General features: G+C 38.7%; 1 protein-coding gene across 2 annotated transcripts; it reads left to right on the top strand.

Annotated features, from left to right (window-relative positions):
* Window positions 1-22421: 22421 nt before the first annotated feature.
* LOC140331027 (N-acetyllactosaminide beta-1,6-N-acetylglucosaminyl-transferase-like) lies at window positions 22422-57886 on the top strand. Of its 2 annotated transcripts, XM_072411717.1 has the most exons (3): window positions 22477-23806; window positions 48583-48672; window positions 53599-57886. In XM_072411717.1, exons 1-3 carry the CDS (start codon window positions 22891-22893, stop codon window positions 53787-53789), a joined length of 1197 nt encoding a protein of 398 aa, XP_072267818.1. In that variant the 5' UTR covers window positions 22477-22890; the 3' UTR covers window positions 53790-57886. The 2 variants fall into 2 exon arrangements, with proteins under 2 accessions (XP_072267819.1, XP_072267818.1); XM_072411718.1 differs by lacking the exon at window positions 48583-48672 and having other exon boundaries at window positions 22422-23806.
* Window positions 57887-72089: the final 14203 nt, after the last annotated feature.

Genomic DNA, 72089 nt, shown 5'->3' with positions numbered 1-72089 from the left:
CTTTTTTTCTCACTTGTACAGTTCTCCCTATGAAAAGGATATGACCTAACCATACATATTGTACTTTTATAAAATTGGGAGAGAGGTTTTATTGTATGTAACGCTGGACTGTAATTCTGCTTTAATAGGCAGATGAAGTAGCTGTTAGGTTTATTTAAAGTATAGCTATGGCTTAATGCGTATCTTTGCGTTATGAATATTTTATGAAATGATTCATATACTTGTGTATAATGGAGACTCAGAAGCTAGTTCGATTTCTTGCTCAGAAATGTGAAAAATATCACTAGCTAGACTACAAGACTTTTGTAAGCTAGATAAATGAAAATTTTACAAACACTTGACATGTTGCTTTAGTGAACAGGGCTGTGATCTGTGACAGCTGTGTTCCTCCCCTTACATTTACATAATGGGCCTAATTTATTAAAGCTTTCCAAGGCAGGAGAAGACAGACTATCATTGGTGAACCTGGGTGATCCAGCAAAACTGGAATGGATTTCCTAAAAATCATTAGCTATTAGTTGACAAATGTTTTCCTGGACCAGACAGCTGCAGCTCATCCCAGGTCTGAAATGACACTTAACCCCTAACTTTAACCCTAAAGTTAATACCCAAAACCTTTAACCCAATAAACCTAACCAAACAATTAACTTTTCTCCCCAGCCCCATTTAGGTGGGTGCACCACTTTTCAGTAATCACCCAGTTGTTTTTGGGTGGTTACTGAAGAGTTGGGTCACAACTCAGGGGCTTGCATCCGTCTGCAATATCTACCCACCCAGCTTAAAAAAAAATTCTGTGTTGAGCACTGCCTCGACCTAACTCTAACCCCTAACACTAAGGCAGATAGAGTAACATAACCATCACACACAGCATGAGACCTATACCTAATTCAGCATTTAAAAATTATGATTAGCATGGAGTAGGATAGCATTGTGTACTAATGTAGGTTCTGCCCTAAATACATTTTCCTTGCTGTATTGGGCAAAATGTTATTAATGGAATAGCAGATCTTCTCCCCAGTTCAAACAAACGCAAATAACCCTTTGTTTAATTATTATTATTATTTCAATACTTTTTCTTTTTATGTTTTTCTTTTTTTAACTTTTTTTTTTTTTTTTTATAAATTTGTATTGGTTAGCATGGGAAAGATTATCTGCTGTATCACTGGCACATAAAGTCACAAACAGCAATAAAAGCCTAATATATGTTTTAAGCCTTTCTCACTCTAATAAAAATATATTTTTGTTGCTGTATTTTCCCATTATTGAGATTTCACATTTCTGGCATTTTGCCATGGTAATGCTTGACTAGATAATGTCTTTAGGAAAATCTCACAGACCAGTTACTTCAGATATGCCATCACAACTTTGGCAGCATTTATCAGTGTGGTATTTTTCAGTATAAGTGGACCTGGAATTATGCCATAATATTTTACCATTGTTATAGAGGCTTGGTCACAGAAAGAGCTGATGGTTACAAAAGGTTTGCTTACTGCATTCTAAACCCTTTCCCATATGGCTGACCCTTTACCCCCTTTGTGGGTCCTATTTTTTTTTGTGTGGTTCTTGCACAGTATTTCAGGCTTTAAAGTCAGCATGTCCTGCTTTACCAAACGGACTACTTTGTTTGTAAACAGATAAGGACTACATATGTTACCCAATTTTAAAACCCAAACACACAGATTGAGAAAACACACAATATGCAGTTACAACAGGTGCTATGCCATTTTAAATCTTTACTGCTGTGTTTACATATAAAACACAAGATCAATGAGTGCGTTGTTTTTTTTGTACATTTGTTACATACTAATCATTTTTTCCAATCAATCTTATATCAGCTTCAATCAATCCTTTAGTGGTCAGATTTACAAATGTATTTACATAAAACTTTTTAGCAGGTGCCACATCCCACAATATTCTTCAATACACCATAAATTAGAACAAGGGACTTTAGGCATTCATATTGAAAATAAAAAACATAACTTTTATTTCTTAAATTTAAAAATGTATATAAAACTGTCACACTTACAGAACAGCTCATGTATTATTATTATTATTATTATTATTATTAATAATAATATCATTATTATTATTATTATTATTATTAATAATATTACTAATTATAATTATCAGGATTTATATAGCACCAAAATATTACACAGTGCTGTACATTAAATAGGGGTTGCAAATGACAGAGGAATACAGACAGTGACACAGGAGGGAGGACCCTGCCCCGAAGAGCCTACATGTATAACAAAACATATTGGTAAAATTGTCACAGCTGCAGAGTCTCACATCAATATATATTTCGACACGTTTTGCGAAAATGTCTGCTTCTTCAGGAAACAATGTTGAGACCTATCAATGCAATATTCAATATATATTCAAATTTCATTTAACTTATTTGTTTGTCCTACTATAAAAAAATAAAGATATTTAAGTGTTTGATACCTCCTGTTAATTACTAAAGAAGACCGTTTGGTACAGAAAAATGACTGTCCTACTATCAAAAAAAAATAGATATTTCAGTGTTTGATACCTCTTGCTTTTTACCAAATAAGCCCATTTGGTACAGAAAAATTTCTGTCCTACTTTAAAAAAAATACAGGTATTTCAGTGTTTGATACCTCCTGCTATTTACCAAAAAAGAACGGTTGGTACAGAAAAATTTCTGTCCTACTATAAAAAAAATACAGATATGTCAGTGTTTGATACTTCTTGCTATTTACCAAAGAAGACCGTTGGTACAGAAAAATGAGGATGATGACCATGATGTCACCTGGGAACCACTGATGCGTGTAAAGGCTAGCAGCAGTTCCGAAACAGACATAGAGGAAAGGCAGCAGCAACAGACTGGGGATGGAAGGGGCCGCCAATCTGCTTCATGTGAGTCCCAAAGAACAGACAGTGAACACAAGCAAGGGAACAGTAAGAGACTATGTGATCGTGGGGGAGGTGGAGCAGAAAAAAAAGCAGCAGAGTGGTTGCACGCACCTCTCCTGTGTGGTCCTTTTTCAAGCTGAAAGACGATGACGGGTGCGTAGCAATCTGCATCCTGTGCCACGGGCAGATCCACAGAGGACAGGCCAGATCACATTTGGGTACAACATCCCTGCTTTCCCACAAGCACAAGAACCACAAATCAAAGTAGGAGCAGTACATGCGTTCTCTTGAAGGAGGTGTAACCACGTTATCGTCTCTTCTTACACCTCCATTGACTCCTTCTCCACCTCCAACTGTCATTGCTAGTACGTCTCAGGAGGTTGGTGCCAGCCAGACTTCAAGCTGTGATGAAGTATCAGCTTCTGCCCGCAGGTTTCGTGGCATCAGACAACGGTTGTCACGGCAAGATGGGTACTCCAGTGACCCCTTCAGTTCCTCTAGCTCCCAGTCCCTTCAGCCCACCTCACTGAAGTTCAGCGCAAAGCATCAACCAACAAACCAACCAACCAACCAACAAAAGAGCCATTGAACTCAAATCACGGCCGGCCAAACTATTGGCCTTGCAGCTACTGCAGTACAGCATTGTGGACTCGGCTCCCTTCCGTGACCTGATGGCCTGTGCCGAGCAGCGGTGGAATATACAAAGCAGGCGTTAATGGAAAACCTCTCCCGGGCATTGGCATTCTCAGTATCTAGCTAAATCCACGTCACCATGGACGGCTGGACAACCAGGCACAGAGTGGGGCGCTACCTGTCCTTTACCGTTCACTAGGAGGCCTTGCATAGCTCAGTGGTCGGTAGTCTGCAAGAGGCATTACAGCACTTGGTACCCCTGCCGAGGGGTGTGGTGGGAAAGCATGGGCCACCCCAGTCCTCTCCCTCCTCCTCCTGCATTCCTTCTACCGTCAACCCCTTTCTTTTCGACACTCCTGCTGAAAGGCCACCAGCGGAGGACACTGTGGTTAAGCAGGCAGGCCACTACGGCTCCCTCAAGCACCCGTTGCCAGCAGTGGTGAAACTGGTGTCCTTAGGGGAGAAAAGTCACACCGTCAGAAATCTCTTGTGCGCTTTGTACAGAGAGGTTAAGACTTGGTTTCCGCCCTCCCGGCTCACAATAGGCAACGTAGGGACAACTGGGCCAACCTTGTGGCCGCGCTGCACATGGGCTGCATAACACATGTGCCCTGCTTTGCACATGTACTGAACCTGGTAGTGCAGAAGTTCCTCAGCACGTACCCAGGACTGCAGGACTTACTGAGACAGGCTCGCTCCATCTGCAGCCATGTCTGCCCATTCTCTACTGCCACAGGGGCTGCCACCGCATAGACTCATTTGGGACACTGTGACTAAATAGAACTCCACCCTGCACATGCTCCAGCGTCTGTGTGAGCAAAAGTTAGCCGTCCGCCATTATTTGGTCAGTGTGGTGCATAGAGGCAGCGGGGTCCTTGGTACAGCCACACAACTGAGATATTTTACCAGTGACCAGTGGCTGCAGATGGAGATGCTGTGTAAGGTACTGGCCCCCTTTGAGCAGGCCACAAACGTTGTGAGTCGGGGGCGGTCAGGCTAGAATGACGTCATACCCATCATCTTTCTGCTTGATAATTCCCTGTGTGGCCTGATGGAAAGTGGCGATGGGAGAGGAGGAGAAGAAATGGGGGAGGAGGATGAGGGTGACATTACACTCCATAGCACACAGCCAGCATCAGGAGGAGCAAGAAGGGTCACTGGCCCGCATCAGAAGTTTCAAGAGGAGGAGGACAATGAATATGATGATGATGATAAGGGAGACCATGTTGGGGTTGCTGTACAGGACCTGTCCAATCCGCATTTGTGCTGTCATGCCCCAGGCATTGTGCGGGAACTGCTACAGCTTCAAGAGGAGGAGGTGGTTGATGAGGAGGAAGATGTTTTGGCGCCTACTGAGGGACAGGAGGAGGATGAGCCCAGGGAACCTCTCTTTCATATGTGTGACCACATGTTGCGATGCCTACGGAGGGACCCCCGCATTTGCAGCATCAAAAACCAGGATAATTACTGGCTGGCCACCCTTCTGGTTCAACGCTACAAAGACAAAATGTCACATTTATTACCCAACCCGGCCCAAGAGAAAGAAAAGGTGGCCTGCCTGAGCAGAATACTATGCGACCGGCTGCATGAGGAGTTCAGCGCACCACATTCCTTACAGGGAGCTCAGGCGGACACTGCCTCCACCGCATCCTCCTATAGCTGCAGCAGTAGTGGCAGCAGGCCGCACACATGCAAAAGTCTAGGCCAGGGCAGGGGGGATTTTCTGGATGCCTGGCAAAACCTGATGCGGCCACCTCAAACAAGTGCGGGGCATAACCATCGAGAAGGGATGAAGCGCATGGTGCTTGATTATGTTGGCTCTTTTCTGGCTGGTGGTGGTGTTGACGACAGCAGTTATGAGGAGGATGCCTGTCCTGACAGCAGTGACGCCATTCATTTTTGGGTCAACAGGCTTGAAATCTGCCCGCAGTTGGCACAGTATGCCATCAAGCTTCTTTTGTGCCCGGCATCCAGTGTTCTGTCTGAAAGAACCTTCAGTGCCGCTGGCGGAGTGGTGACGGACAACCAATCTCGACTGTCGTCGGGAAAAAATCGTCTCAACTTTTTGAAAACTAATGAAAGGTGGGTTACCAACAACTATCATATCCCAACTGTAAATATCACTAATTGACTGACCCAAGGACTCACTGGCCAACCAAGATGCCTCTGTGAACCCACACTGCTCCTGTACTGAGTCTGTGGCTGGCTATCACCAACACCCTGTCAGCTGAGCCTACCTCGGTTGAACTTTTCCGCTAGTTATCGCAACGTCCAGGGGTGGCATTCATCCCCAATGTCATGCTTGCCATTGTGCTAGCTATCAATATACATTACATTTCGGCTGCTTCCTGGAAGGCCTACAAACTGCAGATGAAAACTCCCTGTACTGCCACACTTATGCACATAGGTACCAATGCCTTTGCCTATTTTTTTCAGCAAAGTATTGTAAGATTGAGGGTTGGCATTCTTGTCATCCACTTCATGATGTAAACTAGCAATATCGTCTACCTTCCTACCGCTTTCGCAACCACAGGCCACACCAACAGTGCTGGCGCACAAAACATCTTGGTCTGGCCCTTTTACGTTTAATCACAAATTGCAGATATTTGTAATAAACACTTCTGGGTGGCATTGACGATGGACTACACCCAGCTCTGGATGCCAGTTACCAATGCAGTCCCCGCTCTGTCTCAGGACCCACCTCCTCCTCCTGCTGCTGCTGCCACCTGTCAGAGCTCTATTCCGTAAAACTGTACACTTCTGGGTGGCATTGATGATGCACTACACCCAACTCTAGATGCCAGTTACCAATGCGGTCCCCGCTCCGTCCCAGGGCCCACCACCTCGTCCTCCTGCTGTTGCTGCTGCCGCCTGTCAGTACTCCATTCAATAAAATTGTACACTTCTAGGTGGCATTGATGATGCACTACACCCAGCTCTAGATGACAGTTACCAATGCGGTCAACACTCCATCTCAGGCCCACCTCCTCCTCCTGCTGCTGCTGCCGCCTGTCAGTACTCCATTCACTAAAATTGTACATTTCTGGGTGGGATTGGCGATGCACTACACCCGGCTCTAGATGCCAGTTACCAATGTGGTCCCCGCTCCGTCTCAGGGCCCACTGCCTCCTCCTGCTGCTGCCGCTTGTCAGTATTCCATTCATTAAAATTGTACACTTCTGGGTGGCATTGACAATGCACTATACCCAGCTCTAGTTGCCAGTTACCAATGCAGTCCCAGATCCATCTCAGGGCCCACCCCCTCCTCCTGCTGCTGTTGCTGCTGCCACCTGTCAGTACTCCATTTACTAATATTGTACACTTCTGGGTGGCATTGATGATGCACTACACCCAGCTCTAGATGCCAATTACCAATGCAGTCCCCACTTCGTCTCAGGGCCCACCATTCCTCTTGCTGCTGCTGCCGTCTGTCAGTACTCCATTCGCTAAAATTGTACAATTCTGGGTGGCATTGAGGATGCACTACACCCAGCTCTAGATGCCAGTTACCAATGCGATCCCTGCTCTGTCTCAGGGACCACTGTCTCCTCCTGCTGCTGCCTGTCAGTACTCCTTTCACTAAAATTGTACATTTCTGGGTGGCATTGATGATGCACTACACCCAGCATTGGGGGCGAGTTACCATTGCGGTCCCATTCCTTCTCAGGGCCCACCACCTCCTCCTCCTGCTGTTGCTACACATTGCTACTGTCTCTGGTCCTCCATCCTTTTGCCTAATGTCACCGCACTACTTGTCTACAACTTTATGAGTGGCATTCCTAACACATGTCATCCAGGCCATGATGCCAGCGAGCAATGTGTTCTCTTGCTTTTTTGACGGCAGAGACTGCTGCTAGTGGGTTGAGTTCACACGTAGTGCCACCCTTTCTCAATATCCCAAGGTTTATGCTTCCTTCTGTACGCTGTCCATCATGCCAGAATCCTATTTGCCTGCTGTCACTTTGCCTGCCATTTTCTGGAAAAGCACAAGGTCTTTTGGAACTTTTGTATTTTTCCCCTGTTGCCCCTGTTAACCTACAAGTACCTGGCAAATGTAATGGTTCTAACATGTATAGGGGCTTTGCTATTAGTGTTTAAAATGGGCCCATTGACTTTAATAGAATTCGCAAAATCGGTTCGCTGAAATTTCGCTGACCCATCAGAAGTTCGAGGAAATTTCCACAAGACTGTAAGAGGCCTTCTCGCTCATCCCTACCTATAACCTCTTAAACCATAAGTCTGAAAAGGTTCCTATGCATTTAATAAATAAAGTATTTGTTTTGCAATTTTGTCTTGATTTCTTTAAAATAAAACTTCTAAAAATGTGCTATGTCTCACAGTTGATAGGCACATGATTGTTCCAGTGACTCACCAGTTAGTAAGAGAAGGTTAAGGAGCTCTATGAGTGTAAAGTCATTAAATAGCAATACTGTACTAAATAGATCTAAACATGTGGCAATGTAATAGCATCTTTGAGAAAAGAATATGCTGAGATAGAATTGAAAGAATAGCCAAGGCCCTTAATCCAGGCTAACTTCTGTATTCAGAATATATGTAATTTATGCTGACTAGTCTTCAAGGTTTAATTTAGGATGAATTTAGCACCACCCACTTCTACTCCAAGCCCTCTTTTGTTTTTTTAGGGTAATCAGAAGTGGGGGCAAGCTCATTGTTTACAGGATCAAAGTGGCATTTTTAAAGCTAATCTCTACCTATGTATCCTTTATTGGTTTACTAATATTAAACTTAAAGTTTAAAAAAAAAGACATCCATAACTGATTGGCAACGTCATTATGTAGATTAATATTTCTCAACATGATACTCCATACTGGGAAAACATTAACCTTTTTCTGACCAGAAGACATTATTGTCTGTATTCCCTGATAAAATGTTTTAGTGTCAATATGCATTGGTTAACATGACAATATTGTTTAGGGACTTAGAAGACTTTTATTTAGACACCGTTTTAACAAAACCCAAATAACAAAACAAATGTACACAACCTTTTTATTTTCAATTTTTAATACATTTTCCAATGTAATTATGTCCCACAATTACTCCAATAAATTGATGATAATGCACTTAAGTCTGTCCAGACTTGTTCATCCTATTTTGGTAATAAAGCCTTAGCTGACATACTGATTTTACATTCACAAATAAGGACTACTTTAACTGGTTGCTGTTTTTCACTGGGGAACACAGCTGTCAGAGACAGATGGCATTGAGTGTAACCAGCCAACACTTTGCCTGGCTGGTTAGATAAATAATGGTATTGAAAAGATTGAGTGTGAAAAGAGGCTACGCTAAAATATTCCCTATTTATGATATTGTACTGTCACTGACTGCTCTTGGTAATTGAAGAATACTGATGCTGCTAAATTTGGTCTGTGCATCCATGCTTTGATGACTTTGGGCCAATAAAAGATAAGAGGTTGTAGCAACCAGTTTTGATTTATTAGCAGACATTGAGACATTATGAATCAAAATTGATCAATCAAGATTTTGGAAAACATATAACCAAGTATACAAATGAGAATTAAATTATAATATTTTTATTGTTTTTTTAATGGATAATGAGATTATTATTAATAAACTCCATTTATACAGAGCCAACATATTACGCAGGGCTGTACATTAAATAGGGATTGCAAATGACAGACAGATACAGACAGTGACACAAAAGGAGAGGACCCTGCCCAGAAAAGCTTACAATCTAAGATGAGGGCGAAATAGAACAAAATAGGAGGAGGGAATTATTGGCTCATAATTAAAATATACTTCACAACAGTGTATTGGTGTATCTCCAGGAGTGTAGTCGAGTTATGTCATCTTGTACAATCCAAGACCAGTAGTCCCATGAATGACCAAACCACTTTAGGATCTAACTGGCCAAACCAAACTCAGAGGGTTTCAGTGTCAGTATCTTATGAACTTAAACCCATAATATTTATTGTAAGCACAAATACACACAAAACAAAAGGGTAAATACATTCCACTGACCATTATCATTATGTACAATCAAATAAAAGAAGTAATTGTTGTCAAGTATAATTGAAACAACTATCATACATAAAATGAGTGTAAATAATAAACACATGATCTCCATTTAACCTAAATAAATAATAAAATGTCTAAAAATAATAGGATTTACATGATAACATGTTATTCAGATGTTAAATTCTCAAGACTGAGTAAAAAATTACATTTCCCCAACCCCTCTTTAAAAGGGGTGAAAGGTTTTTGTTTGTGTATCTCAGTGGTTTTATACTATTGTCTGTGTCTGCCTATTTTGCAATATTAGGCATTGTTCATGTGTGTGGTTAGTTTAGTGTTAATCCTTGTGAAACTGGAAACAAACTGTAACTGTTTTAATAATGCAAGTTGTGCTTGGTTGCTGAGATAATAAAGGACAATCAAATGACATGTCCTTACTGACTCCAGACATTAGCTGTATCTCTGTGTCCTAAAAAAGACCCTCAATTTAAAGATATACTGTGCCCGTTTTATCATTAACAGCTGCAAGGTTATCGGTACATGCTGGAGCAGGGAGTGTGTACCTTCATCTTACTATCACTTATGATATTTACTTTTCAATTCCAAGAAAGCAGTGGATATTTATATATACACTATAGCAGGTGTTTCTATAGCTCTGGTAATGGGGATTTATCATGTTACATTTCACTACATTAATGTTTCGGTTTACAGTAATAGTAGTTATATTTCCTGAATACAAATGTGGTTTTCTTGCATCAAAAACGAATTCCTGAGTACTCTTTCATGTATGAACCACAATCTTCCGTTGATGCTTTTGAAAAGGGTGGAGTCAGTATAAAGAAACAAAAAAGCTTTCTCATATATCATATATTAAGAGAATGCTCTCTGGCTCTCTTTTAACCATTTCTTTTTACTGTCTGAAAACGTCCGTTTTATGATTGTTTTCCCTAAACTAATATATACACACATACAGCAACATAAAACGGGGTGAAGTCTTGTAGAGAACCTTATCTGATATTTAATATTCCTAGCCTTTTTTATTAGTTTAGAAATAAAAGCCTCTGTTCAATGTGCACAATGAAATACATCTGTATCCACAATATATCCTAATAAAAGTTGGAAGACAAAAGAAAAGGTGATTTCCCTGGCTCTTGCATCAGTCTATCACTTTGCTGGTACTCTACAGTGGTAACAAATGCTATAACTACTAATATAGGTGGCAAGGTCACCTTCAGTCAAGTTCAACAGGCCAAGTCAGTTGAAGGCGAGATCTGGTTATGGCTCATATAAATTTTAGTAAACAAACAAGTACATACATAAACAGGCTGAACTGCATACCTAAAAAGTAACAAATCAAGTCTGTTCAAACTTACAGATGCATGGGGCCTGATTATTAAAAACTCTCCAAGGCTGGAGATGATACACTTTTATCAGTGAAGCTGGGTGATCCAGCAAACCTGGAATGGATCTGGTCAGGGATTGAAAACATTCACTAATAAATAGCAAATGACTTCCAAGAAATCCATGTCAGGTTTGCTGGATCACCCAGCTTCACTGCTGAAAGTGTATCTTCTCCAGTCTTGAAAAACTTTAATAAATAAGGCCCATAGTTACTGCAGTTCTTAGTGCACAACTTTATTTTTTTCTATTTTCATTGATTCCTAATTCTTCTTGTTGCAGCAAATCACCTAGTCTTTATATGTGTTTTTCTCCCGCTCTTGTCACATAATCAAAAAGCCCATCACAATACTAATAAACGCCAAGATTTTGAACAGAACACTTGAGTACTAGCTCTCCAACACAAAGAATATCAACAAGGGTATGTCAGGTAGGTAATACTCCACTGCTTATAGGATTTAGGCCAGAGATCCTGAATCAATATCTTTCTTATCCACTGTAATATTCCTAAATTAATATTATTAAAAAGGATTTATATAGCGCCAACAGATTATGCAGCGCTGTACAGTAAATAGGGGTTGCAAATGACAGACAGATGCAGACAGTGACACAGGAGGAGGAGAGGACCCTGCCCGAAGAGCTTACGGTACTGACCTTTATATTGGTTTAGACTACAGGTATGTTCAGCCCTTATTAGTTTAAAGAGTAACTAAAGGTAAAACTTTTTTTGTAGTAAAGGGTAAGAACCTGTCAGGTTTTTTTTGCTGTCGGCGTCCTTTTTATGGAGATTCCCAAGGATTGTATTGTTGCCACCTGAAAAGGAATGGAAGAAAACTCTCCCATGACAGCTGTCTAAGAGTGGAATTCCTCAACATTAAAGAGCCATCCTCTCACTTCTAGTTGAGTCTATAGAAGAGGAAGTAACGGGACATATTTTAAACAAAACACAGATGTCAAAAAACTGTAGGGTTTTCCACTCATTCCTACTCTACTTAATTTACAATGAACTATAAAATGATGTTGATATTGGATATACTATGTTCTAGACCAAGTAATAGTATATTCCAACCGCTTCTGTCTCCAGTATGTGTTTAAGTATATGAGACAGATCTCAAAATACACCACCATACACCGCATGAGCAGATGTTTTTTTTCCTCAAAAACAAAAAAGTTAATCTGTCAATTAGGGTACTCGCTGTTTAGATTTGGGTTAATATCTGATGTTTCTTGAAATTAAGATCTAATATGTGTTGTACTTATTACAAAACAAAAACAGAAAAATATACCAAATGAGACACATACGCAAATTTGTTCCTCTGACTTAATTTTTTTTTACAGCAGACATATTTTCGATAACTGTTATTACATGAGTGTTGCATTTTTTTTTGTTTGTTTTATTTTCGACTATGTCTACATAATTTTGCTTTGTTCTCATCATGATGGTCTCTGTTCTCATGTTTTGTTACTCTTTCTACTTTGTTTAAAATCCCAATAAAAATTATTTAATTTAAAAAACAGAAAAATAAACATCCACATTATTGTTCATACAATGCACACATGCATCTATCACAAATGTCCATTGTGCAAGGTCGTTATATGCTTTGTATATTACATCTTGGTCAATGAGAAACAGACTATCAATGGTTAACTATGTTAATATTTTCCTGGAAGCACTGGCTAAAACCATTGCACTTTGATTTTTCATTTTAGTTAAAGCTGATTTAAAATACTGCCACCTTCAATACAAAGGTTGAATTTAGTGCTAAGCTTTGAAGTTTTAAAACATGAGAACCCATCTTCTCCTGTCTTTTAAAACCCTCACTACTTCCCAACACTCCATATCTCCCCTCCTATTGTGTGTTACTTCCCCCACCTTCTAGATTGTAAGCTCTTCGGGGCAGGGTCCTCCTGTGTCACTGTCTGTATCTGTCTGTCATTTGCAACCCCTATTTAATTGTACAGCGGTGCATAATATGTTGGTGCTATATAAATCCTGTTTATTAATAATAATATTAATAATAATAATAATATTAATGAATAGCAGTCAGTTATCTTGTCTGCTTAACATCTTTTAATTTGTTTGCGCTAGCATTGACATCTACCTTTCAGCAAACTTTAAAAGAAGTTTAGCATGTTATCCTATGTCAGGAAAAGCCAATTAAATATACTGCAATGTGGGCCACATAGGTTGACACTGCCAGGTCCCAGACTCCAGTTGCGTACCCCTTCTTTCTTCCACTGCTCATTGCAAGTTTCTGTCTTACTCGGTTTTACCCACAACTTGGCTCAGTTGACAAGGCTATGAAAGATCACAATGTCAATGCCTCTGTATGACTATGTACATGCAGTACTTTCTACAGAGCAATGGTGGGGATGCTCAATCAAGGGGCTTTTAGAACATACTGTATGTATGCATACATTATGTGTCATAACTTGTGATTATGTTACAGACTTCAAAGTGTTAATTTCACTTCCTATTTTTTTAGACATTGAGACAGGGATGTAGGTGGTGGAGCTTGTGACATAAAGCTCTTTTTTCTGTTGTAAGGTTTGTGATGTTTTTGAAACCAAATCAGACGTGTAATTTTCAGAAGCTGTAAAACAACATATCTCATCAGCAGCCCTCCTTACTTTTTTCTTTTTTCTGTTTATAGTGAAAAAACACTGCTATTCTGTGGAACAAAAAAATAACATGCAGATGTGGTTAGCTATCTAATACTTGCAAAACCAGGAAAACGTAATAACATTAACACAAAGGTTGTTGACAGTTTCTCTTTGATAAATAAAAAAATGCCATTAAAAAAAGCTAAATTTTTGCTGTCCTAAAGAGGGAAAACTGCCTTGGACTTGCCCACACACAAAGAAATTGAGTTGTGTTCCTATCTGCACTAACACAAATAAATCTGCCTGATCACAATTTTTTAATTAGACTCACCTGTCCTGCATTCTGATACAGACACTGCCATATTCTTCCTCTTCTCTTGCAGGATAGCTAATTTTCAGCCATCTTGATTGGTCGGGCCAGGATGACCTAACTCAGTCCTGGCATCCCCTGATACCTGGCATGTCCCAGCATCATGTGCTGAGCTGTGCATGTGCATTCTGCAATAAAAACGTGCTTGCTTGTAACATGCGGAACTATAGTTCAGCTTTAAAGCAGACCTTTCATCAAAATAACTATAAAAGCTTAATAAAAAGATATTTTCCTCCAGAATGTTATTACTTATCATTTGCAGTTAGTTTTCCTGTTATGCCCACCACTTACTTTACCCTCACCATGGTGTTTTATATTGACAGGCAGACCTATATCGCAGGCTACCGGAATACCCACATCACATATCCCAGGAGGCTGATATGGTGCCCTTAAAGGGGTCATTTTATTCCAAAGAAATTATTACTGTTTTCAGAATTAGGTACTTTTTAAAAAAAATCAGTTTGAGAGCTCATTGTGACCTAGTTAAAAATCTTATCCTGGAAGGCATGGCTGTTCTTTTTGGCTTTTGTGAATAGCATCAATTGAGATTCAGAAATTACTAGCAGGCTTTACACTTTAACAGATACATGTATATTTAGTTCCCTATATGATCTCACAAGTGATACAAATTTACCAGATGTAGTTTGACAATCTAACTAAACAATATATTCTTTAAGGATCAGGGCTCTGTTGAAAATAGGTTCAATGTGCTTCACCTTTTGGTTTGAAAATTTTTGGACACTTTGCCTGATTTAAAGCTCTCCAAGACTGGAGAATAGGCTATCATGGAAGAAACTTAGTGATCCAGCAAACCTTTTATGAATATGGTCCAGGATTGAAAACATTTTCCAGTTAATAGCATATGGTTTTTACGTAATCCATTCCATGTTTGCTTTATAACCCAGATTTTTCCATGACAGTCTATCCAGCCTATATAGTCTTCTATATAGCCAGCCTATATAGGCCATCATCAGGGAATCAGAACCAAAAACTTGTCTAGTTAGGGCGGTTGTTGTCATAGACGATAATATAGTAGAGAGTCAAAGTCAAAATGTTTTCCAGTGATAAAGTCAATAGCCAAGTTAAGATCAGAGTAGAAGGTGTTATAGTAAGGTTGGATCATGTGGAGGGTAAAAACCTAGCGTCCACCAATTCAGGGATAACAGGCAACCCAAATAAGTGAGACTAGAACTAAAAGGGAATTGGGAGTATAAACAAACTGGTAAACAAAGGGACAAGGACTAGGACTTGAAGAACTTTAGAGACAACAGCAAGGGCAGAGACTGAGACAATGGGCCTGATTTATTAAAGCTCTCCATGGCTGGAGAGGTTACACTTTCATCAGTGAAGCTTTGTGATCCAGCAAACCTGGTATGGATTTCCTAAAAGTAATTTGTAATGATACAGAACACGAGATATTAAGATCACACACTGGATAAATGCTATACCAGTCCATAGGAGCCTGGGTGGCTGTTTAATTTAAGAAGATAAAATGTTTAGTTTTTTAGAAGACTAATTTTCAAGTGCACAGCCCATCTCAGCAGATAAAGTAGGCATGTGCAGGAGAAATGGGGCAGGTGATCGGGGAACAAACACATACTCCAAGCTTCAAACCTTCAGTTAACTTTTGCTGGCTCCATACTGGGCTATAAGCATCACATGATACGAAAGTATAGCTTTACCATGCCATGTTTCTCCTAAGCATATCATAATATAGTCAGCATAGTATAGTTAAGCATTTCCAGGATAGTGCTGTTAGTTTATGATATAAATAGGAAAATCTGTAATTCCTTTTCAGTTCTTAATTTTTCATAACAAAATATTACTGCAAACATGAATTGACAGGTGAAATTTAAAAATAAGACTAAAAGTGTACAGCTGATACCATGATGCCACTAGCATCCTACACTAAGGTACCAGCTAAGGCACTAATTATGAAGTGAACATGCCAATCACATTGCTTATCAAAATACAGTCACCAGAACCATAAAACGAATGTACAAAAAACAAAGGCACTGAAAAATTGTGTCTGTGATGTCATAATTCCCAACACCTTTCTATGAATTGTCCTGGGGCAGAGAAAATTACTACAGATAGTCCCCGAGTTAAGGACATCCGACATATGGACGACTCCTAGATACGAACTGGGCTTTCCTGCTTGCTCTTATGCAGGACAGAACCTTGATAGGAGGGGGCAGTTCGCATGACAACTTAAATAAACAATAAAAACAATAAATAACCATTAATTTTAACAATATTTTAAAAACATATATATATTAATCTTTATTAACATAACTTAACATATAAAAACATATAACATTACCCCCGGAGCGTTCTAATTCTGGCAGTTTTTTGATGCAAAAAGTGATGCTATTTTTTTTTGCATGGAAAGTTTGTTTATATTGTGGGCCTGTAATTCTTAGGATTAACTCCCGGGTATAATAATTATATTTATTTATTATACTATAATCATAAAATACATAATTATAAATCATATTTACAAAAAATATTGAAATAATAGGCCACAACAGTTTAATTTATCAAAAAAAATATTTTATCAAAAATTTCTCACTAAAATTTTCCAAACAAGGGTGCAATATTATTGATAAATAATACTATAAATTAAATGCACATTTTACAAAAAAAAAATTTACATTTTTAGTAGACATCCCGGGTGTGGTAGATTTTGAAGCAGGGTGCTGCACAACATCACAGTCAGGACGGTAGAACCTGGTTTCCTTTCTGATCTTCCTTCCTCTGTTATCGGTCTTTGAGCAGCAAACCACGCACATCCTTGTAGGTGCTGCCTTTTTCCGGGTTGGTGAGATGTATTCAGTGAGGTGACGACCGGTCAGGCGTTCTGGGTTGACAATGGTGGAAGCACAACGTCCAGGTCTGTTCACAGCCACTGATGGTGTTTGGTGGTTCTTGACTATGGATTTAGAAACTTGCAAAATGAAGTCTGAATGATTCACGGGCCTCTGACTATTTTGTTTTGTACAGAACGTAGGCATTCCATAGGCACTGCTCAACTAGTTGCCTGAAAATATTTTTGTAGTACTTCCTTGTAGTGTTTCCGCATCACTGGGTAGAATGTCATGGCTTGGTCAGCTCTGTCGACACCTCCTATGGTGTTGTTGTAGTCAGTCACCACTTGTGGCTTCATCACTTCTTTCCCACATTTTGTGTGTACCAGAACGGTGGAGGCATCATGGACAGTACTCATCAGGCACACATCTTTCTTGTCACGCCATCTCAGGGCCATCATCTTGCCTTTCTGCCAGGCAACAATTTCTCTTGTCTTCAGCTTCCCTTTTGCAAACAGTGATGGCAGGTTGCGCCGGTTAGCCCTAACGGTTCCATACGCATCTGTTCTGTGTTGCAGAAGGAACTCATAAAGTTCAGGAGAGGTGTAGAAATTGTCATTTGTGTCACAATAGCCCTGATCTAGCAATGGCTCAATGAGGGATAGCACTGAAGATGTTACCAATCCATAATGGCTGTATCTGGGGTTGAACTGTGTCCCTTTCCAGTGTACAGTATCATATTCCAGGTGTAGCCAGATGAGGATTCGCACACCATATACGTTTTCATGCCAAATCGTGCCCTCTTTGACGCAATGTACTGCACCCAGCTGAGCCTCTCCTTGTAAGCCATTAGACTTTCGTCAATGCTGACATCTCTTTCTGGCACAAAGGTTTGCTGGAAATTTTGTAGAATCATCTGAGACACTTCCCAAATTTTGTTCCATTTTGGTGCAGGATGGGTAGTGGTTTCATCAAATTCTTCATTGTTTGCTAAGTGCAGGTACTTCATTATGAGGGAAAAGCGTCATTCTGGCATGACTGTGCCAAAGAATGGAGTGGCAATAATTTTATTCTTGGACCAGCACCACTTCTGCACGGGTTTGCCCACAACTCCCTGCAGGATCACCAAGCCAAAAACAGCCAAATGTCATCTTTGGTCAAAGGTTCCCACTCTCTGCTTCTTGCAAACTCTAGGTATGGAGCACCTTGCTGTTGTCCAGCATACTTGCATAAAACAAAATAAAAAAGGTATTTTAGGATATGTTCTTTTGTAGTGTGGTGAAGGTTGCAAGTAATATGCAAACACAGAGCAGCATATATGTTTGCATAAAAAAAATAGCATAAAATTTTAAACATTTCAAAAAGTTAGCAAACAATGAGCAGCACACATTTGCATAAAAAAAATAGCAAAACATTTCAAAAAGTTAGCAAACATAAGAGCCGCTTACTTGTTTGTCTCCGCAACAATTTTTTTGATTACTTCATCAGCCTCAATTTTCATCCCAGGTGCGCCGGTGAATGGAAATCTTGGCGGTGCTGCCTGGTCCACATCAAGGTCAATGGAGCACCATGTGCGAACAGCACTGAATCGTTGCTCAGTTCACTTTCGCAGTCCGATGACAAATTCCCTGGTGAATCACTATCGCTCGATTCCACAAAGGACTCCAAATAGCTATCGCTGCTTTCAAACTCCTCCAAAACAGTGCTTGCGCCGGCGAGATGCCTTTTGGATGCCATGTGGTCTCCAGCAATCACTCAGGAACAATCAAGGTCAAAGACAAAGTGATGAAATGATACATTCAGGAAGTGATCTACAAGTCATCAAAAGGTCAGATCAAGGTCTGGGCTAATAGTGGGCAAAATGTAAATCAGGGCACTGGGCAATGATGCTTGGTGCACTAAAATGTGTATTGACACTTTTATTATATGTTTTGTAGTGTTTTTTACTGTAAAAAAATGTAAAAGCAGATTACATGGTAATCTGCTTTTAAATTTCCCGCTCACACAATTCAGCACTTTACCACATTTTTCCGGGTGAAGTGATGGGGATGTCCCCACCCTGCTCACTCCCCTAGATACACCAACGTTGCTGCTCGCATCACCCGGAGGCTGCGAGCGTCACATCTTCCGGGTGATGCGAGCAGCAATAGTAAATCCCGGGGGTGATGCCAGCCGGAAATCGCTGCTGGCATCACCCCTGGAATTTACTATTGCTGATCACATCAGCAGTTAGATGTGATGCACCATGCAGAAATCTTGCATCTAACTAATAATAGGCGCAGCGGAGTGGCCTGGACCTGGGCCGCAGATTACTCGGTATTCTGCTTTTAAATTTTCCGCCCAGCCACGCCCCCCGATGGACAGACTACCCGGCATCGCAGGGGGATCGTTCGATCGCCCTTTTCCACACCCGAAAACAAAACTTTCCCATCTAAAACCTTCCCCGCACAAAAACTTTTAATCCTCCTAAAACATTTCCCGCACTTTCCACCACTATTGCCTACCAGCCTCTACTCCCACCAAAAACACATTGACGCCTTCATTGGATTTAAAATGGCTGGCAAGCAGCCCATTTATTAACAAAACAACTTAAATAAACAATAAATAACAATAAATAACCATTAGTTATAACAATATTTAAATAACATATATATTAAACCTAATTAACATAACTTAACATATAAAAACACATAACATTAATATACCACTGATTTATAATTCACAATCCTTACAAATATAAAACCTTTTCTCCACCCAATATAAGATATACCTGTAAACAAAAAACTGTATTTAAATCACGGTGCCCAATTGCACTATAACTAAAACACACTTCAGTTTACTCCACCAGGCTGCAGGTCTAGGAAAGGTAAAGTCCGTTCCAACCAAAATTGTTTAAACACACACTGGCCCCTAGCCGCCCAGCACCGCCTCAGGGGCCACACCATAACACCATTTAAATGGGCACCCTACCAATGGGTTGCCCTTCTCAAATGACCAACAGGACTCTTACCCTCCTAAACCCCAACCACCTCCGCCACCTAAACCTTACAACAAGGGAGGGTGGGTGGAAATTTTCCCTCCCGCAAAAAAACTGTCCCTCACTTCCGACAGACCCTCTTATTTAAATGCTTCTATTCTCCTCCCCTCTACTTCCGTCCTGACCTCTAGCTAATCCCACCCCTAGTTTTTCTCACTCACATTAACCCATACTGAACCTACAAGGGGGGGGGGCTGCCCTAACACCCTGTCATGCTGGCCCTACGCTTAGTCCCTTGCTGTGGGCCTCACTTTAGGGCATTTAATATATTCGGACTCCATTTAGGAAGTTGTACCTCTTTGTTACAGACTCTCCAACAAAACTGAATTCCAGTCACAACCTTTCAGCGTTATATTGGAACACATTGCATCCTCCTTCACATACAGGTGTAGTTCCACACTTCCACTGCATTATGGTATGTTAGCTATGTAGACTCCTGCTGGGTCATTACTTTCTGAGTGACATTCAGGCAGCCCTGTTAGTATTTATTAGCCAACAACAGTACATTTATAGATTCATAGATAACATTTTTCCTTACATTCATGTTTGCAAGGAGGGCATGGGAGATTAGGAGTTCAACACACTGAAGAAATTCTTTGAATGGCAATTAGTTTTTTATATTCACAGTTACTGGACCTTGAAAAGGAAAAGTCTAGCATATCTATGCACTAAATGAAAAATATTATACAGATTATAGCTTTAAATTAAACTTCACTAGGACAGGACCCTCTGCATTGCAAGGATCAACTGCTTGTTGTGTCTAGTTCTTCCCTATTGCTTTTGGGGAGGTTTTTTTGTTCTGCATTCATTTTTGTGGGCTAGGTGAGACAATCAGTCAATTTTAGACGCTGTCCCATCCATAGCAAACTTTTTTTTTTCAATTTGCGAATGCTGTGGGGTTCCCTGGTGTCATTAGGCTGTTTTTTGGGATGTGTACCCATTTGTTTATCAGGGTGGCCCAAATTCATTGCTCGACTGCTGTGGCGTGTGCACTGTAGATTGCTGAAACACCTCTGAGAGGCTCTAAATATATCCCTCCTGCCTGCAGGTAAAGGACCCCACAACAGGGAAACTATGAGCAAACACAAAATAGGGGGCACTGATAACACTATACCAGGGGACACTATAAGTTGGATACTGTGGGAAATATAAGGCGAACACTAACTGAGGGCAGTATAACAGGGGGCACTTTTGGAGGAAACTATCTAAGGGTACTATAAAGAAGACACCAAGGGCCCTTGAACAGGGGGCACTATAGAGGGCACTAACTGAGGGCACTATAACAGTGCACTATGGGGAGACCACTACAAGTTGGACACTAATTGGGGCACAAAGTGTGGAGGACTAATGGGGGTAGTAAATGGGGGCACTACAAGGAGGGCACTAGGGCACTATAATATGGGAAGCATTTGGGGCAGAATATATTAGGGCACTGAAAAGGGGACAGTAAATGAAAGGACTCCAACAGGGGCACCATGGGGGTGACCACTGAGATCTTTGTAGCAAGGGGCACTGTGAAGGAGAATCTATCTGTGGGCACTAAAAGGGGGACACTAATTGAAGGGATACTAATTGATGGCACTATAACAAGTATCATTATGAGAGGAAAATCTATCTGATGGCACTATAAAAGGGACACTAACACAGGGCACTATAGAGGAAAACAATCGGACGGCACTATGGCAGGTGGCACTGTGGTTGAGGGACATTTACTGGGGGCATTAATATAGGGCACACTATGGGAGGCACTTAAACAAGGGGTATAATTGGAGGACACTAACTGAGCACACAAAAAGAGGGGTGCAACGGGGGACACTAAGGACAACATAATGGAGTAACATGGGGCGGGGGGACACTGGGAGCACAACAAATGGTGCAATAGCCGAGGGAATAAAGTGTGGGCGACGAATGGGGGGCACTAACTGAAGGAATATATTAGGAGAGGACTAAGGGGACTATAAAAGGGACACTAACTGATGGCATTATAATATGCAGTTCTGGGGGGGACTATCTAAGGGTACTATGAGGCACAGTAACTGTGGGCACTCAAACAGGGGCATCATGGGGGAACACTAACTGAGGGCATTATATCAGGGGCACTGTGAGGGGTAAACAATTACAGGGCACTAAAAGGGGGGCACTAATTCAGGGAGCAGTATTTGGGGACCCGGATGGCACTATGAGGGTAAAAGGCACTATGACAGGTGGGACCATGAAGAGAAAAATATGTGAAGGCACTATATGATTGACACTATGGGCACTATATCAGGAGGCACTGAGTCCATTATATCAGGGGGCACTGCGGGTACTTGAACAGGGGGCACTATGTGGAAAACTGAGGGTGGCAGAATAAGAGGGGCACTTACTAAGGGCATTCAGGCAGCACACAGGAAGGGGCACCTATGGAGGCATATACCAGGGTGATGTACTATAATATTATTCCTGTTATTGGTCCACACCTAAATTCTATAATTGCCAGGGATTGTTCTAAAATTGTAGCAATGGAATACATCATTGTAAAATGGTTTTCATTATGTATTTTGTTTCCCACACACTTATTCCTCCCTATTCCCCTTTAAAAACCTTTCACCTCAGCACTGTCTGCTAACCTAAACTCTGATTTTCCACAGCACACAATTGTAAGGCTGCCTGAGAATATGAACACATTTTCCGTAAGGAAATGTAAAAACAGACCCAGCCCTGTTATGGCCGAGAATCCCACCTAGTTAGTCCCTGCTAATCATTGTGTAGAGAATTTGGGAATGAACCGTCTGCTGCAGCAGCCCAGACATGGTGAGTAGGAGAGGACAGATTGAAGCAGTCAGTGACAAGCGCCTGTGCTTGGTTGAGCCTTAACCAATCAGCGACGCCCCTGCTTCATATGCAAATCACCAAGTGAACAGAAGGTCATCAGCGCCTCATACAGCTCTCAGAAATTCAGATGAAGGGAAGAGAGAGAACCAGGATTGCCGCTTCTCCAGCCCAACATAGACATGTCACACACGCAGCGACATGTCACACACACAGCGACATGTCACACATTGTCACACACTCTCTCCTCAGGCTCTTCACAAGACAATGAGCTGCTCTGGAGCCTGCAAGTAGCTGACAGGTCCCCCTGACTGGAGGTATAATATTTCTATTTCAATGTTTGTGTGTATGTAATAATGACTTCTTGGATACGATGCATGTTCCCAATCCCTGTGCTCAGTGTCACCCTCCTGCTGTTATATTATAACAGTAAGCTGTTTAATTGGAGAGTTTTTCATCGTTATAATGCTACTGAAGAGAAATTCCTCCTGCTGGAATCCTGTGACGCCTTATTTCATGGGAAGAAATCTTCTTATGAGCCCACCCTGACCGGGCTGTACCACACTTCCAATTGTCAGGAATACCTCCGACAAAACCATTACATCACGGCGCCCCTGTCCGATGAAGAGGCCGCCTTCCCATTAGCTTATATGATGACCATACATAAAGAATTTGACACCTTCGAGAGACTGTTCAGGGCCATCTATATGCCCCAGAACCTTTACTGCATCCATGTGGATGAGAAGGCCGGGCCCGATTACCTGCAAGCGGTAAGTCAACTTGTGGATTGTTTTCCTAACGCATTTCTCGCCTCCAAAACCGAGCCTGTGGTGTATGCTGGGATCTCCAGACTTCAGGCCGATATGAACTGCATCAAAGATCTGCTAAAATTCGAGGTGAAATGGAAATATGTGATCAATACATGTGGACAGGATTTCCCTTTAAAGACAAATAGGGAGATCATGGAGCATTTGAAAAAATTTAAAGGGAAAAATATCACCCCTGGGGTTCTGCCCCCCGGTCACGCCATCCCCCGGACTAAATACGTCCACCGAGAGGATATTGTACATGCCCAGGTACTAAGGACTAATACCCTAAAGCCCCCTCCTCCGAACAATATCACCATTTACTTTGGCACTGCCTATGTTGCATTGACAAGAGAGTTTACCGAGTTCATCCTGGAAGATCAGAGAGCTAAAGATCTGCTGACATGGTCCAAGGATACCTACAGCCCTGACGAGCACTACTGGGTGACACTGAATAGAATGGCAGGTATGTAAGCATCCTTGGCCTACATTTGTCAAATGACATGTTTACCTTATAAAGGCAAACACAAAATAGCATTCTTTACTGCCCGTTTCTGTCTTGTAATATATTACTGACGCTAGTTATGCTTTGACAATGTATACAGAAATATGGCAATATATGAGTTAGCTTCCTTTGTTGTATACTGAAAAAAAGCTTGTACAAACAGAAAAAAAAGCACCTGTTATAACAGCAATAAGTGGCCTATAGAAAGTTATAGTTGTCTTGGTGCCCGGAAAGGGAAGTCAATGTCCCCTAATGAGAAGGTATTGAATAAAAGTTAGAGTCAGCAAAACTTCCTCATCTGTGAATACAATCATTGCTTCCTATTTTTCATGCTTTTAAAGCCATTACTTTTGTATCTGTTATAGTCTTTGGTACCTAAAGGGTTACTTTTGTAAAGTTAATCTTTAAAGCGGAACTAAAGACTAAAAATAAAAAAGCCTCTTGTGACAATTATCTTTTTACCTTAGCTCCAAGCAATCATTTATTTTATGTGTACACTGCCCAGCTTATTCTCAGCATTTGTTACACCCTAAGAATAATGTCAGGTGTGGGGGCTGCCGTGCACATGTTCAGTAATTACATGGCCACTGGCCAAAGAGGGGGTGATGGGGAGTAGTTGCTGGAGACTGACCCAGGTGGGCACGTACTTGTGTACATATATATCTCTTCCTCCTCCTGTGTCACTGTCTGTATCTGTCTGTCATTTGCATCCCCTGATTAATGTACAGCGCTGCGTAATATTTTGGCGCTACATAAATACTGTTTATTCTTCTTATTATTATTATTAATAATAATAATAATAATAATGATATTAAGAATAATTTTATTTGTGAAACTCCCATTCATTCCTAAAGAAAGGCCATGTTGTATGTAAACAAACATATGACCTGTACATTAACAAGTAAATACAAAGTATCTTTTCTTTTTATTGCATACAGTGCTCAACCCAGAAATTTTTTTAAGCCGGGTGGGAAGAAATTGTAGGTGGGTGGGAGCCCCTGTATTGTGACCAAACTCTTTAGTAACCACCCAAAAACAGCCGGGTGGGTGCTGAAAAGTGCCAGGTGGTACACCCAGCTAAAAGGGCCTAGGGAGAACCCTGGCATATTCTATACTTTCTGCGGTAATGTGTGTATGGCCTTTCCCAATAATAAGCCTCAGCACAATGGCCAATTAAAGAATTATGTTCCATTAGGCATCCTTTAAAAGGATAATTGATCAATATAGATTCATTGTTCTTTCAACCACTGTAAGAAGTTAGTGTTCAATTCGTGTAGAAATTAAAAAGGTGTCAGTTTCAATATTTAGTTCCAGCTTCGTTAGTTGACAATCAATCTAAATATTGGTTCTTTTATGTCTGCAAGTATAACTGTATGCATTTTTAATGTATATAATATTAACTAAGAGATAAGCCTCAAAAAACTTTCCCGGTATAGCACTCTGAACTGTGCAGCTCAGTGTACTTGTAAAAAAAGAATAAGGAACAGGCAGGTAAGTATGTTTTATTGCAGACAACTGATGAATCACCAATTGGGAACAACCACTGTACATTTCAGGAGCATTTCACAATGCTACTAACTCATCCTCCTTCCTTCCATCTCCCATTAAACAGAACGGTGCTATGTGTACAGCGCTCATTTGTTCATCTGTTTCTGGAAACGATCATAAAAGATCATATCCAGCAACAATTCTCTGATGCTCATCAGACGTCTGTGGGGCTTTAATTTGGTTATACTTCAGCTATCCTCGTGCTGCTGCTGAAGGTGCACTGGTTTATTTGAAGAATGTGCTTCTCTAGATACGTTTCATTATTCATTCAAATCCACATGGGGGTATACAGTACTTTTTCAGCTGCTTTAGAAACACTCTTTTTTTCTTCATATTACAGCTTTAGCAAACAAAATAGCAATGTTACTTATATGCAGATTAAGTTTTTTTGTTTTTTCATAAGTTAGCAGCAAGCTCTTATAGCCATCTTTAACTTTACCCATGACTTTGTTTGTAAGCTTGGTATTTCCTATTTTGAGGCTGTTTCTAAAACTGGAGAAGGGACAGAGATGCAAGATCTGCTTTAGCACCTGGCATCTGTACCAGAAATGTCTAAAGAGCTAAGAACATTTAGGTTCGAGCAGCGAGAGGCTGACAGGGATGTCCTCCACCAATTCTCTATCCTGATGGTTGTAATATGGTCCTGGACTCTTACTGTACAGCTAACTATTAAACCTATACCATTACTATATGTTAAACGGCAAACTTTACTTATCGAGTATTCTGAGCCAGAGGTCCCCAACCCCTGGGCTATGGACCAGTGCCGGTACGTGGCAAGTTATTTGGGGGCCACAGATGGCAGGAGACCCTTATAGGTGAAATTGAAGGTAAGTGTGGGCTTTTCAGGCTCCTTTTGCTTTGTGTTTCCCTAGCCTTTAATAAGATATGGGTCAATTCGGTCTAACTGCTTTTGGCAAGCAGATTTAATTTTCTCCTACATCTGATAATCAGCCAGCACAAACTAGATTTGGAAGAGATCGCATCATTAAAGAGTTATATGGTGAACTAAGCACAAAGTTTATTTTCCCTTATAATTTTACAAATTAGTTTGCTTTTAGGCTTCAGGAATATTTATTAAATACTTCTTTGTTTCTAATATACCGAACAGTATGAAAGCTTTAAAAGAATAGGGCCCCCACTGTTCCCTTAGCCTCTGCAAGAGACACAAAATAATATTTGGACAATATCTCAGCTGCAAGTAAGATAAAAAAAAAAAACATTTCCTCTTGAAGGGGTTAAATGTTAGCCACAGTATTTCAGTTACAAATCAATGACAGGAAATCAAGATTTGCAATAGGAAACATTCTAAATTACTAACGACTCACATGTAATGTTTAAACATCAGCCAAAATTGAAAATGAGGTCAAAATGCTTAAGAAGGTTGCCGCAGCAGGTTCAGTGACAGGGAAATAATTAACTTTCCAAAGATTCATGGTGACTAGCATTGTGTGAGTTCACCCTGAATGAATAGGAAACTATAGAAGATTACGGGTATGCTGAATGGCAGAAAATTATCACTCATTATTTAAAATTTAGTTTCATATTGACGTGGCTGTAAAAAGTATTACACAATACATTTTATTGTGTGCTTTCCCTGTCAACTGATATAGAAATGACTAATTTCTTGTGTCTTAGTTGAGATGGTCACAAGATTCCAGGTAGTGTCATTTTTGGTCGTTGGTGTCTGCTTGCACATGGTATGTGGCTGCTGCTACATGTAGAATCTCAGGCACTAAAAAGATCTTTTATAGTTCTGGGCTGTAAAATACCTAATAAACCTAAATAAAAACTGAATAAAAGCTTCAAACATGAATACTGAGAAAACTTTGAAAACATTTGCAGACACTGTATAGGGTGAGAATTGTATACTGATCTTGCAAATGCACACAGCACTTCCACTTTTAACATGAAGCATTAAACTGTTTTGCAGTTGTATAGCAACAAGATGACAAAATATACATTCACATGGGAAATAAGGATTTTGTGATTATAAAAGGATCATGTGATTATAAAAAGTACTGAGCAATGGATAGTGCTGCAATTGTCATAGGCTAAATATATTATTTTAGATAATGATTTCATCTGACAAAGATTGCCAGGGGTAGAGGTTATGTAGTAGCTCTGGCAGGAACATGGATTTTATTTGTCGTTCTTTTGACAAGATAGACATACAAAATAATGATTGTGATCTACTCCAAGTATTCAATGTACCATCCACTGGTTTGATAATTGGTCTGTATAACAGTTGATTGACCTTGTGCCTAATATTGATTACAATAAATAATAGAAAGCACTTTTTATTGATTCTTGATGGATTCAGTGCTTTTGCTGAATTGTAAATATCGTATATTGTATGTCTAGTGATAACACCAAAACCTATTCTTTAAAACATGCTTTTAATTATCTCATGCAGAAGAGATTGCATTTGTGTGTGTTTTTTTTTTTACCTATAGATTCGGCAGTTCCCCATATATCTTCCATTGAATCTGTAACAGTGCTCCTGGAATATGATACCAATGACTGATTGATGCAGGGTGTTGTATAAATGGTTACTAGGCCAAGTATGAATGAAAGACACGTGACTTTCTCTGATAACAGATCCTCTCATTGATACAAGATTGCAGTTTTTCAGGCTGGGTAAAATGATCTTCTATCTATAGAATTAGGCAGATGCCCATTAGTATTAGTTTTGGGAGGGGAGTCAGCATTCAAAGGTAAGAAAACTTGTTCCAGTCTATATGGTTCTGGTGTTAAAGCTGGCAGTGTCTGCTTGTGCTGCTTTTTTTCCTGCTCACTTTACATAAAAATAAGCGAAAGCATTTAGCCAAGCCAAACGATCATGCTCATGGTGTCTCTGGCTGTCAGAGGTGCTCATGAGCTCCCTCTCTATTCTGTTCAGCCAGCAGTATTAGTATAAGCTCCAGATAGCTAAGGTCATAGCTTGTACAGTAAGCTAAAATAATACTTCTCCAGCCCCCATTCCCCATTTCTTTAAAATTTTTAATGGCCCACATGATCAGGGCATTAATGTGCTCTCATTGTAATGCATTTCATCCAATAGCTTGGTCTAGTCATAGATATTAAGATGTTTCATGTACCCAGGCTGAAACATGTCCTGACCATCTTGATAAATAAAGCTAAATGAGAATTAACCCACCCAAGTCATGGGGTATTTCTTTTTTTCAGCAGGTAATTGTAGTAGATGTCTGTAGATATGGAATTAAAGCAAAGCTTTTGCTTTGCCTTGCATAGGTGGAGCTATTACTTGATGGTGGAGTTGTCTTTGCACTGGATGTCCAATTTTATGTCCGGTTTAGGACAATTCTTCTGTAACAATAATTTAATCAGATCGCAAGTGAGTTTAAATTTCAAGCAACACATACACCAATTTAAAAGCTGTTTTTTAAAATAGTAAAATAGTTGAATCCATTTAAACCTTATAATATCTGCAGTTTTATTTAACCATTTTCCTGCAGAAGAAAGATAGTTATGAACCGCTATAAAATCTCACATTAAAGAGTCCCTGAACCAATACATGGATATTAGCAAAGTCAGAATTAAAAGATTTTCATTTTCTACTCAAGTTGTATATTAACCAGCCCAGCGTGACAGGGGTGAAAGGTACTATTCAAGATTTAAAAGTATGCAGGCATTGAACTAAATGTTATTTTCTTACACTGCTAGTAAAAACATAACCTTACAATACTAACTACTATCAGAACAGTCATTTTATATGGAAAGTGTCCTTATCTTATTGCACTATTGTATATCCTTGGTTTTTTTTCAATTTTAAGGTATTTCTTTTACCTTAAATTTCCCACAATGGGACCACAAAGCAGACATTATTATTTCAAATATCAGTATGGATATTTTGTGCAGGTTTTAGATAGGACAGACCTTGGGTGTTTTAGATCTTCTTTAAACCTCTCTTCAGACCTTATTGTGAGGTTGTTATTACCTATATATATCAATATCAATATATATTAAGGCAAGCTACCATTATGTTAGCATTTTGTTTATTTTGCAGGATTTTTTAGATCTGTGTTCTATTTTGTTCATTGTAGGTATGTTTTCTTTAAAATTTTAATAAACATATTGATAAAAAAGGGAGTCAGCCTTTGCAGTGTGTTAGTGATGGATATATAGTAGTTGTAGTGAACTACAAGACATATAAGATAACAGATTACAGTATGTTGCACTTCCTAATAGTGTAATAAAGATCAGGCTGTTTATTATATATTTCTAGCACAAAAGAAGTCTGACATTCGGAAGGTGCTTTCAGCTGTAAATGGTACTTTGCACAAGCAGGTATTTTTGTAACACCATATACATGTCTTCATGTGTTAATTCTCTGGATTCTTTATTGGCATGACTCTCTTTACACATCTATTTTACTTACCTACTATAGATAAATATGTCAGAAAGACATTAGGGTTGATTAACTAAAGATGTCTGGACCATTCACCTAGCAAAGTGAATTATCACACTGCAAGGGATAATTCACTTAGTTGAGTAAATCTGGTAAAATATAATTTTGCAAAAAAGCTCACATGCATGGATTGCTTGCACATGACTGGGTTGTTGATGTCACAGAGTCAGTAGAGCTGGGGAAGATAGACTATCATGGGAGAACCTGGGTGATCCAGAAAACCTGGAATGTGTGATGTTGTTGTTTTGTTTTTTTCCCTAGTAAATTGGAAATATTTGGCTAATAGTTTTAATCCTGGAGATCTATTCTAGGTCTGCCTTCCCATTTTAATAAAGCATGCCCTTTTCTCAGCTACGTAAATTATTTTACATTACAGAGAGATAATTCTCCTTGATAACTAAACAGCCTTACCTCCTTTAGTAGATCAACCCTTTTTTATTACCAACCTTTTTTTTGTTTTTCTGGTATAGCAGTTGTGCAATGTGTTGAACACATTTCCAAATGTACCTTACACACATAGCCACTATGTGACCACAGAAAACACATACATGTAGTCAGAATATATTTCTTTTTAGGAGGAAGAGTAATGTAGCAAATTGAACTAGAACCTGAGCCAACACAAGTGCCAGTCTTTGCATCCAATAATTTTGAATGAATTGCTGAGCCACAACAAAGTCTAGATATATTTAAACCTCAACACAATCATTACCAAAACTGAAATCCTTCTATTACATTCTTTTCTGCAGACAAAGAACCAATGTTTTGAGCCTTAAAAAAAGAGTGATTTTAAACTTAATGTCTTCAACTCTAGTTTATCAGGGCTGATTAAATCAGTCAGGGATTCCATCACTCATCATTGCACGTCTTATCTGTTAGTAATATCTACAGCTTTTGTCACCCTCTCACCTTCCTCACTGATCCTCAACCTCCCATTTCCTCCAGAAATCCTTAACCTCACCTCTTCCAAGGATCCTTAACCTCTTACCTCACCTCCTCCAGGGATCCTCTACCTCTCATGTCCTCCAAGAATCTTCAACCTCTCACCTACTTCACTTATCCTCAGCCTCCCACTTCCTCCAGAAATCCTGAACCTTACCTCCTCCAAGTATCCTTAACCTCTTACTTCACCACCTCTAAAATTCCTCAACCTCTCACCTTCTCCACTGATCCTCAGCCTCCCACCTCCTCCAGAAATCCTGAACCTCACCTATTTCAATGATCCTTAACCTCTTACTTTACCACCTCCAAAATTCCTCAACTTCTCCACTGATCCCCAGCCTCCCACCTCTGACAGAAATCCTGAACCTCACCTCCACCAAGGATCCTCAAACTCTCACCTTCCCCACTGATCCTCAACCTTTCACCACCTCCAGAAATCCTCAACCTCCACCACTGATCCTCAACCTTCAACCTCCTCAATAAATCCTCAACCCCACCTCCTCCAAGGACCCACAACCTCCCACCTCACCTTCTCCAACAATCCTCAACCTCTCACCTCCTCCAGCAAATCCTCAACTTCACCTCCTCCAAGGGCCCTCAACCTCTTACCTCACCTCCTCCAAAGATCATCAACCTCTCACCTCCACCAAGAATCCTCGACTTCTCACCTTCTCCACTGATCCCCAACCTATCACCTCCACTAGAAATCTCAAACCTCACCTCCTCCAAGGATCCTCAACTCCTCACTTTCCCCACTGATCATCAACCTCCCACCTCCTCCAGAAATCCTCAACCTCACCTCCTCCGAGGACCATCAACCTCTCACCTCACCTCCTCCAAGGATCCCCAACCTCTCACCTCTACCACTGATCACCTCTGTTCTCCTCCTCTACAACTGTTCACCTCTGTACCTGCCTTCCACCACTTTCCACCTTTATAACCCACTTAACACCTAACCCACTTAGCTCTTTTATGCCGTTTATGACTAGACACCTGTGCACCACCCTGCACCCCTTCATTCGCCACAATCACTTCTGCACCTTCCCTTCATCATTGCTCCACCCTTCAACCTCTTTCCTCATGCAGTTTTGAATACCTCTGCATCCCCCCTCCTCATATATATATATATATATATATATATATATACACACACACACACACAGACACACATGTACTTGATGAATAATCCACAATTTTACCGTTTTGATCAGAACAGCATTGAAATTTGTCAGTGGTCACACCTGTTAGTTTGACAACTATAAATTAAAGGAATTCCCCTCTAGACATTTATTGTTGTCTCTCCAGGACGGGAATTAAAGGGGACTATCCTCAAACAGACAAAGCACCATAGAATAAATTTACAAATTTTGCCTATACATATACTTACCGTATTTTTCGGCGTATGAGACGCTCCGGCATATAAGACGCACCCAATTTTAAAGGAGGAAAATCTAGAAAAAAAAGATTCTAAAAGATTATTCCCCTTCTGATCACCCTGTGCCAATTTATCCCCTTCTGATCACTCTGTGCCAATTTATCCGCGCTGCAGCCAGGAGGAGAGGAGAGAAGATCGCAGAAGCACACAGGATCGTGGGATCGCGGTATCGGGTAAGTATGTTACCGGTTTTATTTATTTTTAAAACTTGCATTCGCCATATAGGACGCACCCACTTTTCCCCCCCAGTTTTGGGGAAGAAAAAGTGCGTCTTATACGCCGAAAAATACGGTACATATTCATAGAGTAAGTAGTCTATTGCAGATAACTAATTAGTAAATTGCTTAATAGCTGTAGCAGACAGATTGTGCTGATCATTGAGAGTGTATGTACTGCAAGTGTTAGGCCAGCCTGAGGAACCCTTGAAATATTTTACAGCTTTCAGGGAAACTCATGCTAAAAATGATTATACCTACAGCTCACAGTACATAATAAAGAATGCAGTAAACCTAGAATATGTCACACCTTGGCCCAATATTTTACCATGCACCTGCTTTATAGACCAAAAGTATTTTCTGTAATAATCCGGAAAAAATAATTATATCCTACAATAAATGACAGTAATATTGTAGTGTCCCTTAAAATTAATGGTGTAGATTGACCCCTTACATTAGTGGTCCATGTAAATGGTATCATGTTTCAGTCTGACACAGCTTAGTGTTTAAGGATACCCTAGCAACCTCAGGAGGGACCGTGGCTAAGAAAATTGTTCTAGCCCTAAGAGCTTACTCCTTGGCCTACAATACAAGCAGTGTATTACAGGTCCCCAGCATCTGTAGGGAGCAGGATTAATGGTTGTGGTCTGTTTGTATTATAGGGCCCTTCCTCTAGTTAAAAAAAAAATCTGCGAGCACCAAGAAATCCCCAGCATATTTATACAATGTTTTACACAACAACATTGGGGCTCAGTAGATGTAAGGGTGGCCCAGTTCAGAATATGGCTTTGGTCAGAACAAATATAGAAATGTAGCATGAGGATCAAGAATTTACAGATGCCAAATATTATAGGCACCACAACTGTTGAGACTCAAGAAAAAAGACAGCAGATGGAGACTGATGCATTTTAGTAGAGTATATCCCCTCCCTTATCAAAATATTTAATCCCATAATTACAAAGGAATTGCAAGATGATCCTAAGAACATTTTTTTGACTTTATGCTGCCTTAGTCATTGAATTCATTATGCACTTTTATAGGGCTTCACACTATGTAATTCATCATTTAGGAAGGATTTTTTTCCCCTGTTGGAGCAAATTGTATCAGGGATTTTTTGCCTTCCTCTAGATCAACTATATCCATAATGTTTATACCTGGGATATGTTAATTTCCCCTATTGGTTGAACGTGATAGACTTTTTCAACCTAACTGACTATGTAACTATGTTATAAAGTGATTACATATAATGCAGGCAATGTGCTTTCTACTTTCTCTTTTTATCCATAGCACACTTTGGTATTTGTATTTATCTTATCAAGAGTTGGTTGCTTTGTTAACTTAACAAACAATATCGTGACTCCTTCAAGGTTGTGTTCCAATAATGATCTGGAATTTCAGTTAAGTATTAAAGAGCTATTTCATTCATTTTTAAGTTTCCTATAAAATAAAATGCATTTGAAAATATTGCAAATAAACACCTGTATTATTTCTGTAATTTCCCCCTGATCCTATACACAGATGCAATACGAATGTCAGGTTTTTAACTACGAGAAAATCAAATATTACTAAATTACTTATAAATTTCAGCAGGGAGATAAACGTATGCTAAAAATGTACTGTATATATTATTCATAATTGTTACATAAGCCCTTTTTTAAAATCAGTGTTATTACAAATATTTTTGTTTGAAACTGCAGCAATTCTAATTTCATAAATCTGTCAAAAAAGACCAAATATTTCCTTTAGATATGGCAACTTGGAGGTGTTCCATAGACCTTTAGTGTATCCTTTACAAACTTTCTTTCCAGTGTTTTTTTTTTTTTTATTGGATCAGTTTTTCTCAAATACAAGTCAGGCATGTCAAATTTTAGGTATTCCCCTGCCATAAGAGTTTAATTTATACTGAGGCACAAAATTTTGTCATCCCGGGCAGTTCTGCCTTCTGTCAGCACACCAGGTGAGAACCGCAGATCAGTAAAGGAACGCATTTCAGTTCACGGGAGTTATTCTGTAGTAGTCTGTTAATCAGACAAATGTTAAGCTGCGTACACACGTGCAATTTTTGTCGTTGGAAAGTCGTGTGCCGACTGGCGTGTGTACAGTCGTGTGCCGACTGTACACACGCCAGATTCTCGCCCGATATCTGGCCGATGCCGATTATCGGGCAAGAAAAATCTGACGTGTGTACGCAGCTTTAAGCTTTAGTGTGTTTCTTGTAACAACATTTTTGACAGGTGTTTGCTGAAGAAGTTGGAAGTGTATTGAAGTGTTTCAAATGGCAGACCATCTGGAGATGCTAAGATTTTAACCACTACAGTTAGTTTTATTTTTCCCCACGACCCAGTGACCCATAGAGGCCCTGCTGATCAAAAACAACTATCTGAATTTTAAAGGAAGGGGCTTAGTAATGTCACCAATGGGGCAGTCCACTTTGATGGAACTATGCACTTTTATAGAAATGATTAAACAGATTTACAAATACCTATTTAGATGCCTTTCCTCCAAATGTAACATTTTCACTCATCATTAGAAATGACCTGGAGCTTGCAAGAATCTTACCTTGTTCTAATATTCTCTTTTTTACAGTACTAGTTAATTATACAACTCCTCGGGACACATATGTCAGTTGGATATTTGACAGTTTTCACTAATAGCCCATAATAAACAACATGACATATAGCAAATTTCTGATAAGAGTGGCAGGAAGTTTATGAGGTGCACATTATCTCGCTAGTAATTATTGGTACAATTATCTTGGTATTTAGATGAGACATGACAAATTCATGACCAACTCTTTTTTTTGTATCAATGACACAATGTCATTAGCATATATATATATATATATATATATATATAAATTCATTATGCACATGAAAATTCCATTGCTTTTGGTAATGTTTTTGGTGCTAATGATTATTGATTATGGCCAAGCCTGGAGTAAATACTAGTTAAGGCTAGTAAGATAACAATTAGGTACAGCATGTAGCTGAGATTAATTGCTATGGGTAGCATCAAATTTGGGAAACTGATGGCAAATATTTAACAAATAATATGTATTATATTTAACTTAATATGTATTATATAACTTGCTGGGTGATCCTTTTTGATGAGTGAAGTTTTAATTGGCTAGGCTGGGACGTGCATGCACATGGGAGTTAGTTCATCCTAGAACCCGAATTACAATTACAATGTACAATTTGTTTAAAACTGCTGTCAAATAGAGAGAGAGGAGAGCCATACAAAGTCTCTTTCACCATAAACACCTACCAGCTAATAGTTTTTTAAACTGTACTAATCTAAAAAACTACACCTGACTTTAGGCTTTTTCTTAAAAGCTGGTACAGGTTTGTTACCATCCTCAGTATTTTTCATAGGGTACTTTCGAATCACTCTGTAATTCACAATTTGTGCATGCTAAGAGTCCTAATCTCACCTACAAATATATCACAAATAATTTCCAATGGTTTGCATCTCCATTACAAAAGACACTTTTAATTTTTTAAAATTGTATTAAAAGCCAATTTTTGGCAACAAGTGAAAGCATTCAATACGTTACTTTTAGTTTTGTAAAAAAAAAACAGCAATTGCTCTGGAGTTAGTTAAAACCCTATATTATCCTATAGCCTTTGTATCTTTTTAAAGTCCCACACTTATAAATATTTTATTGTGTTATGAGTTATAGCAGAGTAACGTCATAAACCCTGTGTGTGCTCCTTACTGAGAGGGCTTAACCTAACTGTTGTGCCTATAGAGGTTATTAGTATAATGTCTGACAGTATATTAATTTCTGGAAATTCACTAAATTTAACTGTGTTTAGTGTAATTATCTGCAGAACAAGTGCACATACCTCATTAAAGGGTCAAAAAAAGACATTCAGTAGCATTTTCCTGTACATAAGGTGCTTTTACTATGTGTAATTACAGATTTCAGCAGCCAAAGGTGTGTGTTGTCACAGCCTGTCCATCTGAAATAGTCAGAGATTTTGGCTGTCATTACCACCATCCAACACACATTCATGTGAAAAAGAAAGTATATCTACTTTTAACAGCCTCTGATGAACAACAACACATGCCTGCACACAAAACGCAGAAGCAGCAATAAATTAGGTACCCCCTATCAATTTCATAGAATAAAGCTGCCTACACACGGCAAATTTTTCTCGCCCCATAATCGGTATCGGCCAATTATCGGGCAAAAATCTGCCGTGTGTACAGTCGGTCGTCGTCCATCGTCCGACGACCGTCCTGGCGGATCCATGGACGATGGACGACGACCGATCGTAATGAAAGATTTTGAATTATTTTGTATTGGATTGGATACAGGAGTTTGTATTCAATCCAATACAAAATGTGTTTGAATGAATTTCAATTTGAATTTCCTGCACACGCGCCGACGTCATCGCCGAGGGACACGCACAGGCTACGGACGGAGAAGAAGCCGGCCGGCATCTTCTTCTCCGCCGGCTGGCATGTTCTTCAGGTGGAAAAGAAGATGCCGGCCGGCTTCTAACCTGGTCTGGCTGGTTCTCGGAGAAGGCACCCGACGCTGGAGAGGGAGATCGACGTTTGAGGAAGACGCTGGAACACGAACACGACGCTGGATGATAACAGCGGGACCAGTTGATGTGATGATTTTAATACAGGGGAAACGTTCGGGCTTATCGATAATAAATAAGCCAATAATTATCCCTAATGAAGATTTTTGATTAGGCGAAATGCGTTGGGTGTTCTACTGAAATACAGCTGCAGCCTACACTGTAGACACACATATATGTCATCAGTGTAAAAAATGCCTTTTTGAACTGATTTTTACAGTTTTTCAGATGTTACCAGAAGACGATAAAGACAGAAGATGATGGGTAGACAAGTTTGAAAAAATGCATTTTAAGTGCTCTTTTAAATAAGCAGAAAGTAGGAGCAAGCCGAATAGGACAGGGAAGACCATTCCAGAGAAATGGGGCAGCTCTAGAAAAGTCTTGGAGCTGTGCGTGTGATGAGGTTATGAGTGAGGAAGTCAGTTGTAGGTCATCGAAAGAGCGGAGAAAGCGGCTGGTGGAGTATTTTTTACCAGATTAGAAAGGTAAGTGGGACACGAACTGTGGAGAGATTTGAAGGCAAAGCACAGGAGCTTTTGATTCCAAGGTGAAATGGAAGCCAATGAAGAGAACTACAAAGAGAGACAGCATAAAAGAAGCGTTAGGAAGGATAGATGAGTCTGGCTGCAGCATTCATAATAGATTGTAGAGGGAAGAGGCGGTTAGTGGAATACCAGAGAGGTGGGTGTTACAGTAGTCCAGACGAGAGATAAGAGCGTGTACAAGGAGTTTGGTGGTCTTGGGGACAGGTAGGGGCGGATTTTGGGGATGTTGCGTAGGTAAAAGTGACATGACCTGAATATGTTCTTAATATGGGGGGTAAATGAGAGGGCAGAATCAAAGGTGACGCCAAGACAATGTGCCTGAGGGGAGGGCCGAATAACAGTGTTGTTAACAGTTGGGAATATGTCAGGGGGAGATTTGGAATTTGAGGAGGGAAAGATAATGAGTTCTGTTTTATCCAGGTTGAGTTTCAGGAATCGGTCAGACATCCATGATTAGATGGCTGACGGGCAGCATGGGACCTTATCCAGAACTGAAGGAGACATGTCAGGGGTGGACAGATAGATTTGAGTGTCATCAGCATACAGATAATACTGTAAGCCAAAAGAGGCTATGAGAATACCGAGTGAGGAGGTGTACAGAGTAAAGAGAACCGGTCCAAGGACTGACCCTTGGGAACACCAACAGGGAGGAGAGTGGGAGAGGAGGAAATACCATTAAAATAAACTTGAAAGTAGCAGTCAGACAGATAGGAAGCAAGCCAAGAGGGAGAAGTGTCACTGATATCAATGGAGCGCATGATTTGTATTGGAAGGTGGTAATTAACAGTGTCAAAAGCAGAGGAAAGATCAAGGTGATGAGGTCATTGGCCACATTAGTAAGGACTCCAGTTTTGGTGGAATGGGCAGCTCGAAAACCAGATTGGAGAGGGTCAAGGAGAGAGTTGGTGCTCAGGTAATTGGTGAGTCTTTTCTAGACAAGTTTGGAAACATTTGGGAAAAGGGAGATAGGATGGTAGCTAGAAGGTATGGAGGGGTTTAGTGAAGGTTTCTTCAGGAAAAGGGGGATTATGGCATGTTTGAAAGTGGAGGGCTAGATACCAGTAAAAAGGGAGAAGTTGAATAGTTCGGTTAGGGTGGAAGCCAGGGTGGAGGAATAGGCACGGAGTAGATCAGAGGGCATTGGGTCAAGCAGACAGGTAGTAGTTGGAGATGATGGGAGAAGAGAGGAGACTTCATCCACAGTAACAGGGCTGAGGGAGGCCAGTGATGATTTACTGGAGCAAGGGGTGGATATGGTTGGAGTGGCTCGTTGAGCAGAGACATCATGTCTGATTTTGTAAATTTTATCCCTAAAGTAGGTGGGAATGTCTTAGGCACAGAAGGTTGTTGTGGGAGGGGCAGGTGTGGAATTTAGGAGGGAGTCAATTGTTGAGAAGAGGCAGCGTGGGTTGGAAGCTTGAGAGGAAATGACTGAGGAGAAATAATTTCGCTTGGTGACAATGAGCTCAGTGGTAAAGTTTTGTAGCTTGGCTTTGTAGTCCATGAAGTCAGCATTGAGGCCAGATTTCCTTCACTTGTGCTCAGCTGCACGAACAGTCTTTTGTAGCTGATTGGTGTGATTGTTGGCCAGGGACAGGGGTTAGCAGGACAGGGGTAACGGAAGGTGGCAGGGGCACCTTTATCCAGAACCAAAAAGTGGCCCATTTTCTGTTTTTGTTGTATAATTTATTTGCAATTGTTATATATCCGATTAAATGATTTACTATTTGTTCTACATATAGGTGTCAAGTAAAAATCATTTGTTTTTTATTTTTGACAAAAAACCCTTAGTCTTCTTTCAACTATTGAGAATTTATGCATACATTTTGGGGTTGGCAATCCTACCTTAAACTTCTCTATAAAAAATTATAATCTGATATTTAACTCCTCCAACCAATCCATTAGTCATTACAGGTTTAGATTCTTTTTTTTTCTAGGTCCATATCAAAGTATTTCTAAGTTTGCTACAAATATACTACTAATTTACAATTTGTTGTAAATACCAAATACATAAAACAATATGATGCCATTACATATAATATCTAGGGCATGTATTTTGTCAGTGCTTGATTGTATACAATGCATCATTCCCTAGCATACAGTAGTTCAGTACAATAAGTTAAACCTTTCATGTTTATCATAACCTTCCAAATGAGACATACAGTAATCAGCTCCTTTTATTAGTTTCTTTACTTTAACCTTGTTATCTACTCCTGATCGTCTGCCACTTTACTTCATCACACGTTTCCTCCGGCAGTGCATTAGAAGGATTTCATTGAGAGGACATGTGAGAGGCATATGTTGCTTTATATGAGACACACATTGTTACTTCTAGATACATTTTACTAAAAAACCAAGTTAGTCCCATGGCTGACAAATCTCCTCATATAACTACACTTTAGCCTTAGGCACATTTTCATCATCTTGAATGGCTAAGGACATGTGTTTCATCATGAATCATTTCTGAAGAATCCAAGCATAAACATTTAATAACTTCACGTTCCAAGGGAATCAATTAGCACACTCATGTATAAACCAGGACAGAATTGTGGTGCAATTAGCTTCAGCTTTCATGTTTTATTTTCACTAACAGTTCACTTCACAGTGTTGAGTAGAGGAAGTGAGGTGCATGTATTGTGTAAATGTCACTCACATCTGTGCTTCATTCTTTCTTGTACCGATATCAGACTCTATGCCAAGCTCCCATGACTTGTGCCAAGTCCCCCATTCAGTGAACTCTATTTAGTGGAGTTTACCCTTTAAATTGTGTTTTGTGTTTATGACATACTAACAAACCAGCTCAGTAATAGTGACAGACAGTGACATAAGGTGCAGAATATTGAATAACTAAAAAATAGTGTTAAAAAAAATGTTATTAATAGGATTGACATAAGGTAAGATAAGTATGACATAAGGTATGCTCCTCAACCCCCCAAAGCATAAAACTCACCTAACTACAATACTTCCAGGTCCATGCTATATTGCCAGATCTGGTCAGTACAATGAATTCCTATAAAATGCCCTTTTAAGAAGCTGCCAGTTACATGTCCCAAAAATAGATGGCCTTTTCAGCCAGGACAGAATGAGATTTTATTGTGCATGCATAGGACCAGCCTGGAATTATGCAGGGGTGTCCCTGTAAACTGTAGAGTTTAGATCTGGCAGAAGTATAAGACTTGGGGTGGGGAAGGGGTCGGTGGGGTGAGGTCATTTAACAAAATGAGGATGTTCAGCATATACCCCAAATAACTTCAACTAAGTAATTTGACCATTTACTGTATGGCCTGCTTCTCTACTCCTTCTATCATTCCCCACATATGCTATTACTGGCAAATCCCAGCTGTCAGAATATTGTCATAACATGCTTTGTAATAAAACATTAGCTGCTTCTGTTTTATTTATGTGCAAATCAGAAGGGAGACTTTTAATATGCATACTGTATAATGCTAGATAATAGATATATCATCCTTACACATAAAAGAATAGAAAACAACAGCCTTTAATTACATTTAATCAGCCTTTCCTCTTTATTCAGTTGTATGCCTTTTGTTTTTAATTGTAGTGTTTTTATAATATTTATGTCATTTGTAAATTGCTCTTTTACATTTACAAGCATTCACTGCAGGTGAATCAGTCAGTATAATTTTTAACACACCAAGTTTGGTCAATGTCACATTCACTGGTTTATCAAAATACCCATTAGTGTCATTATAAATGGGGATATGTATGTTCTTGTTTACAGTTACACAGGTTGTAAATTATTAAAAACTAACACTGGTGAAAAGTATATTTTGTTTTAGTTTTGTTACATCAATTACATCCATCATCCTAAGTAATGTAAAAAAATCAATATGCCCATAGCAAAAATGTAAAACTGCTCTGATCCTTCTGCGCTAGTTCCTACGAGTGTGAATGGAACACAATGCACTTTAATGCACAAAAACTGCAAAGTGTGAATAATAGGAAGTGCATTAGTTTCTATATAAACAGAGTTCTCTTCCAGCACAGGGCAGAGCTATGAAGTGAATGGAGTGAAGAAAACCTCAGGGCTAAATGAATCAATGTAAAGTAATAAACAAAACAAGCCAATGAGAATTATTTCGGAGTGTTATTCCAATGTCAAACTTCTCAAGTAAAAACTTTCATTCTTTTCCTGACTTCCATGTTGAACTGGAAAATATAGAATCAGCACCACACTCATAGGTTCATCCTATTCTGTCCTATTCCGTCCTCATACCAAAACACTCCTTGTTGCTCTCTGGCTGTTAGTTCTGCCCTTCCCTATCCCTGTTAGTATTGTGCTGTACATGGTGTTACAAGGCTAATATCAGGACAAATAAAGAGAGGCAGGCTACACCAGTTGCTTTTAAAATTGATGCGTGATTTGCTGACCCTGGTTCTTGTGGACAAATCATTGGTAATTTGTTGCTTCTGGAAGCTGTTGGAAGAATTCAGAACATATGTGCGATCGAGGATGTACTTCCTGTGAAACTGGTTTTGGAATAGTTGTGTTTTTAAATGAAATAATGAACTCAGATATTACCTGCAGGAAAATGTTTGGTAATTGAAATAATTCAGTACAATGAGAAAACAAAAAAACAGAATACAGTCCATCAATGCTACAAATATAAGCACTGGGGTTTGCTTGGGTTTTGGAATTTTGTAACATTTTTAAAACAACAAATATAAATAATGATAATAGCAAATTATTTGTAATAAATCAGAATAGGAAAATCAATATGAGAGGAGCCCTGTGCATCCTTTACATTTGTGCAGGACGGAAGATAAGACCTGGAAGTTCAGATTTATTTTGTAGCACATACAGTAGATTTAATTACTTGCTGAAGTTTGCAATTACAATATGGAAGAAGCTTTTTTTTTTAATAAATAACAGGAAGGTGAGTAAAATTGCTTGTGCTAAACAGGATCTGAAATCGAATGCAGATGTGATACATATCTGTTGTAAGAGCTCTAGCATGCAAAATGAAATAATTAGGATTACAGATTTGTGTCAGCATAATTCGAGTCATTGTGTTTATGTTTTATAATAGACCTCACATTACTTCTGAGATTTGCAGTATTGTACTTTGCATAAACAGATTTATTGCCACTGTACCGTCACAGAGGAGGTGGCTGAATAATTCTATTTATTTCATGACATGAGCCTGGAAGCAAAGATCAAACATGAGATGAGCTTTCAGCCTATTTAACTTTCTCTGTTACACTAAGTTAAAAAGAAATGTGTTTTTTTTTTGTAGTCAGATAAATATTGGATAGGAAAATACATGTCTAATCCAGCAGGCGGACCTCCAAGGAAGTCTAGAAAGCAGCATTTGTTGTTCTGGATCACTTGGAGGACAACCCTATCTTCAAGTTAGGAGCTTGAAAGTTTAGTAGAGGATTGGCATAGGCTCACTCCCCACTGTGACTGATGGAAAAGTACAGGGGCTGGCCTCCTCACCTTTCATTTTTTGCAAAAAAAAAACACCTGAAAGTATTGATTTGTTGCTCTAGACAACATTTTTTATACTTGTTTTCTTTTTTGTGCAGTGTCCAGTGGATCCCAATAGAATAAAATTTGCATACTCAAGAGAGTACTCAAGGCTAAATGGATTACAAAACAACCTACCAGTGGGTTTGTTACTCTTTTAATAGCAAATTTATGGTAGATTAGTTTATTTGTACATTGCTTTCGGGAGTTGCTGCACAAGGCCGATAGACTAAAAACTGAAAAACTGTAGCTGATGATATTATTGTTTCAACCACTGGATGTAACTGGTATAGCTAGGACACAAGATTGACGGTGAGCTAAGAAAACGGTAATTGGAGACTCCACAGATAATTGCAATTTGAAAAAAGGAATTGTGGTATTAATAGTATAGCTATTATTATAGTTATTTATAGTATTGCTATTATTTAGGTTGGAGAGGATGAAAGAAACAAGAACTTGCTTATATTTGTTTGAAAATAAACTTTTTTAAACTGGAATGCCTCTTTCATTGGCAATCTGATCATTTACAATGTTGAATACTTGTATGACTGCCAGTTATTAATATGATGTGTTACATTTAATTATATATTAGAATCATAAATCCTTTGTTGAATCACCTTAATAAACCCAGGATAGATATTAATTACCTATTCTATTTATGTGTGTGGGAAGAAATCATTTTGTTCACCTTATAATCAGATCATTTCAAGTACAAGAACAGCTTCTTTTTTAGGAACATTGAACAATTAGCAAATGTATACAAAAGGATGAGATTGCAGTAAGCTGATATTTAGGTATGTAATTTGTATAAACTAGAAAAGCTTGTTAATTATTTCCCAACACTGAAAGGCATCTGAGAGTCAAAGATATGGTCCTTTGTCAACCTTTAGAATGTAACCTCATGCTAACTGCTACAGGTCCTCTCCCCGCCCCAAAGCTATTGTTTTTATGCTGGGTAGTAGAATCCATTGGTCCTATCATGTTCTGGATATATTCCCATGAAGGATCAAGAAAATGAAAATAGTCACGCCCAAGCTACTGCATTTCTTAACACTGACAGAAGACATAATTATTGTCCTTAAATATGCAAAATAAAGGATACTGGAAACAAAGTAGGCAACTGGTTCTGAGTAAAGTACTAGGATCAAGATGTAAGATTGTCAGCAACTAACAATATGTATCGACGATCAGACTAATAGTAAAAACGTAGCTGTGGATGCAGTTTCAAAAACGTCTGGGCATGCATTTGTAGGCAGTCATTTTTTTTGCTTTGCAAAGCTTTTAATATTAATATTTAAAAAAAACGTATTGCTACCTTTTACATTCACTGTGGCAAAAGAAGTAGATTGGGGACTTTAACAGGTAGCAGCCGGAGGAAGGTATCCCCCAGGTAAGGTACCCAGGGGAGAGTCCTTGACCCTAGCTATAGGCATTATCTGTATCTTGTTTGTAATATTTTCTTATTATTTGTTATTGTATTATAATTTACTGGTGCTATGCAATTGTCTGCATGTATGTCTCTGTGTACAATATATATGTTTTTTTACACAATTGTTATATGTTCACTTCTTCAACCTACAGAATGAATTACACTGGGGAAAATTTTGAACACATTTTTTGTTGACTTCAATTTTTAAGCTTTTTCTCTATCTATAGTTTTATTCTATCACGTCAGGTTTTTTCTCTACCGCTTTTATTATTGCGATTACTGTAGCATGGATTTGTATAGGCTATTCATTTACACGCAAGACAGTGTGGTCGGAGGTTGTGCGCTGCTCTATGTAGTGAATAAGCAAAATGTATTTTTCTACTTACACACGTTTTTTCTTGCTTTCAGATCATGTCTTGCTCTGTTGTTTCTCGTCGTAAGTGCCTTAACAACACTGATTAATTTTTTTATATCTGTGGCAGTTTTACCATTCCCAGTCAAAGGGTGAACATCAGCACATTTGGAGAGCAAGCCTATTTGGCATATTTCAAAGTTAAACTTGGTGATCAAGATAAGTCTTGGGCCCCTCAAAAGGTGTGCAAACAGTGTGTTGAGGGTTTACAGATGTGGACAAAGGGAACACGTGATAAGATGTCATTTGGTATACTGTACTTATGGTTTGGTGAGAGCCAGGAGATCATTTCAGTGACTGTTACTTTTGTATAGTTAAAACTTCAGGATATGACAAGAAAAATGTAACATGGTATTCTAGTCTACCATTGGCTATATGCCCAGTGGCTCATTAAGATGAAATCTCAGTGCCGGTTTTCGTTACACTACCCTCTCTTGAAGAACATGATTATGGTGATGAACTAGGTGACAACAATGATGAAGAGTTAGAAATTGAAGAGGATGTTCGTAAGGTATTTAATCAGCAGAGCTGAATGATTTGGCACGTGATTTGGGACTATTGAAGAAGGCTTCAGAACTCCTAGCATCAAGACTGCGTGACAAAAACTTACTTGAAAAAGAAACAAAGGTATAGTACTTTTGAACCAGAGAAATTGCATTTCTGCAGTACTTTAGAACTGACAGTGGCTTTGTGTATTGACATAACATACCTGGTTTAATGGAGGAATTAGGAATTCCAATCTATAACTAAACTGAATGACTACTATTTATGGATAGCTCAATGCAGAGCTTAAAGTGTGTCCTCCTTCACAATGGCAATATTTTTGGGTCAGTCTCAATTGGCCATTCAGTTTCTCTCTGTGAAGAATATGCAGACATAAAGAGAGTCATTGAGTTATTGCAATATCACCAACATAATTGGGTCATCTGTGTGACCTTAAAATGGTATGCTTCCTTCTTGGTCAGCAACGTGGATACACCAAGTATCCCTGTTATCTGTGGGACAGCAGAGCTTGTGAGAGGCATTGGGTGGAAAGGAATTGGCCTCCACGATCTGCCCTAAAACCAGGTGATCCAAACATTCTACATGAGCCACTTGTTGATAGAAAGAATATTATTTTCCCGCCTCTGTACATAAAACTGGGTCTGATGAAGCAGTTTGTTAAAGATTTACCAACTGAAGGAGAATGTTTCCAGCACCTCATTTTGGCATTTCCTAGTCTATCATTTGAAAAACCAAAGGCTGGTGTGTTTGATGGTCCACAGATTCAGCAGCTCATCAAAGATGAACATTTCATCAGGACAATGTCAGAAGTCGAAAAGAATGCTTGGTTATCATTCAAAGCCGTTGCCAAGGACTTTCTTGGAAACACATGAGCAAATAATTACACAGAAATTGTCCAGAAACTCTTGGAGAGCTAGAAAATGCTTGGTTGCAATATGAGCATCAAGGTGCATTTTCTGCATAGCCATCTTTCTAACTTCCCAGAAAACCTTGGTGCAGTCAGTGATGAGCAATTCCATCAAGATTTGAAGGTCATGGAAGGACGGTATCAGGGTAGATGGGATGTACATATGATGACTGACTATTGTTGTAGCATCCTGACTATTGTTGGATTGTCCTAACACTGAACACTCCAGGAAAAGCTATAGGTGTAAATGTTTACCTTAACCGCTTACCCGAATAATTTTCAAATGTTTTACTGTAAAAAAAAATGTCATAGAGTAACAATAAATTCTTTGTATGAACAAAAGAAATTTAAATGAACAGTACATTCAAGTTATTATTATTCATTATTTTTAAATTGCATGTAAAATTTGTATGTTTCTTGACAAAAATGGGGAGTACCCTGTATCGTAAAAAGCATATGGAGGCAGCAGGAGGGGCAAACCACTCCTGGATACTGCCTTAAGTATTCACAAAACTTCAGGCATACACTGTTGTCTGTTAGATAATAAACAGACCTATTCAGTTCAATTTTAATCATATTTACAAGTGTATTGCTCAAAAGTACTTGCAAAAACACTAGTCTGAGCCTAGGTTTAACTAGTACTGAGACGAGGACTGATGTAGGGGACAAAAGGACAATTTCCTCCAGGCCAGTACAGTTCTAGGGCCATCATTCTTGCTTATCTCTAAGCTGATAACCTTTACAGGCTTTGAAAGCATTGCCATTTACCAAGTGCACAAAGTTTTATTGCTCTACATGTTTGGTGTCAACTCAAAATATTCACATCTTTAATATTTTACAAAACAAAAAAAAACCTTAACCTCATACATATAGTAGTTACTTAGCATTATGACTAAGTATTTTACATATGAAAAGCGTCAAGGTGCTTTCTTGCTCCTTTGAATCACCTGTGTTGGGATATGAATAAAGCACTTTTTTGGCATACTGCTTTTTTGTGAATATTTTCTAATTCTTTGGAACTTAGCAAGGTCCCAGGAGCTGCTGGCATTGTCTGTGCTGTACAGTGTGCCTGGTGGTGTTTCCCCTAGCGGCAGTAGTAGTGTGTAATGTACAAAGTTCTTATTATTGTCATTACCGTCCTGTCCATATCCCAATTTCTTATTTCTTGCATCACAGGGACAGAAAGTAATGAAAACTCTCCCTAATGGGCTTGCTGACACTTTATGCAAAACTAAATATTCAGCCATGGCTGAACTTCCTTTCTGTAGTTGCCTTGTTGGCATGCTGATTTTTGCAATGCTGGACAGGTCTTTGTCAGAACCGCTAGATTGACACTTATCTTGCAGCATTGATTTTGACTGGTGATTCAGCAAGCAGAGAGAAATAGATTTGTTTAGGGAAGCAGACCCTCCTATCAAATCAGGGAGTTGTGTGACATCTGCAGCAGATTAGATTTATCTAGAACTTGGTGTTTGCTGCATGACATTGGTATCTTACTGATTAGTTTGATTTTGCCTACAACTGTTCATGAAAACCTGACCTGATATATGCTTATTTTTTCCTGGTGAAAAAATGCTACAAAAAACACTGATTTCAACTAATAGTCCATTCAAAGGGCAATGGACTTAGCTGTTATAGTATCAGTTACCTGCTACTCTCTGTTTTGCTGATTGGACAGTGAACATTGCAGGAGACTGTCACCTCACTGCTCACTCTGTTCCTTTATCCTATCAGCATATTTTCAGGCAGAACAAATCCATGCAGCAAAATCAGATTTGCCCCTAGGCTCTTTTTATAAAGCAGGGAATCAAACATTCCTTCATGAGGAAACTCAGGGTCTATGGGTTTCAATGGCAGTAATTGATTCCCACGAGGGAATCAATTAATGGAATATCCCATTCCCTGTTTTATAAATAGAGCTAGTGCTGCCCCTCTTCATTTTATATATCTGCCTGGTGGTAAGGTTAAACCTCAATTTTAAATGTTTATTATAATATTTGCAAGGGCTATCATCTGTGATTACTCTTTAAATTATTACTGAATAGCAAAGTTACTTTGTAAAGATGCTATATGCAAACAGTAATAAATGAACTATTGGCTATGCTTTTCAATAAGGCTAATTATTAGTTATTGCTCTTCCTTGATAATTTATGAAATGTTGTTGTACTAGGACTGTATAATAAATGGCAATGGGTAATTCACAGACATCATCCATTACTCTCGGGCTTGAAGCACTTTTGCCAATCTGCTTCCAAATGATTGATTTAATGTAATGTTTTCAATTTTAGATGTACCGGGATCGATGCCAGATGCGCAATGGGAAGGTGACCTCAGAGCAGTTAAGTGGAAAGACATGAACGACCACGGTGGTTGCCATGGTAATTTTTCCTTTATTCTCAGTACTACTGTATTATCTAATATATGACGGTGAATCACGATAGTGTGGCAAATTATATAATATAATTGATTTTAAAATACACAACACATGGACGAATTGTGATTCATACCTGTGTATTATGTTTGCTACAAAGCACAAGAAAGGCACAAAAGACATGTCAGCAATGCATTTTAGAATTCTATTTAAAAAAAGACTACATCACTTCTTAAATTCTTCCACTGACTCACCTGGGTTTTCAGATGAACCGTCAGCTACAGTCTGCTATTATACACCCTCCCCAACACAGGCAAAAAGGAATCACACAGACTGTTTTCAGTGTGCAAGGCAATATATTGTGAATAGATACCCAGGTGCCAGGCCCTCAGTCTAGCTGGTGCTATTCTGTTCCATAGGTTTGCCATAGGGGAAGGTGCTGAAATGAGAATGGCAGCAGCAAAAAGGCTGGGAAAAAGCAGTTGGAGTGTGGACTTCAGAATAGTGCTACACAGGAAGATTTTAGGCTACTGGGTAACGTCACTTTTATGTTACCAGGTCTAGTAAAGACAGTCCTGCAGCCTGGGAACAACAAGGCAAGGAGAGAATAGGGTATATCAGCATTGGATTAGCTAGTAGTTAGGATTAGCTATTAATAGGGGGCAAAATTAAGGCTCATATACATAGCCATTCACTGAGATGTGAAGCAGGTTCTGGGCATTGATACCCTCCAAACATACTGCTGTCTCTCCTTGCACATTATAGCCCTCAATTCTTCTGGGGTGTCTAACTACTCTCTGTAGGGGAACGTAACCCCTGTCCGCTCTTTTTTAATCTGTGTCCCTGTTACAGATTTTCTCTCACTTCCTGTCTGTCTTAGTCTGTCACTGTGACAGTGAGTAGGGGGACATAATTCTAGATGAGACCTGGATAACTGTAAAAACCCAACAGAGGGTCAAATGCTTCGCCACTCTATTCAAAACGAAAAACAGTGTTTGCTTAGGCATTAATTTCTCCTATTCTTCTGATCACCCTTTTAGGAACTAATTGTATTGTTTATCTTTTTGAGTAGATTTTTTTCTCCTGCATCATACTTGTTTAGCTAGAAAGGGCTGCAGATTTATACTAGAATATAAATAAAAAAGAATCCTGCTTGTGCTCTGCAAAATCTTTTGTTTTATCTCCATAGCAGTTTAGACATCAAGGGAATAATCAAGTATCCCCTTGTGAGGGACCCTACGGATGTGTTTATAGTATGCTAGCGTCTGGGGAATAAGATCTGTGTGAGTCACTCCATGCAGTCTGCAGGAGGAAACATTTATCTCAGTGCAGTGCAAACACAGTATTGTTGTGCCAACACAAAACTCTATACCTGCTAAATAAGATATCATTATTTTATCACTAAGCTGAACTCAGGGTACAAAATATTTTTTATTGAAGTATGTTTCTCCATAGATGCAAAGGATATTTATCCACCAAATGCATTTGCAAACTCAGTTACTATCTTGTGAAAACACTACTGTGCTTCAGATACTGTACTCTGCAGATGTAGAGATCAAAGCTACACGACGGACCCAACAGGTCCTGTAGGAAACTAGAAGAGGGCGGATACAAGAACAGTTAACATTGCTTGAAAGACTAACATGAAGACACACAAAATTATTTTTTAAGCTGTATTTATAACATCCAAGTGAAATATATAATAACAATAAAAGAAAAAGAATTACTCGGATGTAAGATAGGATATATATGTAGAGGATCACTCCTTACAAAAAGTACTTTTAATTCACACCTTCTGCATTGTACACCTAAGTAATTGACTTCCTCCTGACATCATTGTAATCATTTTAAATAGTTCAGCTTAATAAACAGCTATTCCTGGATAAAGGGAATTTTATTTAAAATCCTTTGTTTCAAAGCAATTTTTAGTAAATGGTGGTAAATTGGATCCACCTCTTCTTATGCAGGATAACTACTGTATTGAGGACTCTACCACTAAGTTCTTAAATTCAATCCCGGGGTTCAGCGGGAAGGGGCAGTGGGCAATTTTACTTTATCTTTTTACCATAACTCTATATAACCTGATGCTGCAACTAAATTGCATTGAGAAGTTTATTTTATCAGATACAGATACAGATACTGGTCAGCAGTACTTCAATGCATGTCTTTTGATTTTGTGACATTTAAGGATTAGAAAGTCCTGATACAAAGTTAAATTGACAACCTGCCTCCAGGGAGCTTCCACATTTCCCACCGCAAAGCACCCTTAAAGTTGCGTACACACTTCCAATTTTTATCGTTGGAAATGGACGACGAACGACCGATTGGCCAAAAATCGTTCGTAAAAAAAGTAACCAACGACGCCGACCAATGAGGATAGTCGTTGGAAATGAACGACCGGACCGGCGGATCGGATTGGACGACCATCGTTGACCATCTATCGTGTGTACGGTCGTTCATGGTCTGAGCATGCGCGATGAACGAACATTCGCTCACTTCCTGTGGTGCACGTCACTTCCTGTATCATTCAAACGATCTCATCTATCGTGTGTACAATATCTGCGAACGATCGTGTTGTTATCTGTATGTACAGGATCGGTGCTATACGATCGTTTGCAGATATCGTGCAGGAACGTTTGTCGTTCGTTTACCAACGATAATAATTGGAAGTGTGTACGTAGCTTAAGGCTACATACTGTTTAGGAACTAATTTACCAATTTACTGAAATGTATAATTGAGGGCAACTGAACCTGTTTTCACTTTTGGTATTTTGTGCTGTAAGCCACATTTAAAAAGTAGTGATTAGTTTTGTATCTGTAGCGGATGTCAATAGGCTGCATACCACTGCTAAAATTTGTCGCTGCATGTCAAAAGGAAAGGAGTTATAGGAAGTAAAGTTGTAAATGAACAGGGTCAGGGTGCACTGTAGCAGATTGTCATAGAAAGTGGTGAAGCTGATTAATGAAAGAGAAAACTGGCGGAAGTCTACACAATTTAGTGACATCAAGGGTAATTAGATAAGAGAAGTAAGTGCAAAGAAGATGTCAGGATTGATAGGTTCAGAGTCAGGAAACTGAAGGTGATTGGTTGAGATGGATGTAGAATGAAAAAAGGAACAGTTGCAGGAATAGAAAATACAAGGGCAACATTGTCCTGAGCCACCTACTGCTAGTGGTGCAGAGGGAGCAGAGAGAAAGATCACAAAGCCATTGAATTTGTAAGTGGGGTAACAGAGAGGACCTAGGTCCTTTTCTTTATCTTCAATTGGCCAACAAGATCTTTTCTGGGCCATAATGCGGTGACACTCAACGGAGGCCGCATTGTGTGGGTGGTGGCTCTCAATAACAGCTGTTACTCTGGACCTCTCTCATGGTAAGAAACCAATCAGAATGCATCTAAATCATGTGAACATTGTCCTATATATGACATGATAATTACAGACAGGCTGAAGGCTTCAAGGACAAAATAAGCCTTCAACCTACAGATAAACACTGCAGCCTTCACTATGCTGTTTTATATTCTGAAAATAATTAATTAAGAAAAACTTTTTTTTGTATTTTTAGGCATTAAATTTATACTCTAGCTACAAACTATGATAAAATGTGACTGTTGGGGCCCAATATATGCAAAATCATGCATTATTCAAAAAACATTCTACTAAACCTGTTGACCTTAATTTTTTTTTTTCACCTCAAATACATTTTTTTTACCTCATTTGTTTTAAAATAAAAACTACTTCTGTACAGTCTAGCGCATCTGTTCTGCTTTATCTCAATACTTATTGTTTTGCAACACTCATTTTGCTTGGCCAGCTTTTTTTATTGATGTAACCAGAGCACAGTTATGTTATTATGTAAGCCTAACATTTATCTATGTATGCTAACTAGCAAAAGTATGTTCTGGGCAAAAGTTCAGTATGCCAGTGGGCAGTATGTGCATGAGAGTATTGTGGACAATATGATAGTAAGCAGCACGTAATGTGTACATGTACATAGTATCAGATTTGAAGGTAAGCAAAGGATTTTGGATGCACATTTGAACCTCCAGACTGTGTTTGAGCTCAGTGAGCAGTGTCAGTAGGAAGGACATGAACCTATACATTTTATTTGTGAAAAAAGTGTGTGACTGCAGACTGAGAAGTGTCTGAAGGAGAAACTGTAGAATGTCTGCTGGAGATGGGATCTCATTGGGTAAAGACCAATGTGTGTGCTGGAGGAGGTATCTCATTCTGTAAAGACCAATATATGTGCTTGAGGTAAGATTGATATAATTGAGGAGGGACCAGGATGAGGCTGATTTGCACAGTGGCAAAATGAACCCCAAAAGTAGGCAATATCCTCATCCTGGAAAACTGAAACTGAAACTCTAACTTAGCTTTTGTAATATTAAGAAAGTATATTTTACTCAAAATGCATTATTGTGAGTTATATGGATATATAATTTAAAAAAATAATTCATTTATATGACCTATGTTTTCTTTGAATAACTGAGAATATGATCATTATTTAGATAGGGAAAAGAAACATCTCCCCCCCTTTGCCTTTTTAGTATGCCTCTAATAAAATAAATTACTGAAAAATATATTTTTTTTGCAAATGAGGATACTTTTTTTTAAATTAATAATTTTAAACAGGATTTATATAGCGCCAACATATTTTGCAGCGCTGTACATTAAATAGGGATTGCAAATGACAGACTAATACAGAGAGTGATATAGGAGAGGACCCTGCCCCGAAGAGCTTACAATCTAGTAGATCTTGAATGCAGATTTGTCTTTAGACATTCAAACATAGCTGATGTAAACTTGGAAAAACTTCTGTAGCTTGATGAAACATAGCTTTATTCTTTATTCAAGCAGATTTCAGATCATTAGGACGGGGGTAATTTAATGTGGTGTTAAGCAAAAAAAACATTTTTTTTCTTATTTTCCAGGTCATTATATTCGGGATATCTGCATCTATGGAACAGGGGACTTGCAGTGGTTAAGTAACGCCAACAGTATTTTTGCCAACAAGTTTGAATCAAAATCTTATCCTCCGACACTGGAATGCCTAGAAATAAAGATACGAGAGCGGGCTCTTAATCAGAGTGAGGTCACCATACAGACCGACTGGTACTTCTAAACAGAACATTCTGCTGAAAAAAATAAAACAATGAAGACATTCTACAAGTGCTCCAATATGGATACAACTCAAAGAATAAACTGCTATCGCCTAAGCGCTGTCCTTTTCAAAGGGTATTTAAAACAAAGAAGCAGATACCATCAAGCAGCTTCCTCCTTTTTAAACATTAGTGAAGTCTTAATTATTTACAGCGCTTGCTTCATTAGCTTTTCGCCTTGTGTGAAGAAGCTATGAACATAACATGCTGCAGTTTTTATGATGTAGATTGCATCCTAATTATACTGATATGGTATCAACCTGCATACAGAAGATGAACACAATAGCAGTTAGCTTTCATGTATGCTTGCAAAGCATGTCCTGCACATGAAGCATAGCAGGAAGTGTTCAGCCTAAGATGACCAACAAGACTGCGAAAGCATCCACCCTGTGTACAGGAATGTAATGGCACATTCCAAAGGGCATTATAAACTTCTCTTATAGGTAGTTTAACATCATCAGACACTTTTGTTTATAGTATTAAGATAACAGATGGCAGTCAAACACTGGTTCGAAACACAGCACTTGAAATGTTAAAAAAATACATGTAGCGTGTTGCATTTTGGTTCTGCAACATTGATAATCCATTGCACTTAATAGTCAAAATACAAACTATGTTATCAAAACAGAGTCACCTTGTCTCAGACCTACATAATATAACACTGTTCTCCACATAAAGGGTGATTGATGCTCAATCAGTGCAGCTCAATTCTTTGTAGTACCTGAGCTGAGAGACTGATAAACTGCATATGGTTAACACTGTATATGAGAAGTAAAGGAAGCTGTCAAAAAAATAGAGTACTTTTATCAATGAAAACAATATAACACGGAATATACTGTAATTTTTGTCTATTTCATATTTATATCTGTTTAATCTTGTTCTGTATCACTGTGAAGAAGCAGGCAAGGCCTGCTTTAATGCTTTCTGTACTTCTTCAGATTCATGGCAGGCAATAGCAAGAATGTACTAGTGACTATCCCTCTAACAAAGAATGCTTATAGTTGGCAGGAAGCAGTAAAGCAGTAGTTGTATCATTATTTTGTCAAAGAAACTCCAGAAAAGAATAAATAATTATATTATAGTCTCCAAATTAGGTGATAGGTTTGTTTCTGGAGAAAAACCTAAGATTATGAGCTGAATAAGCGTAATATTCACTTCAACTGCTGCCCCACCAGCAGCTTATGCTTCCTGTGCTTTCCCCTGTGGATGCTCTTTGATCTCCAGATAAAAGGAAAAATACCAGGGTTTTCCAAGGATGGAAAGCATATAACTCCCTCCCACTCCCACATGATGTCAGTGGTGCTTGGAATCGATTGGTAGGCATCTGGTGCTTTCTTTTTGCTCCTAGAGGCTGGGGAGTGGGAGGAACATAAATTTAAGATGACAGTGGGGACGCTGTGGTTACTAACACAAAGTAAAGAAATTCTGGAGAAGTTGCTGGAATGTATCCCAGTTAATATACTTGGTGTTGATAAGGGGCACAATTGATGTCAGTGACTTTTATTTAGAGAAAAGTCAATTTTTGTTCATTTGAGGTTTTGTTTCTGTACACATACTCCTTTACACATTAAATTATTTTCCTATTTTAAATGATTCAGTAAATAGATTTTAAAATAATTTGATCACACTTGAAAAGTGTGAGTAGAAAGTAGTGTATTTGTTTTTTTTAGTTTAGTTTTTTTTTTTTTTTTTATTCTTTCCTAATTTACAGTACTGAATAAAAAAAATATTCTGATATTTTGTGAACAATTTCACCAAAATTGATATCTTATTGATAATTGATAAGGTATTCTAGGTTATTCTGATTTTTGTCATGCCACTTTTAGTAATTGTATTCTTTAAACATTCCAAAAGCAAGCTTACATTGAGTGAATAGAAAAGCGTGCATTGTAACAAGTACGGGTATTACGCCTGGGCAACATTTCTGTCTTAGCTATTACATAATATAGGAAAGGCATTTCTATAAAGATATAATCTGTCCACAGCTGTACTGTAATATTACCATATGCACTGATATTGCTGCTAAAAGATCATATATTTCCTTAATGACAATATACAGAAATATTTATTGGGTTTTGTATTAGCAAAGATTTACCAGGGCATTATATAATTTGTAAATATACTAAAACATCACAAGGTAATGTACAGTAAGTATACAACACAGTATCAGAATGACTCCTACCAGTAAAGTACAAATTCGCTTAGATTGCATTTTAACATACAGATATTTATTCATCATAAATTAAGAATAATTGTATTTTATTATTTTTAATATTTCATTTAAATAATGCTTATATTTTCCATACATTGTGCTTTTATTACTTCTTGTTTTAGTGGTCATTGTAAAAAAAAAAAAAAATGATATTGATGATCCGAGATTGAAAAGTGCCCATTGATTACATTAGTAAAGAAAACAGGAAAAACAAAAAAAAAATATCCTCCTTGGGGACACATGGCAAAAGCAATAGAAGCCTTTTAAAGGTTCAATCCCTTACGTGATCTAGCCAAAACTAAAACCATATTAGTAGAAGCCCTATGTTAAAAAAAGTAAATTGTATGAAATACACATTGATCTGCAAGAAATGCACTCAATTCCCTGTAAAAGCTGAGGTGTCAGCCCCTATTGGCTAGCAAACTACTCAGCCTGTCCTACTTTCTTATTATCTGCAGCGTAAGGACTTAGGCTACGTACACACGTCAGATGATTCTTATCTGATAATTGCCTCAGGGCTGATATCAGACGAGAATCTGGCATGTGTACAGGGCCCATCCCGGCGGATCCACAAACGATTGTAATGAAAATGAAGGGGAGAGAGTGCAGCAGGGTGCCCCTCCTTTGTTCTCCCCTCTCTATAGAGCAGAATGGCTCTGCATGTACAGCTCTCGCTCATGCATTGTTCAGTCTTTTGTTGTTGAAAATGATCATGAAAGATCTTTTCCAATGTCAAATATTGAACGTGTGTACGCATCCTAACTGACTTGTAGTTCAAGATAAGAACAAGGAGGGCTAAAGGGTCTCTTTAGGATGAAACTGGCAAAGAGGACAGGACACAAGGCAGCTCTAAATTTCTGAAAGATTACAAAGTATTTTTTTTGCCCCTATAAAACATATATACCAAAATACCTTTAATGGCATATTTAACCAAAAGGGAGCAAATACAAACATTTCATTGTTCATTCTTAGGGTTTGCATATATTTCTAAACTGCTGGGTGGCCTCATTCTCCCTCACTTTGTGTACAGGAAGGCCCAATAAAAACCTTATTAGAATTTTTAACTCTTCTCACCCTACTAAATGAGTGTTTTTAGTGTGCCCCCATTAGGTAGATTTTTCATCACTTTCTGCCCAATGGGCTCACTGAATCTTGATTATGGACACCTTATGGTAGGCCAAAATTTGGTTGTCACAAAGTAATGCTGACAGTAGCAACTGCCAGAAATTTAGCAAAAAAAAAGACACCTTATAGGTCTAAAGAATTGTCAAGAGGCAATGCTGTGTTATGTTCCAAAAAAAAAAAAAAAAAAGAGCTAACTACAGCAAATTTGATATCCTCATCTTTGCTTTGGCAGGACATAAAATTTGGTGTCCTCCGATATGCCACCAGTCATTGATATTTTTGTCTTCATTGTTAGTCTTGATTGGAGGTTTGGAAAACAAATATCGTCCTTTGTTACAGTAACATTTACAAGTATTTGAAGTTATTCAGATGTAGACAAATGTAGCACAATACACATATACATATACATCTGTATCTGTATCATGTTGCTGTCTTTGTCAGTCCTATTGTTTCGAACTACTGTGAAATTTTAAACCTCTTAACATACTCCAATGATGGACTAAAATCATTTCTCTTTTTCTTTAGACTCCACCTATATATTGCACTGAGTAAACAAATATTGTGTGGTTAAATGACCAGTTATGCTGTTATTTTATTATAATAACTGTGATAATTTATGTTTGTCTGCTTGTATTTGTTGAAATGCTATGAATCCATTTATTTACTGTTAATGTTGAAGATATAAAAAACGGTAATAAAGTGTTTACATATTTTATGAAGGAACCATGGTGCATAGCACATATACAAAGCATGAATTTTTATTCTAATATAACAAAAAATGTTGTACCACCATTTGGTATAGGATGATATCCTGGGATGTGACTTTTACTATTCCTTATCTTTACTGTTGTCCAGGTGTCAATTTGGAGATCATACTTTGTGAAAAAGGGAAGAACAACTGTGGCCTGGAGGGCTGTGTTGGAGTTTTTAACATAATTTAGGAAGTAAAGAATCACTATATCTATATATATATATATATATATATATATATATATAAAGAATGTTTGGGTCCACGGTTCTAAATTTGTTCAATTAAACAGATATATGTGCTTGTACAAACATTAGAAGGTTGTGTAGACATATTCTCTTTAAAGCTAGCAATACCTTGGTTAATAGTTACATCTTTTACCTGGATTACCCCTGTTCACTGATTAACCAGCACATCAAAATATTCTAATTTAATGTAGTAAGGATATATATCAAATAATGATTATGAATGCCTGATGCCTGACCATTTAAAGCTGCTCTCCACTGCACCCCAAACTTTTCTCCTCCCTATTTTAGCTCAAATGTAATTTATGCTCTCTCCCTGCTAGATTTTAGAGAGTGCTCCCCTCTAAATTACATTACTTAAGCAGGGAAGGGGTGGCACAGTGAACAGTAGCTTTTGATTTCAATAGATTTTTATTGGGTTTACAATATAAAAATACAAAACATGGTGGTATATGAAACCAGTTAGAAAACTGAAACACAAAATACACAGACCAAGTATAAAAATAACATTGCTGAATATGCATATACAAACAGGATATATTCATCTATAGACTGTAACCTATTACAGATATGATGTCTTGGCCCAGGCAAGATAACAAAAACCTTTGGTTTCCAATCTTTAAACAGAATTAAAAAAAAACAAAAAAAAAGGGTATTCCCAGATTGATCCCATGAAATATTTATCTAACAGGGATCTCAGGGTATATACTTATGAAATAAACACTCCAATAGTCTTAACACTGCTCAAAATTGTATTACTGATGGACAAGTTCACCATAAATGCAGTTCTGTGCCAATCTCCTGACTCACAGACCCGACAAAGCCTGTGGAACAGCAGCTTTTAATGAAGAAAGACCAGGCATTCCCAGTCAATATCCAATATGTATATTTTAACACGTTAAATGTTTATTAAAAGGTTTAGTATTGCAGAAGAAAAAAAATAATTAGGAACATACATTAAAATGCAAAAACACAATAAAATAGTCACAAAAACCAAAAGGGTAATACATATTGGACCAGTGTAAAATAATATCAGATATTCTGATAAATATGTACTGTCAGTATACAGTATGAACAAGCATCATAGAAACAATACAGTATTAAAAACTAGGGAAGTCAAACAAGGAAGCTACAAAAAAGTCGTTTAACACATATCACAGATGTGCATCTGTGTTATGGAAATGATAAAGCCATTCATTGTGACCTATGACCCAGGTATGAACTCTACTTAGTCTCCCTGAATTAGGGATCCAATAAATGGATTGGTCACGGCTCCACAGGGCCAAGTGGTGGACCCACTGTCATTGTGACGTGGGGCGCAGGATCTAAGCAGTAGCTTGGTCTTCTCCAGAGCCTTTAGAGGTGAGGTTGTTGTGCGGCAAGCTACTGCCAGGTTGCAGGCCCCGTGCCTGCCGAGGCAGGTGACTACTAACAAGCAGCAAAAAAAACGTAGTGCTAGAGGGAAATCCAAAAGAGTAGTCAAACGAGCCAAAGGTCAAGGCAGGCAGCAAACAAGGGTAGTCAGGAAACAGGCAAAATTTCAGGACAGGCAGCAAACATGAGTCGACAGGAAACAAGCAGTACGCAGGAACTAGAGCAGTAGAAACCTAGGAGTAGAACCACAAGGAACTCTTTTGTGCCAGGTCACTTCCTTAAAAAGGGGATGTCAGGTGATAGGTGTAGGTCACGTGAGCCGCAGACACCATTCCCACCAGCAGAGGGAGTGCTGGTAATGATAAAGTTTCAGGTGATATTCAGATGCCTACCAGCAGAAAGAGTGTGTCTGCGGAACGGAATACCCTGGTTCTTTGAGGCTGACAGAATCACCTGACCTGGACCAGGAAGTATGCAGATTTGGATCCAGAGGCAGAGATGGTGCTGGCAGCTGGGGACTACAAGGAGGGTAAATTAGAAAGAAACAAAGATGAGCTAGACCTGCGGGGATCTGTGAGATTAATAAGGCAAGTCGTCTGGATTTTTGCCATAAACTTGGTCAATAGGTTGAATTACCATTTAGGTTTAGTGATCATACCAACAGCTGGTCCTGGAGTTTCTTTCTTGAGGAAACCTCAAGAATGAATGTCATGGAAAGTGGCATTAGCCTTAAGAGACAGTATGTCATGCTTGAAGAGACAGGGCCACTAAGAGGGCACTGTGGCTTGCATGGGAGTGGTGTGAGCCCTGAGAAGGACCAAGACGCAGAGTCTAAACAGTAACCAGGTCTTCTCCAGAGCCTCTGATGGTGAAGATGTTACGCTGCTGGTTACTGCAAAGTTGCGATCCTTGGGCACACCAGGGTGGGCAGGATGAAACACGGTACCAAATCACAAGGCAGAAGAATAGTCAAAGAAGGCTGGGGTCGAGCCAGGCAGCAAGCAAGAGAGGTCAGGCCACCAACTAGGGGTCAAATACCTAGGATCCAGAAGACAGACACAAGTGACACAGGGGCCAATGCGGGCACAGGGAACAAAGGAAACACTGGAAGCAACTGGAGACACAGGTGACACCGAAAAATCCACAGACAGGAACACTGGAACAGTAGAAGGAAATGGGCTGGAAACAACTGACTGGGCAATAAGGGGGTTACACAGGAGCTGGACAGAGGAAACACTGAATTAGGCACCAGGTGCACAGGAACTAGCTCAACAGAACTAGGGGCTCGACACAGTGGAGACACATTGCACGAACACTGAGTGCTGTGTCTGAGCTAGCTAAATAGCCAGAGATGGTTAAGAGACTAGTTCCTGATTTGCCAGCGAGGTGGACGAAGCCTATAAATCTTGGGAATGAAGACCTGCCCAGAGTCAGAACTGCCCACATGCGCAGGAGAGATGTCTGTGCTTTAGAGAGGAGGTAAGTAAGGTGAGTGTGACACAATAGAGCCTTTAAATCTAGGTTGTTTATTACCTTTTAGGGACATGATTGTTTGCTGGATCTCTGATTTGGGATTCTCAGGAAAAACTTTGTGAGGTAGACAAAAAAAGGAGTCAGGAGTGTAGTGAAAACACTCCCAATCAGTACACAAGGTCTAGCTAGCACTGGAAGGTATTTACAATCTTCATTTTGTTTCTAGTAAATACATCTCATATTCTTAAGGCTGATACATGTTTAAGTAATTGTGACACTGCTTAAAAAATTGTTTTCTTTAAATTATTTAATTTAAGTTAAATTTGCTGTTTGCCAAATCTGCTTATCCATGCAAGTATTAAATTAACTTGCACCTGGTGTTATCCAGAAGTCCATTGGAGGAAATCAGTTGTGATTGACAGTTGGCTGAACAGGTAAGAAAGACACATTCCAACTCCAGTTTAGAAGGTAAAAGTGGGGGTTTAATATATCACCTAAATATCAATTAATTATATACCAGTTTTGATAGGTTTTAAGGTTTCATGTTTTTTTTAAATCTAACATCTAATCTTATAAAACTGTCTACTAGTGTATAGCCTCATTATAACAAACTAGTGCTTTCCTACATGTTTATAATTTGTAAAATGGTGACTAGTGTAAACAGCATTAAGAAAAATTGGAGGAAACTCCCATAGTGGACATGGCAGCTCCGGCTCAGTGAAGGGGTACAAGCAGTGGTATAATTAGGACAGGTTTTGCAGTTACTCCAGGCTCCAGATATAGGGAGGAGGAGTGTGATGGTAGACAGTTAAGAGAAAAGCAAATGATGCCTTTGTAATGTTCCCAATAAAGATTATCACATTTTTATCCATAAACCCCTATGCAGTCTCCTTGTAGAACTTGTAAACACATGTTTGGGTACACTGCATTTTATGCATGAGCCTGGTAAACTGTCTAGATGCCATGAACTGAAAACAGCCTTGCGCACATAGTACAACTAATTTACCTCTGAGAAAAACAGAAGTCCTTACATCTATATACCTCTCTGAGTAGTAGCAGTGGATTGTCAACACCGCAAAAGTGTTAGTGGAATTTAAAAGGCGTAAGGCCTTCTCACAAAAAACTTGTGCTTAAAAAAGAAATATTCATTAAAAATCATTTTAGTTCCACACCCTCTTTTTTAAGTAACTGTCCCCATCTAATGTTTGTCCAAAACAACTATTGTCTATCTAAATAAAAATGTTAACAAATAATATTAGCGTGTATTTAAACCGTCCTTATGGTCCTGTTTATCTTGGCATTCAGAGCTTGCAAGGATTGTGTTTGCCTGGCTGCAAAGTTAAAGTCCTATTGTGAATTTCCAAAAATGTATAATAAATGCTCTACGTGTTTCTTTAACTTTTAAAACTACAGCCAGCATGCACATAAACCTTAAAGTTGATCTGCTTTGATTTCCAACCTCATAATTCCCAATTTCTGGTCTGTAGTCGTCAAGTCCTTTCCCTCTGATCTGTGCCGTCCATGGCTTTTCAGTTTTAGCTGTTTGCCTTTCTGTCAGTCCTCCAGTCTCAGGCTCATGTGGGGGTATTGCCTAAAAAGGCTGCACTGTGGTCCCCTATATTGTAATGACTATAGGTGTTGTGTTCTACCCCTGTTATTGCAGGTTCAAGACTGAGCAGTGGTGTTTTGGCTTGTATAAGTTTCGCTTTGCAGAAGGTAATTCATACTTTTGGCAGCATGTCTGATTTATTGTATAATAACATCAGATTTTTAAGGAAACATTTCTCCTGTTCTGCACATGTCTATCCTCCCCATATAACTTGGATCACTATATGCAGAACAGAAAAAACGTGGATTAGCAACAAGTAAAGTAAGGTAAAAAAAAAAGTGCCAGATGTCCCTCCACCAAGTAATAAACTTTTCAACAAGGCTCAAATTTATACCCTTCAAAATATTGCTACACAGCCACACATGCACATTACCTTGTGTATACTAAACAAGAAAACTATTACACCAAAGGAACTTTGACACACTGCTGAATTAAGATGCTTATTACATTTTCAATAATACCATGCTTTATAAGATTTACCATGCTATAGATTATATGAGATTTTGGAAGTACATGCATTTTAAGCTGTCACAGTCAGTGGTCATCAAATGTTAAAATTATGGTACATATAGAGCTCCTGACTTGGACAATCATTTTTTCCTTTAAATAACCTCAATATTTTTTCTTGAAAGCATGGAGATGGACAAACAAAATCTGTTTTAGTGTGTTATGTATTTGGTATAATACTCCTTCAAATATATTCTTCTAGGGCTCATTACAACTAGTAAGATGTCTTATTGCACCACAGTTCTGTGTGGAAAGCCAAGTACAACAAAAGCACTTAACATGCGTTGGTGCTCCAGGTTGTCAATATCATTCTTAATGGCATCCCAAATCTTACCAGTACATTGCAACACAACATGCAGCAACGCACGTTTAAAAATGTAGCGTACACTACATTTCTGTGTAATGAGTTTGGAGAAACCACAAGACTCTTTGGGTCAAGTAACAAAAGCCATCTCATCCTTCTCCATGGGTTGAGAATTGATGAAGTATCAGAGTTCTGTTTAGGAAGAACTTCCAATTTTATTAGTGTATCAAGAATATGTTACATCTTTGGTGACTGAGCTGCAGCAATAAAACTTCCCAGGATATTTTTAAAGCTAAATACAACTTTGATTTAAACCCATTTTAGTGGCACTATATTGAGTTTTTATAGCATTCACTACCATGTATACCCTCATATAACCTCAACAAGTCAGGACACCAGGATGATTGAGTTTGGGGAGTTACTCACGTGACTATAAATGTTAAGGTAGTTTCCTGAAACTCCTTTAAACTAGTTGGTTCAAGTGGCTTCAACATTACATAATTAGTCCAGTTAAATGTGACTTACAAATACTAGCTACCACATAAAAAAGGGAATTAATTTTCCAGCAATCAGTAGTTACCATGCTGATTGTGTTGTTGTTATTATTATTCATACATAACCTTGGTCCTTCTCAGGAATAAAGCTACATGGTTAGTATATTTAAATGTAATATTTTTATTTTGGTCAATCACTATTATCCTAGATATTTTTAGCTGTCTAATGACCGATCCAGACTGCCTGATTGCAAATTTTAGAATGTGTAACTTTAGCTTTAGGCACTTTTAAACACAGATCCAAGCAAAGTAAGCATCCCATGACTGCTAAAAAGTAACACAAATTCCTTATCTTTATTCCTGTTGCAGCTCATTGTTAGTGTTAAAGCCAAAGCATTAGCACAACAGAAAACTGGCATTCTTAATAGATTATTTCAGCAGTGGCAGCCCTTCCTGATTCACTTTAGACAGCATTAACAGCTTTTCTTTAGACTTTAGACAGCTTAACTTTTCTACTGCAGGTTTTTTTGTAGAAGTGATCAGGTCACATTTACAAGCAAGGCCACAGTTTGGAAGTAATTCTTAAAACAAGCTCATGGCTGCTTTTGCAGCCCTAAACTGAGTTTAACTTTTTTAATACACATTAATTGAAATTATCCAGCATTAAAGCACAAATTAGCTGTTAGAAAAACTGTTCTCCTAAAATTGTTCAAAATTAAATACAATGGGGCAGATTTATTAAAGCTTTCCAAGGCTGAAGAGGATACCATTTTATCTGTGAAGCTGGGTGATCCAGCAAACCTGGAATGGATTTCCTAAAAGTCATTTGCTATTGTTAGAAAATGTTTTTAGTCCTGGACCAGATCCATTCCAGGTTTGCTGAATCACCCAACCTCACGGATGAAAGTGTACCCTCTCTAGTCTTGGAGAGCTTTAATAAATGTCATGTCAGGTTAGAATATGTTAGCTGTCATTTTCTAATTTGTGTTTAAAATGTAGTAATCGTTGTGTCTTCCCCCATTCACATGACTCAGTACAAGGATATAGCTAGTAATAATGGAATATCCAGCCTGCAAATTTAATCTGGGACACTTTAAAAAGGAAAATGCAGCTTTGTAAAAAAAAAGAAGTGTTTGATTGCTGCTTTTGTTATCAGTATCAAGAGTCATAAAATGACGAATATCACTGTTGAGTACAGTGAGTACAGTGTTTAAAACTATATGTGCAGAAACCAATACACAGAGGGGAACATCAGAGGAACGAACAACCCCATTATTGTTGGTTGCAGCAATTATTCTTGTCATTTTATTCAGCCAATCATGCAAACCAGCTTATGTGATTGGTTGAATGAAATGACAGGAGAGAGGACACGCTGGTTATAAACTTTAGGGCATTAATGACCACAATGGAAGTGAAGGGAGGCAGTGCATCGGGGTGCCACTCGCTTGTTATCCCCCTTCTGCATAGAACTTTCTTCTTTCGTCTTTAAGTCGTTTGTTGCTGGAAACAATCAAGAAAAATTGCTTTTGATGGCAATAATCAAGAATGGTTACGTGGCCTAAGTCATTTTAGGTACTTACACAACTTTCAATTGCAGTTACTTACACATGCATTCAGGAACTTTCATGTACTTACACAAGAATTAATTGCACCTAATGATACAATATGATAGCTGATAATACATCTGCATTAATTTGTACATTTAATGTCTGCTCAGTCTAACAAGGTAATAAAATTTATATTATTTAAGGTTATATTTAAAATTTAAATTTAAGGTTATAGAAACAAAAACTGCATTTGGCACCATTAAATAAGGTAATTGTTGTGATCACCTGCCACACACATAATTAAAGTGTAAACTGCAATAGTTAATTCTTGTGCCTTTTTGTTTAATACAAAACAAGAAATTCATAAGAGACTGCTTTAATTGTTTAGTAACCAAAAATATGCAGAGCTTTAATTAAGTCACTGTAAACACAATCCTGCTTACAGGCACAACTGCAAATCTTAACATCAGGAATTCCATTAATCTAGTGCAAAACAAGAAACTCATTCAGGTTTCTTGCCTACAGTGATTTAGTAGGATAAGACTTTTGGGGATTGTGAACAAATTTCAAACTGAAATAAGGAAGTTATAATTTAGAGTAACATTCAAGTTTTTCCTTGTAAAGATTTGCATTACAGTCTAGGCTCCTTGTTCGAGCAACCATCCAAGATCATCAAACAACTACTTGGGGTAATTCATACTAATATGTTACAAACACTGCATTATCCCTCTTTATTACATGTAGTGCCCCATACCTTTTGACACACACTTTACGGTCATTACAAAGGACAAGGGGGCAGTCTGGAGGAAAAGAAGTTTGATCTCTGCATGAAGGAGAGAATTTTTCACAGAAAGGTCTGTAAAAATGTGGAATAGGCTCCCTTAAGAAGTAGCTTTAGCACTTTCAATAGATTGTTTTACGAAAAGCTAGATGTTTTTATAGAAGCTTTAAATATAATAGTAATAAAGTTTAAAAGGAATGACACCATTGACTGTTGATCCAGGGTACATTCGATTGTCTCACGGGATCAGGAAACAATTTTTTTCCCCTATTTGAACTTTGTTTCATAAGGATTTTGTGTCTTCCTCTGGATCAATTATGCATATATGGTTTTACGTCGCCAACCGGTGGTCCGCAAGAACATTTTGGTGGTCCACGGCTCTGGCCAGTGCGCCCCCCCGGTGGGGTCAGGAGAAGACTTCCGCTGTGGGGGCGCAACACCCAGAGCCGTGAACCATGTCTCCCGTGTGGATCGCAGCATCAGTGCGGTTGTGTCACCGGATACTCTGGAGTGGGCGGGTTCTGGCATCATGACGTCACTCTGGGGAAAGTTTCTTCCCCTTGGAAACTTCCCCTTGGGGAAGAAACTTCCCCTTCCCCTCTGGGGAAAGTTTCTTCCCCACGGGAGACTTTGAGTGACACACGGCTCCCTGCGCATGCGCGGTACGGAGTTCGTAAATTTAGTGAGGTCGTGAGGTCCAAAAGGTTGGCGACCACTGTTTTTTAAGGAATATGCTGGTTTCTACCCTGTTTCCCCTATAATAAGGCACTGTCTTATATTTTTTCAAATGCCAAAATATGCCCTCGGTCTTATTTTCAGGGGGATGTCCTATTTTTCCATGAAGAAGACTACAGTACACATTTATTGTTGAAAATCACTCATGGCTTATTTGATGGGGATGCCTTATCATCGGGGAAACACGGTAGTATGTTTATTCCCCTGGTGCTTGGACTTGATGGACTTATGTCTTTTTCAACCTGATTAACAATGCAGTGCTTTATGTCTTTGCAGACAGGACATGCAGTGCTGCATACCTCTTTATTACCGACACAGCTTTTAGTATACACATTATACTTTTTTATTTTACTTGTAGTGCCTTATGCCTCTCGGTTAGACTCGGGTTCACTTCTTTTTATCACATGCATTACCTTGCAATTCTTTGTTACATGTAGTAATTTATTTTATGCCTCCCTATTACATCCAGAGCTTCATACCCCTAGTATATGCAGTACAAATCTATCTTACATGGCTCCTAACTATTTTATACACATGAACACCAAAGACCAGCCCCCGAGATTTGCATGCTTACATGATAACCCATAGCAGGCCATTTGAGGATGTTGTCTTGCTTTCCCACCTAGGGTGGAGGTGTGCTACAAAAACACTTCACGCCTATGCCTCTTTATTGCCTTGTGCTTATGTAGTATATGGAGTGCCCCATGCCTCTGTATTACATGAGGTGTATCATGCTCACACAGAGCTGCATGCCTCTATAGGCTCATTTTTCTTTATGACATGCATTACCCCATAATAAATACAATGTATTATGCCTCTGTATTATATACATTGCTTTATCACTTCAATTAAAGTAAATGCTGTGAAGGTCAGTCCACTGCATTGTGCCAGTGTCTAATACCACTATCACAAGCAGTGTTTCATATTTATCCTTATGCATGCAATTCATCATGTCCCTGTATTAAACACAATGCCATATGACTGTCTTTTAGTTTGTTTTGCTATAAGTGCCAAATGCCTTTGTCTTAAACATAATAGAAATCTCAAATTTATATTTATATATATATTTATTTATAAATGATCCCCCTGTCAATTCAGCTGAAAGTTTGCTGACAGCCATTCCAATCCTTCTACATTTCTGGTTTCAGTTCATTTTAAAACAATGACTCATTCTGCCGCCTAGTGGCCAATTATCAATAATGCACAGCAATCACAATAAGAAAATAAAAGTAAATTTAGGTCGAATTGATGGGAATAATTTATAAATACACCCCAAAATGTCTGACCACTGAGATTTTAGAATGTGTGTAATATAACAGGATTTCGGTGTACATGCCCAAAATCTCAGGGCTGACCTGACCTACGTATAGATCAGCAAATGGAAAGTTACATGCGTGATCTCCTGCTGGCTGTTATCTGAAAGTAATACCTCACTAGATCAGATTCTATATATGACTCCTGGACTCATAAAAGGCTAATAACATAACTGAATAAATAAATAAAATTGACATTATTTTTCCTAGTATGAGTAGACCTAAATGAGTAATAGGTTGTACAGTAATAAAGTGAAGTGTAATGACAGTAGTAGATACTGTGAGCAACTTGCTGAATATAGAAAATATGTGTGTAAACTTGTTATGTGGGATGCACAGTCTGAAACAAATGTTTGTGCTGTGGTAGCCCCAGGTATATGTCGCCAGCATCAGGTGCCCAGGGTACGTGCTAATTATATTTGTTTTAGTTCTATAGTACTGTAGTTGCCAAATTTGTTTCTGCTGCCTTCCTGAGAGCTACAGCCTTCAATATGAATGTAAATAAGTCAGCCATGAAAAGGCTATAGCCTGTCATGCCTCTGCTCATCTGCACTTCTAGCCTCTTGCTTTCACACCAGCAGAAGCGGGGATACGTGCGTTTGTGGGTACTTTGTGTATGTGTGTGTATAAAGTGGTAATATAGCCAGAATTTAAGTTTTCCCAAGACATTATTACTTCTAGTAATATAATCTTTATTAGAAATAAACAAGTACTTAAATATTAAACTGATTAGTTTAATGAAGTCAGAGATGGCTCTATTGTTGTTGATGCAGATTCACACTGTGGGAAAAATGTTTCTTTATTGTATGGGGATCACAAGCTAAGCTTCTAATTGTAGTGAAAACAAACTAGGAAGACTGTTGTGATAAGTGAAATGACAGTAAGCAAGAAATTGCATTTTTTTCTGATATGTACAACTCTCAATCTAAATAGACTATGACCCAACCATGCAGTATGGCTGCCCCTAACCCTATAGTACTATAAAATAAGGAGGGTAGTGTTTTTTTTACACAACTGTTCTTGGTAGAATAACAATAGGGCCAATAAGGAGCTGGGGACAGGTTTTTACTATGTCATGCAAGACTGTAGTTATGTGTTAATCATAGCTTTGGTGGAATCCACCACAGGTTGGTGGCTGATAAAAGATGTCATTATGCAAACTGTGAAGGCATGGTTTTGCTTCTGTAAAGGTAATCCTCTATTTGTATAAGTTTTAAGATCTGGGTGTAAGATTTTAAGAATCCTACTAATGCATTTTCTAACCTGCTGACGTCACATGGTGCTCACTGCAAACTGCACAGCATCATCTTTTTGAAGCCATTAATGAATGTTACCTAAAATTACTTGTATCTTGGCTTTCTAAACAGGGTGATAGTGTTACTTTTTAGTGATCCCAGTTTCATGATCCTGTAAAAAAAAAGATACAATTTTTTTTATAATGTGTTTATTTCTTTTGGTCTTTAGAACGTGCCAAGCCCTCTGTGCTGCTGGAAGCTCTCCAGGCTCATGTTCTAGTTCTGATCGCCTATCCTCAAATAATGTCAGCTTAAAGAAAATATTCTGCAAGGGAAATATGAGATCTGCACTGGTGACCTCTAAAACTGCTGGGTAACTGCTTATTATGCTGGCCCTCTTTGGCTTCAGTACTTTCTATGTCACTCACCTGAAACATACTGTATATGCAGATCAGGAAAGGTAAAGACAGAAGTCCATATTACCATGGGTCAGTGACTCAAATTACTGAAGCCATGTATAACAGCTAGGTAACTAGAATAAGAAAATAGGAAATAGGCAAGTGCTTTAGTAGAAATGAATACAGATTTTTATTGTTAAAAAATAAATAAATCAATAAATAAAAATAATTCAAGCATGCTTGTAAGTTAAAGCCAAACAGCAAGGAAACAACCTAAAACACAGATACAATACATATGGGAGTTGTTTGTATTTCTATGCATTCATTCCTGAGAATTACAAAACTCTTTCATACAGCACAGTCTAAACTAGCAGAGAGGGAACAATGTTCTTTCTTTGCTGCAGTTTCACTTTTCCTTGCAGTTTTTTTCACTACCACCCTACGACAGGACATCAGTGCAATGAGAAGCATCACATTGCTGGAGGATAATACCAGGTCAAACATATACTTATTGCATAAAAAAACAAAACATTTTATGATGTATTAATAATTGCATTATTGTGACTGAAGTTTACATTTATATGTGACTGGAGTTTACATTCTACATATTTTTATTCAAAGTTATATGATTGATATCACATTTACTGTGTGCCTCTAAGTGTTTTATTTTAACATGCTTTTTATTATAGTGCTGTTATTACAGTGATCACAGAGTAGAGTTTTTATAAGTTAAACTGACTAAGGCAGCAGAGAAAACCACTAATTGCAAAATATTGGAAGTTCTAACAGCAGTAAAACCACCATATAAGACTTGTGATTAGCTGAATGCCGGAATTTCTCCGCAGCAAACTCTCCATAGCTTCCTAAGCAGCTGGAGACCAAATCTTGGCCCCATGTCCAGTGCGTTTATTTTTTAATTAATGATGTAATTATGATTTATAATCTAAAAATAAACGCTTCTGGAAATTCAGACTCAGGAATAAAAAGAATATGAGCCCTGATAAACAGAAAGCTGAGAAAGCAAAGGAAAGCTTCTAAAACTGATGACAGTCACAGGAAATTTTATTCAAACTGAATTGGTCTTGTTATAGGAAAGCGTTTATATCAGAAGCAGTAACCTGGATTATGCTACTGACCATCAATGTCCCACTGTACTCAAAAAGACTATGGGCTATAAAACAGGGAATCTGACATTCCCTGGTGGGAATCAATTACAGGTAGTTCCGGGGTTACATACCAGATAGGGACTGTGGGTTTGTTCTTAAGTTCAATTTGTATGTAAGTCGGAACAGGTAGATAACTTTATTAAATGCAATTAGGACAGATGTTTGTCTCAACATAATATAAGGCAGCATGGTGTCCATTATTGTATAAAATACTCACTGTAAGTTAACCACAAACAAAGCAAAAAAAAAAAAAAAATCTTTATGGAGCCTAGACCTTCATTAACTTCTGGAGCAAGCTGTGCTTTGATATGCAAAAAGAAACAACTGCAGAGTTTGTCTTGGTCATTAACCTCCTTGGCGATAATAATAAAGATTTTTTTATATTTAAAAATAAATTTATAAATATCAAAGTGGCATCTGTTTCCGCTGGCCACGCATTCCCAATGTTCACACGCCGGGGATGCAGACGCCTGCTGGGCATCGCCAGGTTACACAGAGGCCTGACCAGCATCGCCAAGGAAAGAAGATGCCGGGCATCACTGGAAGACGCTGCCAGCAACACTTACCAGGTACGCTTTTTGAACTGCCTGGTAATTCCACCCTAAGTGTGGCTCGGGGTTATCGCTTTTGGTACTGAAAATTAAACCCGAGCCACACTCGGGATTACCACTAGGGAGGTTAAAGAGTTACAAGAGGCTGCAGAAAGAGCTCACTCCCTAGGATCACCCATAACCTTAGCTGTGTTTAGCAAACGTCCTGCACAGTAGTGAGCAGGGAAGCCCGGTTTGCATCTAGGAGACATCCATATGTCAGATGTCCTTAACCCGGGGACTACTGGTACAGCCATTGAAACAAATGGACTATGAAGATTCCCACAAGGGAATCCCTGTGTTATAAATCAAGCCCTATGTGTGGATAACAATTAATATGAGATACAATGCAGAACAGGTTGATGATCTGTGCTGTAGTGAACAGGCTTAGGTTGGAGATATTACAG

The sequence above is a fragment of the Pyxicephalus adspersus genome, chromosome 5 (assembly GCF_032062135.1).
Source record: "Pyxicephalus adspersus chromosome 5, UCB_Pads_2.0, whole genome shotgun sequence".
NCBI lineage: Eukaryota > Metazoa > Chordata > Amphibia > Anura > Pyxicephalidae > Pyxicephalus > Pyxicephalus adspersus.
This window is presented reverse-complemented; position numbering and strand designations above follow the sequence as displayed.

What these genes read in the sequence shown, in the direction of transcription:
- LOC140331027 (XM_072411717.1), top strand. Translation starts at nt 22,891, where the DNA reads ATGACTTCTTGGATACGATGCATGTTCCCAATCCCTGTGCTCAGTGTC. An exon ending in GACACTGAATAGAATGGCAG is followed by an intron (nt 23,807 to 48,582) that starts GTATGTAAGCAT and finishes TTTCAATTTTAG; the next exon opens with ATGTACCGGGATCGATGCCA. An exon ending in CGACCACGGTGGTTGCCATG is followed by an intron (nt 48,673 to 53,598) that starts GTAATTTTTCCT and finishes CTTATTTTCCAG; the next exon opens with GTCATTATATTCGGGATATC.